General features: G+C 43.6%; 2 long non-coding RNA genes across 3 annotated transcripts; one reads left to right on the top strand and one right to left on the bottom strand.

Annotated features, from left to right (window-relative positions):
- The first annotated feature begins 13,944 nt into the window (after positions 1-13,944).
- On the top strand, positions 13,945-29,946 carry LOC112926090 (uncharacterized). Of its 2 annotated transcripts, XR_011995982.1 has the most exons (6): positions 13,945-14,095; positions 14,724-14,840; positions 15,091-15,342; positions 23,317-23,366; positions 25,472-25,581; positions 27,290-29,946. It is a non-coding gene; the product is annotated as an uncharacterized lncRNA (long non-coding RNA). The 2 variants fall into 2 exon arrangements; XR_003236258.2 differs by lacking the exon at positions 14,724-14,840.
- Positions 29,947-42,304: 12,358 nt separating this feature from the next.
- Positions 42,305-59,354, bottom strand: LOC140594753 (uncharacterized). The gene is made up of 4 exons (XR_011995981.1): positions 59,093-59,354; positions 44,353-45,627; positions 43,279-43,427; positions 42,305-43,059 (listed from the first exon to the last, which is right to left on the bottom strand). It is a non-coding gene; the product is annotated as an uncharacterized lncRNA (long non-coding RNA).
- Between the last annotated feature and the right edge of the window lie 12,735 nt (positions 59,355-72,089).

The raw sequence follows: 72,089 nt of genomic DNA, 5'->3' as shown, positions 1-72,089 counted from the left end.
GTTTTCTTCCAGTCTTAGTCAGAGATTCTGATGTGAAACCAGCTGAGAGTCCTGGGCTCAAACAAAGTTGAGTTGTCGTGCTTGGAGGTTGCTTCTGCTATCTGAATTTGGCAAGTGCCTTGACCTCTGGTTTCACTGGAAACTTCCAGAAACTGCTTTCAGACAGAGGTATCTCCTTCTGTAGGGGGAGGTTCAAGGTCCAAAAACCTCTGGCACATGCTCTTTCTCCTTCCTGGACTCTTCTGCTGCTCAGGACTTGAGCGTTGTGGTGTCAGCTGTGTTGAATTCTTTCTAAATCTCTGCACATACTGTTCTCTCTTCTTAGAACACCCTTCCCTCACCTTCTCTGAACTCAGATCTCCCACTGAATCCTCAGGACTTGGCGTGGTTCTCCTGGTGGGAAAAGGCCTCCGAGGGGCTCATGGTAGCAAGCTCTGTGTTTTGTTTTGTTTTTTTAAGCTATTAGCTCCTTAATCATCTATACATGTTCTTGTTTCTCACTGGGCTCTCCTTCGGAGTAGGAGCAATATTATTCATTTAAATATCTGCAGGTCCTGGCATGGGGCCTGGTCTCTAGCAAGCGCTCAGTGAACAACAGGTTTAAAGAAAAGCACTAGAGTTTAAACTTGATGCTGACATGAACAGGGAGCTGGGTCCTTCGCACAGAGAGTAAGCAGTAGGATGAGGGGTGTGTGGGCTTCTCTTTAGAAGACCCCTCAGACCAGTCTGGTTCAGCCTTATTATTTTTCTCATGAGAAAGTGGAAGCTTAGAGATATCCCGGACACTGCATGCACTTCTGGCAAAGCCAAGGGCTGGCATTCAGTCCAGTGCCCAGCCTGTGATATATGAATGTCCTCATCCTCCGGAGAATGAGCTGCGGCAAAGACACAGCTGGTGCAGTGGGGAGAGACATCAAGGGGGAAGATGCGGGGAGTGAACAGGCATCACGAGATGTGGCCTGCCAACTTGGCAGCAGGCTGCCTGGTGCACTGAATGATGCTGATAGGTAGGAGGCCACAAGGAGGTCAGTGCGGAAGGGCTTGGGGATGGAAACTTGGGTTCTCTGTCCAGGCCCATTGTCCTGAGTCAGTACAAGAATCAGGAAAGAGTGTCACGGAGCCACCCCTATATCAAAGGCTGCTTCTTCCCCACAGCTGGGCATCTGACCAGATGTTAAGAAAAAGGGACATTGCAAAAAATCTCTAGTCAGAGGAAGTGGTTTGAGTTTCCTGCTTGGAGGAGGTGGCTTCATTTAAATAGAATTCAGTAGAACTAAGAGGAAGGAGGAAGTATCCTAAGCCTTCCACTTGGACCTTGAGTCTGTCTCCTGTAGAGAAGAAGGATTCAGAAATGCCTCTCAGGGAGCCTGAGGGAGGGTTCCACCAAAGAACCTCACCCAGGGTAGGAATGGATGTAATAGAACATGTTTCCACTTCTACTTGTTCTGTGCTAGGTGCTTACCTCAGCCAGTCCTTCTGACATTCTCCCCAGATTTGGGCGGAAATTCAGGTTCTCGGAGGGAAAGCGATTTGCCACAGAAGACACAGCAAGGCCGGACTTGTGCTCGGATCTACTCCCCCAGACTGTTGGCTCAAAGCCGGCTGCTGTTCCTCAAGCCCTTGGGGCCTCAGTCTAAGGAAGCTCCTCTCGTCTATGAGCTGGCAGTCACCAGGCCGGCACCCCGGACCTCCCCAGGGGCCAGGGGCTGGGCAGATGCTCAGAAAGAATGGCTTCCCTGTGCCAAGATCTTTCTGCACATAGGCTCTTTCTCTTCTCACACTGCAGCAGCGATGAGGTCCGTTTGAGGTGGGGAAACTGAGACTAGTGAAGGGAAATCATTTTTTCAGGATACATTGTTTGATCACCTTTTAAAAGTAAAGGTATTTCCTGAGTATGGTATAGGTAAGATGTTTTAGGATACTTCAGTGCCAGAAATACCCTATTTATTTGTATTTCTAATCTGAATCAATCTAGCTTGCCATCCTCCCTGCATTTGGCAGAAGATTCCATCTCAGCTATAGGGGGTAGAGGTTGTCCCAAACCCTGGAGGCCTATCAGGAATGGAGTTTAGAAAAGAGTCTTCCTCTGGTCTTCAGCTCCAGAAAGTTCTAACCACAGGAATGATATTAATGAAGCCCAAGCTTCAGAGCCCCTCACTTGCATGGCCCTTTCTGAGAGGGATCCTAGAATGTGCCCACAGCCCAGATATTATTATAAAATTTGCAGAAGTATGATTTTTTTTTTAAGCTCAGTATGGTTTTTGTAAGCAGTGAAAATGCTGCTGCTTCTCCATCATGCTTCCCCTGTTGGGTAAGTTGGAGTGGTCACGGACATTTTATATTCATAATTATTTTTCTTAAGGAAAGCTCCCACCCCTCAAATGCTTCAAGCTCCACAAAACTTAGATCTGTTCCTTCTGTGCTCTGTGCCAGCCTCTGTGCCATGGCTCCTCCTGTTAATTCTTATGGCTTTTTCTGCCCCTCCTGGGGAAGAGGTACTATCCAGGAGTGGGATGTAGGTCCTCCTCTTTGGAGACCACAGCTGCCACAATTTATTTTGCCAGAATTGGACCAACCCCCCTTTGCAGCTTGGATACCAGTGTTGGCCCACTCTTCCTGCTTCGGAGTGGTTGATCCCTATTTAACTAGGGAAGTAAGGGAGAGAATGTGTAAGGGCTGCTCAGACCTTCTGAAAATCAAGAGCTGACTCCCCTCTCATGGGAAAAGGTATTCCACAATACTTGAGCAAGCACATCAAAAACGAAATGTATTTTTTCACCTCCAACCAGGTTTCATGGGTTAAAGGAGAGAGGGCTTCCTGGAAGATGTGGCATTTGAGCTAAACTGAAAGGAACAGAAGTATTTCTGCTGAGTAACAGGGTAGGGAAGCTGTGACTGATAGGAGTCCTGAAGTATAGATGCTTTTGCAAATGAGGTATCACAGTTAAAGAACAGAGGAAAAGCCAGCAGGGAGAGAGCAGTCATGGTGGATGTGGTTGTTTTTAGTCTCTTAGACGAAGATCAAAGCAAAGGCCTCTGATAGCCTCTGAAGAGAGAACATCCAGGTTGTTTTCCTGCCTAGAGCAGAGTAAACAGGATTCCTGGAACCTGTGGTGGCCTCTACCAGACACACAGGCTGCTGCCCGGCTGGCCCAGGGACACAGGGCAATGTGGAAATGGCTGGGACAGGGAGCCGCCCTGGCCTCTGGACTTGAGTCCCCAAGGAAACGCCTCTGTTAGGAAAACCCGTCCCAGGCACTTGGAATCTATATCTCAGGTCAGAAAATATGCATAGCCTTTGATCCAACAACACTGCTTCTAGGAATACAATGAGAAAAAATATTTGCAGATATGGGTGATGACGCATATACGAGGACATTCGGTGTTGCTTTATTCATAATAGAGCATAATCGGAAGCACCTTAAATACCTAGCAATGGGGATAAGTTAGGAAACATACTGTGCATCTATATGATGGAAAGACAGTAGACATTAATAATCATGTCATATGTACTGACATGGAATATTCAGGATATTTGGCCAAATGAAAAAAAAAAAAAAAAAGCCTGTAAAGCCCTAAGTACTGTCTGCTCTCAGTTAGGTAATATGTGTTTTGCTGATACTAACTGAACACTTAAACTGTGTGCCAGGCATGGCTCCAAGCATTTAAAATATATTAATACATTTACTCCTAGGGCAGCTCATGAAGAAGATACTTTTGTTATCTGTATGTAACACATAAGGAGACTAAGACACAGAGTGTTTAAGTCATTCACCCAAGGACACACAGTAACAGGTGTGAATTCAGAACCTGAATGTGAACAAGGCAGTCCCGGAAGCCCCTACATAAACCACTAAACAGGCCGTGCTCTCCCTTTCTGTGTCTGTGAGCATTTGTAGACCTTTCTTTCTCTTTCCCTTCCTCAGAGGACTTACATGGAATTGGTGGCTGTACTTTTAAGTCCTCTCCTCCTGGAACAGGATCCAGCAGTGATTTCCTGATGCAAGAACATTGCAGCTAGTGAGGCCAGGTGCTGGCGGACATCTGTACTCTGAACGTAGAGACCATGCCCTGTGCCCACTTGGATCCTGCATGGCTCAGACCTAGCAATTCCTCAAGTCACTGATTCAGCAAAACAGGGATTAAGTGTCAGTTCTGTGCAGGCTCTGTTCTAGGTTCTGAGAATTCAGCCATGAGCAAGACAAGGAACATGGAAAACTTCCATCCTAGCTGGAAGGCAGAGAGGTGACCAGCAAATAGTCAAGAAAAATACCGGTATTTGTTGAGAATGTCAGTAAGAATGGTGTGACAGGCTGGGGACGTGGATTTAAGGGATTAAATGGTCAGGGAAGGGGGCCTTTCAGAGGTGGCATTTTGGCTAAAACCTAAACAGCCAGAAGGAGAAAGATCTTTCTAATCTTAGAGAGAGACAATAAACTGTTAACATTTGGGAAATCTTTAAAATATTTTTGTGTGTTTGCAACATTCCTATTGTATAATTATTTTAAATTATTTTAAAATAAAAGGTTGACCTCCAATTGGCTTATTTTACTCAGCATCATGCCCTCCAGTTCCATCCACGTTGAAGCAAATGGTGGGTATTCATCTTTTCTGATGGCTGAGTAATATTCCATTGTATACATAGACCACATCTTTATCCATTCATCTGTCAAAGGACATTGTGGCTCCTTCCACAGTTTGGCTATTGTGGATGTTGCTGCTATAAACTTTGGGGTGCAGGTGTCCCAGCATTTCACTACATCTGTATCTTTGGGGTAAATACCCAGTAGTGCAATTGCTGGGTTGTGGGGTAGCTCTCATATGGGGAATATAAGAAATAGTGAAAAGGATTATAAAGAAAAGGAGGGGAACTGGTTGGGAAAAATTAGAGAGGGAGGCAAACCATGAGAGACTCCTAACTCTGGGAAATGAACAAAGGGTTGCAGAAGGGGAGGTGGGCGGGGGGTTGGGGTAACTGGGTGACGGGCACTGAGGAGGGCACATGATGGGATGAGCACTGAGTGTTATACTATATGTTGGCAAATCAAACTTCAATAAAAACAAATATAAAAAATACAAATATAAATAAAAATAACTGTAATTGATCCTAAAAAATGTTAAAAATAAACTAAAAGTTTGAAAATATATTAAAATAAATATATTAAAAACGACAGTGACCACTCTACATAGAAGGAAGCAGTCAAAGGGCTTGCTGAGGAATGACAGCAGCAGGGGAGGACACCAGTGGGTAGGAAGATGCTAATACCTTTGGCTGAAGTGGGGCAAGGCTAAGTCTGGGGAGTGGAAATTAGCATTCTTTTTTGGCTCTGAGATGCCTGATAGCCATGGTTATCAAACTACTACACGTTCATCTTCTCATGGGGTCTTCCCCTCTCTACCCATGAGTTAGTTAGCATTGGGATGACATTTCTTTTCCACCAATGAAGACAGTGAGGCCAAGAGTGGGAAAATTATTTTGCAAGGTCTCATGGTGAGTGAGTAGCAGAGTGAGGAGCCAAAATCAGATCTTCTGAATCCACTAAACACAGTACTCCCAAGGTTTGCAACACAGGAGACATTCCGTATGTATATGACATATATTTTTTAAGATTTTATTTATTTATTCACGAGAAACACAGAAAGGAAAGCAGGCTTCCTGTGGGGGATCTGATGCGGGATCGATCCCAGGACCCTGGGATCATGACCTGGGCCAATGGAAGATGCTCAACCACTGAGCCACCCAGATATCCCCACATATATTTTCTGCTGCTTCTAAGATTGTATAGACATTGAGAAGGCTAGAAAAAAAAATCCATCCATTGAGGATTCACGTGAGTTCAGACTTAATAGCAATGCTCTTTCAGAAACTGCTAGGGATGTCCAGTGGCCCATGAACCAGTTTAATCCCTAAGACATACAATGTTATGAGGTGCAACTTAACTTCTCTTGTTAAGCTATTATTCCATTTTTATTATTCTGAAGTAAAATCATCTGTCTCCACACAAAGATAAGTATGAGAATTAGCATCCAAAGAACCCCATGCAAAGAGAAAGGGCTTTGTGGTCTTCCACATGCTGCTGGACAGAGCTCCAGAGTAAGTCGTGGTGCCCTGTTCATGGTCTTCAAGCACACCACAACTGTTCGGGGTGCCTTTGGCAGTCACACCTTGTGACTAACTCCACTTCTGCTAATATGGAGACCAGTTTAAAATTAGAAGACATAGAAAACAAAACAGAGTGGAGGAGCTTAGAGAAATAATGGTGACTTTATCACCAAAGCAGCACCTACCAAGGCCCTATGGCCCCCTTTAATTCCTCCATTTAACAACCTCTTGAGGCAGCTGATGGCCTGGTTTCACAAAGGAGGAAACTAAAGCTTAAATCACTGAACTTTTTTCATGACTTTGAACCCATGCGGTCTAAGACCAAAATCCATACACTTTCCACTACATCATATGGCCAGATTGACCCTCTCTATGCCCAGAGACAAAAGCTAACCCAATCACAGGGTGTAAGAATGAGTTGCCTTGGAGTCCAAGCTGTTTGCAGGTCCTTACCACCCTGAATCAACAATCTGAATTATTTCATTGGGATGGTATGCACACTTGATTTATGTTGGCATGGAGCAAGCTATAAATTGTGCCCATGGACCCATTGAAGCCTTTTCTCACATTAAAGATGTTTATAGAAACAGGAAACATGGCCTCTGCATGAACATACTGGTCCTCTCTATGTCAACATCATCATAAATAGATGTATCCAGGATCTCTGCCTGGGCTGTTTTCCACAGATACTCAGCAAGCCCATGAGGTGGGTCATTATTACCAAGGAGGAGGAAAGAGGCCCTCCCTTGTGTCTAGAACTTATCCTGACAAAAGGCCCATTAAAAAAATGTCCCACCTCCTGCCCCACCCCTTCTCTCTTGCTAGCAGCTAGGTCTTTTCCTTTTCTACATCCCTTTCCTTTTTTGCAGCCTTGATCTGCAGGCTTCTGACCTGGGAACTCAGAGTTGTAGACTGTCCTCCACTCCTGGAAAAGTGGGGGTCCTTCTGGGGACTCAGTACCCTTCTACTCTCATTGCTTTTTCCAGTTTGCAGAGCTGCTCTGCCCTCTATCACAGCAGGTTATGGGAGGGTCATTCCCATTTTTCAGATGAGGAGAATGAGGCACAGGAAGGGAAGGATGGGTTATTTGATGTTGAATTCATCACAGAGTTTAGTATTACACTTTGCCCTTCTTGAGGAGCTTTATAGTGGTGGCAGGTTATTTTCACCACAGTTATCGATATCTGTATCCATGAGAGACCTGCCAGAAAACAGCCAGCACACTTAGAAAGGGTTCAAATTAAATAAACTAGCACCCATTACAGGTTAAATTGTGTCCCCCTCCCCAAATTTATATGTTGAAGTCCTAACCCTTAGTACTTCAGAATGTGACTATTTTTTGGAGATGGGAGTCTTTAGAGAGATACTTACATTAAAATGGGGTCATTTTGGTGGGTGCTAATCCAATATGACTAGTGTTCTTTCAAGAAGAGGAAATTTGACACAGACTTCACAGAGGGAAAGCCATGTGAAGACACGAAGAGAAGAAAGTCAATTACAAGCCAAGGAGAGAGACGTAAGAAGAAACCAAGGTGGTCAAAATCTTGATCTTGGACTTCTAGCCTCCAGGACTGTGAGAAAACAAATGTCTGTTGTCTAAGCCACCTAGTTTGTGGTACTTGGTTATGGCAGCCCTAGCAAGCTAATGTAGTTTCCTCTCAGCTTGAATGTGGGAGAGGGGAATAAATAGCTCAGTTCTCTCTTCTCCCAGCCTCTGATCTCCTGCTAGGGTTTCCTATAGGCTGAATCCTGCTGAAAACCTGGTGAAAGAATAGTATATGATCACATTAAGAGCCCTGGATAAGGGCTAAGTTCATTTGTTCATTCATTCATTCATTCATTCATTCATTCATTCATTCAACGAATATTCATCAAATGCCTACAATGAACCAGGAGCTAATCTGAGAACTGTTGATCCAAAGATAGATGAGATACAGTGCCCTGCCCCCTGGGGGCTCTCAATGCAGCATGGATAACAGACCCTACTATGAGTTCTAGTCTGTAAAAGCCCCGCTTGACAATGCAGTCTACAGTACAATTGCTGTTTGAGCATGGTGCTACGGCAGCCCAGAGGAGGGGTCACTCACTCAGCCAGGGAGGTAGGAACAGAACCACAGAGGATAAACATTCTGGAAGGCCCTTGAAGGACATGTAAGGTTTTTTTAAAGATTGTATTTATTTATTTATTTGAGAGAGAAAATGAGTGAGAGCAAGTGAGAGAGAGAGAGAGTGAGAGAGAGAAAGAGAGTATACAAGCCGGGCAGCAGGGGAGAGGGAGAAGGAAAAGCAGACTCCAGCTGAGTAGGAAGCCCTATGTGGGGCTCAATCCCAGGACCCTGAGATCATGACCTGAGCTGAAGGCAGATGCTTAATGGACTGAGCCACCCAGGCATCCTGGACACATGAGGTTTTACATAGGAAGGGAGGACAAGATCATGGTGGGCTGAAGGACATACAAAGACCCAGCAATGCAAAACGGGGATGACCTTAGAATCACTTCTTAACTGTGATGCCTCACAACGCTAAGGTTTATGTTGTGAGTACTTGTGACCACACAGCACAGGGTTCTAGAGTCTTGTGTTTAAGCTCCAGTGCCAGCATCTGCTGCCCATGTGACCTTGGACAAGTCGCTCAACCTTTCCAAGCTTCTGTTTTCTGTCTGGTTAGTTAATCCACCAACCCTGTTGGATGCCTTCCTTTTCCAAGCTCCAGAGCTATAAGGGTGCATGGTTCTGGTTTTGGCAGCCTCTGTTAGAGCAAGAGGAAGACCCTGTACTGAACCCCCTTGTGCCTATGGAAAGGCTTCCAGTGCTGTGCCCAAAGTGCTCTGGGAATACACCAGTGACTGCACTGCCCTGCATTCTTCCCAGGGACAGGGCAGGAGTCTGGAGAAACAACAAGAACAAATGTTTATAAGCTGCTACTAAGATTGGGTGGCAGCTTGTAACTGCTGACACGTTATGTAAGGGTTCTTAGTGTTCTAATTGCACTCCCTAATCATCTCTACCTTCACGCCTTGGCTCACACCATGTCTACTTCATGCCTCTATTTAAATCCTACCCATCCTTCAATGTCGAGGTCCAGATCTACCTTGTCCAGGAATTCTACCCAGAAAACTTCAGGCCACAAATGTCTCTCACCCTTCTCTCAACATTGTCATGTCCATGGGCTCATTGGGCATTAATCTATTAGACAGATTTGTGGTTTTTTGTTTTTTTTGTTTGTTTGTTTGTTTTGTTTTTTTTTTTAGAATTGGTGCTTGTTCCAGGGTTGTCTGGATCAGAGAATTCCAGGGTCAGAATTCCAAGGCCACCATCAAGCCTCTAGTCTTACCCCTCCCAGTCATCCACATAGCAGCCAGAGTGATCACCCTACCACATAGACTGGAGCATGCTCCTCTCTTGCTTAAAACCAGGTGGCTCAAAAAACAAACAAACAAACACACAAACAACAACAACAACAACAAAAAAACAGGTGGATCTATAATTTATTGCCCAAATAGGGACACTTTGGAGGGCAAAAGAAAATAAAATGCTATTATTGTAATGCTAGGACAACAGGCCTAACCAGGGTGATACCAAGCCAACCAGGATAGACGGTCCCTGTGTAACATGTTTACCTCTCTGGTACTGTGGCCAACATTCAGTGCCCCAGTATCTCCTGAACAATTTATAGTTAACCAAATGTCCCTTGCTTGTTCTGGCCCCTATGATTGCACATGCTGTTCCTTCTGCCTGAAACTCCATCCTCCTCACCTTGTCTATTTCATCTTAAAGTCTCTGGCCAAGGGGCACCTCCTATGTGAAGCCTCCTGATGCCTAGGATGGAGGCCATTGTATCTAGCATCCTTTTTTCTGTCTCCTAGTACACAGCTGTAGTCACCTACCAGCCCACTGGCCTCTCTCACTAGACCCTGAGCTCTCAGAAGTTGTGCCTCAGGTACCTTTGTCTCCCCAGCCACTTGTCCAGTGTCTGTGTATGATGCACAGTAAGTACTCAGTGTGTGTAATTATTATTATACAGATAAGATAGCTCATATTTGCATTTGTTGTTCTGTATTGCTATTTTATACTTACCCTATTTTATTTCTGATATGTTGGTTAGACATCTGATGAAGGGAGACTTCTCAAACATATCACATCATGAAGGTCAAAGTTTAACTCAGGAAAGCTGCTGTTGCTCCAGATTTTCCAGGAGCTTCGGAACCAGAGGCATGGCCTTCTGAGTGTCCCAGAGGGGTAAATCTTCATCCCACTGGGCCTGTGCACATTGTATAAAAATATGCAAAAATCTTTCAGATACATATGAAGAAGATGAGTGAGGGAAATACTAGGTGTTCCAGTCCATGCTTGCTAAAGAAATGAGTACAAAAAGGGGAAGAAGGGACAGAAGGAAGAAGAAACTAGTTGTCTTATTTGCCTTTTAAACTGAAATGGGACTTAACTGAAAGGGAGTTGACAGAGTAATAGAATCATAAGAGAAGGAGAAGGAACCAGGTTTGTGGTTTTTTTTTTTAGTGTTTATGTTGCCTTTACTAGATGAGACGTTTGTTTATACCATCTCATTTTAATTTAAATGGAACAGTACCCCACCAGGGAAGAAACTATCATCTGAGCTTTACCCTTGAGAAACTTAGGGCCAAAAGAAGTAAAAACATTTCCCCAAGGTCACACGATCTAAGCTGTGGGTTGAAGAGAGGTTGGAAGGTTCTATGAAGAACAGATTTAAACCCAGGTCATGTGACTCTACCTCCCCTGCTTCTCCCACTCCGCCCCCCCCCCCCCCCCCCCCATCAATGAGAAGCCTGGTTTCCTGGCAGGATTTTTTTTCAGAAGAGTCACACCCTTTGGAAACATTATTCCAAATAATTTTGTTTCTAAAAAATCAGTCTCTACTTTATAACAGCTTATAGATACCATGCGGACAAGTCCATACTTATTCATCCCAGTATCCCAAGAAATTATCACAGTGCCTGTCTTCATAGGGGTTACTACTCAGTATATATTTATTGATCAATTATTACATTTTTATCTAAGAAGATAGGGCTCCTTGGCTTTCTGTGGCCAATCACCCCAGCATGCGCACTTTTCTGAGACTTTTGATCTTTTCCTCTCTTCTTTGTCCTGGTGTCCTTCTTTTCCTACTTCACTTAGAGTAGGCACTTCACATGATCTTCTGCAAGATCCACACAGCCAACCTCCTGGCATATTGGGAATGTCTCTCAGGGTCCTTGCTGTGTGTTAAATCCTGTGTCTGGGCAGAGTGCTCACATATTAATACACTCTGTTTTCCCACTGTCTGTTGCCCCTGGATCCAGTCCCATACATGGGTGCCTAGCACCTGCCAATGCAGATGGGCTCGGCTCTGCCGCTCCTTTAGGATATAGCCTCTTTCCTGAAGGCCCAGCATGTCCATGGTAGGATTATGGGGTGGCTTGGTCCTAATGTTTAGTCTGGTGGCCTGGAAGGGAAGTCCTGAAGCAGATATGTGCTACCTTGGTGGGCAAAGTTCTCTGTTGTTATCTTCAAGCACGGGGGAATTATTAGTCCATAATTGGGAATATTGGGCCACTTCTGTAGTCTGGAAGCTCTAGCACAGAGCTTTAGTGTCCCAGGTTCTCAAGTGTGTCAACACTGATGTGCTCACCCCATTTCTGAGGGTCCCACTCCTTCCTAATCAGGGCCCTGACCTTAGTCACATCAGGGTAGAAAATGATACTTTCACTGAATCTCTGCTATCCTTTTAATTAAGTCCAGACTCAGTCCTCAGATTTTTCTGCTTTCCAGCTGCAGGAGAGGAGAATCTCTTGATATGCTGCCAAGGAGGCCCTTCCCTCTGACTTTCATAGTTTGTCTTAAATTAATGATTAATTACTTCCAGCCTTTCATTGACTTTCTCCAATACATCAATCACACTCAATAGAGCCATCCTTTTCCATAGTCTTAATAATAACTATTTTCCCCAAAGCTCTCAAACGTTCCCCAAAGCACCAACCAGTGCTTTCCTCTTACCGTGATCCCACCCCAGCTCACCAAGAACAAAAGTCCTTCCAGTTTCAGGGCTTGCCAGTGCTCTCAGCACTCTTCATGCCCTCATGATGGGATCCAAAATCCCATATAGAGCCATCCTGCTACCAATAGTCTCCAGTTGGATCCTCTGGGAAACAGATTCTGAGGCAGGGATTTTAATGCAGAAAGTTTAGGAGTGAGTGCTTTTGGGAGCAGCAGCCATGAGGGAATAAGCAAAGCAGGATTGGGTGGGGATGAAGTTGAGCTGGGACTCTGTAGCTGGGATGGCCTTCTAAGTTCTCACAAATCAGAGGAAGGGGGCCAGGCTCTTGAACTGTCCACATCAATCCTTTGATTGAATATGAGCTGCAGAAAGCAGGCACGGCTTAGCTTGAGACAGTACCCTTCAAGTAGGCAATTCTCGGAGAGGAAGTCAGCTGTGAACTGTCAGTGGCCAAGACTCCTGGTGCCTGGGGAAATGGCCTTACTGGGGCATCTGAGCAGTATACCAGCATCCACTACATTGAATGAATGAATGAGTGAATGAATGAATGTTCTGCCTCTCTTTCTAACTATCTTGAAAATCCTTGAAAAAGAGGCTCTTCCATCCTGTGGTCCTTTGCAGACCCAGTGGTGCTGGCTGCCCAATGTTATGCTGTGTATGTTATGTTATGCTGTGACACCTTAGTGTCAGAAAGAACCTTTCTTGAAAATGCCCTTCTAATTCAATCTACTTATTTTCCAGATGAGAAAAGGCCCCAAATTCTTAAACAACTTGCCTGCAGTCCCATAGGGAATTTCTGATTGAGCTGAGGCATCCTAAGTATTGTTTCAGCTTTTAGAAACAGAGGCTTACCTAAACCAGAATTTCCTTGGTCATATGAAAGAATTCTGACAGTGCAGAGTTGGTCACAGGCTCCATAGTTATCAGGGGGCGCCATTTGAATATGTGGCTTCCATCCTCAAGGTCACCTCAATATCCAAAATGGCTTCTGGAGTTCCATGTAGCACACCTGGTTCTAGCTTACTAGCAGGAGAAGTCGGGGAAACAAAGGGCACACACTCTGTCCCTTACCAGGAGCCCCCTCTGAAACCCCACTTGCCCCTTCTATGCATGTACCATTGGATAGAACCTTCTTCAGCCATGAGGGAGACTGGGAAATGTGTTTATTCTGGACAGCAATTTGCCCAGCAGAGAGTAGGAGTTCCACATATAACCATAAAGGGGGAAATGGATATTTGATAGGTAACTTATAATCTTTACCTTATTGGTTATGAGACTATAAAAAAGCATATATTTGGAGATTATACCTGGATCGGTCCCTAACTCAATGGAGAATTAGCTAAAAGTTATTTAACCATTAGAAGTTACTTAACCTTAGACCTTTAGTTTCTCCAAGTGTAAGATAGACAACTAATCCCTAACTTCACGATATGTTGTAAACATGTGGAAAGCACGTAGTGTAATGTCAGATACTTGGATTAGAAGAATGTCCATCCCTCCTTCTCCCAAATGGCCAAAAAACTTGGTTATAATGGAATAGAATTACACCCCGTTACCTTGTTCAAATCCCCCTCAAAGAATAGCTCCCATCTTGCTCGCGGAGCATAATTTTGTTGAGACATGTGTCCAGCATCCCACCAATTTGTTGGGAATAATGGAGAAGAAAAGAAATGTCTGTCATGAGGCTTTCAACAGGCTTCTCCATGAATTCAGCTGGTGGCAGACAGACATAAAACCAAAACAACCCCCAGAGCATTTCTGAAATAAAAACCTTTCTTCTCCATTTCCTCTTACTCAGGAGACCAGACCCAGCCTCTAATTATTGCCACACACACTCCCTGGGCACCACTTCCCGATGCAACACAGCCACAGCCTGCTCTCCACAGGCCTCTCTGACCCTTTGGGAGGCTCAGCATCTCAGACAGCTTCTGTTCATTGAGTCAGGCCCTGTGGGAAGAGCTGGGATATGAAGTACATAAGGTAAGGTCCTTGGTTATGAGGATCCGCAGTCTGAGAAGGAGACCGATACATAAATAGATCACTCATATTAGGTGAGTGCTCAGTAAAAGGAGCTGGGGATACAGAGAAACACTTAACCCAGCTTGGGGTGGGACTTCACTGAGGACTTCTCAGAAGTGGTGATGTTTGAACTTCATCTTAAAGGATGAGTAGGTATCTCCTTAGGTGAAGAAGAAAGGAGAGTTCCCAGGAAAGAGAACAACAAGAACAAAGGCTCAGTGGAATAATATAACTTGGAGGGGATTGCAGACTGCAAATGGTTTGGTGACTGTTGTGTTATAAAGGAGACCGAGGCCTCATTTTTTTGGAAGGTCCACTGGGTCTGACATTCAACATTTCAGGGGTCTGCTTCAACTCACCTCTGTCTATGAATACACTCTTCTGGCTTCGTCTGTGCCAGCATTCAAGCAGTGGTGGGCAGTGAGGATGTTGGGGACTAAATCTGGTGTAATTATTCTGTAATTGATAATTACTAGAGTCACTTTCAGTTTTAGGATACTGTGATGAAGGATGCTCCCAGAGTATGTTTCTCATAGATGTGTTGGCTGGAAAACATCTGGCCCTAAGTTTCTTTGTATTTTCTTGGCAGTCCCTGACTCTCTTTAAATAGAAAACACACGATAAAAACAATGGGTAACTTGGAACACCTTCACTGCATTAAACAGCCATTTTCACACACCATCTCCATCCAGCCCCACAAGTCATCGTGAGTAAAAATGATTAACCTACTTTTTTATAACATATGTTTAAACAAACGCAGAGAGGTTAAGTTTATTAAGCTCATGCCTAAGTTTACACGGTAAGTGATGGAATGAGGAGTTGACTCTAAGACCACCTGACTCTGAAGTCTCAGCAAACTTGTCTGTCATCCTAAATGTCTTGACTTGGTTGAATAGCACTTTGTTTTACTCCATTCTTTTCTTCCTCTTCTCAGTTTTAAATCCCTGTTCTTCTAGGAAACTTCTCTCCAATCTGACTTTGAAGTTGGGATAGTGGCCAGTTGTAGTAGTCCCCTCATCCACAGTTTCTCTTTCCACGGATTCAATTATCCCCCATCAACCATGGTCAAGAAGTCAATGATTCTCCTTCTGGAGGTACCATCAGAAGGTCAAGAGTAGCCTAATGCTACATCACAGTGCCTACATCATTCATGTTACTTTGTCTCATCACATAGGCATTTTATCATCTCGTGTCATTATAAGAAAAAGGTGAGTACAGTCTAATAGGGGTGTTTTTTTTCTTTTGGAAGAGAAAGGGCCATAGTCACATAATTTTTATTATAGTATATTGTTATAATTGTTCTATTTTATTATTGTTGTTAATCTCTTACTGAGCCTAATTTATAAAATAATTTTAAGGGCACCTGGGTAGCTCAGTGGTTGAGCATCTGCCTTTGGCTCAGGTCATGATCCTGGGGTCCTGGGATCAAGTTTCATGTTGGACTTCCCACAGGGAGCCTGCTTCTCTCTCTGCCTCTGTCTCTTCCTCTCTCTGTGTGTCTCTCATGAATAAATAAATAAAATATTTTTTAAAACTGTAGCATATGTATGTACGTGAAAAAACATAGTGTATATAAGGTTTGGTACCATCTGCAGTTTCAGACATCCACTGGGGGACTTGGAACGTATTCCCCTGAAGATAAGTAGGGACTTCTGGATTCCAAAAGAGACATCTGAATATGCTGAGGTCAGGTTCTCCCAGGGAGAATGGGCCTTTGTTTAATGGTTCATACTTTTATAAGTGAAGTCTTGCCACAGGTGGTTTGTAGTAGCCCAGCATCATAGAAGCTTAGATCTAGAAGGGACCTCAGTCTACTGGAAACCAACCTCCATTGTTTTATAAGTGAGGTCATTAAGGCTCAGAGTGGGGCAGTAGGTTGCACATGGTCACTCAGAGAATTTAATGTAATTTTGTGAAAATATTGTCTTTGGATTCATTCTCTCTCTCCTCTTTATGGTTTTTTGGCTTCAGGAAGAGATGCAGCAAGCCAGGCAGGAGCCTAGACATGCAGACCTGTGGCAGGAGTTGCTAGTTCAGAGACTGGTGTAGAAACTGTAAAGAGTGTTGGAGAGGATTGTCAGGTTTCTGCTGACTTGGGATCATCCTCAGAGAGTTGACTCTTCTTAGTTGGAACGCCCTAGACTGAAGGAATGTATGAAGCTATAGAGACATTACAAGAGGTCTGTGTCTTTAGGAAGACAGGGGGCTTCCAGACCAATGAGTACAATCTTCTCATTTTACAAATGAGGAAACAGAGGCTCAGAGAAGAGAAGTGATTTGTCCAAGGTCATAAAACAAGTAAATGGCAGAGCCAAGTTTCACACCTAGTCCTCATGAAGCAGGTCAGTAAACAGAGCACCAGACCCTTGAAGGGTCAGCCTCTGACTCTGCCACTTGCAGCGTAGAAAGCATAGCTGTGTGTCTTTAGCAAGTCACTTAACATCTCTGAACATCGACCTCCTTGTTTATAAAATGAGGTCACTGGTCTGTACTCAGTGTTGTGAAAATTAAATGTGACTATAACATAGGAGAAGAGTCTGGCACACAGTCGCTCATTTGCACGCCAAGCCTCGCACCCCACTCCTGAAGCCTTGGTAATATTATGTTGGGGCGGGGGAGAGAGGGACTTGTCACAGTTGTGTTAAATATAAAGGTGTCAAAGGAAGTCAGTGTGTGAAGACGCCTGGTGTGCTGAGGGCGAAAGGAGCAGTGTGGTGTGTCTGAAGCACAGATGCTAGCAGAATACACCTGCCTCAGGAGGAGCCAACAAGGGCCAGGGTCTGGAGGTGTTTTACTGTTGTCATAGAGAGTAGCTTACACTTCATTTTGTAGGCAGACGGAAATCACTAAAGGTTTTTAACCCAGGAAAATACTACCACATACTGCTTCTGGATAAAGTGTAAATGTTTGCAAAAGAATAGAAAACATAAAAACCAGAATAGTGGCCACATCTGGGGAGTGAGAGGAGGGATCTGAGATAGGCTCACAAGGAGCTACATCTTTACTTCTGCTTTTAAAAAAAATCTGAGTCAGACATGGTCAAATGGTAAGATTTGAGGAGCAGAATGGAAGAAACAGGACTGTTCATTATTATTACCCTTTATGCTTACCTGCATGGTGAATATCTTATTTCTCTAAACGTAAGGAAGAGGTACTCAGGGTCCTAGGGAAGTGCAAAAGCCTTGGCAAGAAGGGAAGAAGGTTCTGTCTTGGAGGGTTTCCTGCAGATGATGCTAATAATTCTTCAACAGTTGCCACAGGCCAGGCAGTATTGTAAAACAGTAACTTCTAGAAGTGGTGACACTTATTTCACACAACAACCTTAAAGGTACATACAACTAGTCTCATTTATAAAGGAATAAACCGAGAGAGGTTAAGTAACTTGCTCTAGGTCAGGAAGCTAGTAAAAAGGGAGCTGGGATGGAAACTACGACATCTGGTCCCAAATCCTGAGCTGGCCACTGTGAGAACAGCCCACTGCATCTTGGTGTGTGATGAATTGATTCAATCTCAGTTTCCAGTAATTTCTCTGGGTATGGGAGACTATTTAATTTGGGTGAGGCTGGGCGCAGAGGCATAGCAGGGTAGTACTGCCTAAGCCTCTTTTTCCTTACTGAAATTATATTAATATATAAGTATTTAAAGATTTTATTTATTTATTTTAGGGAGGGAAGGAGAGAGAGAGAGAAAGAGCATGGGAGGAGCAGAGGGAGAGAGAATTTTTTTCCAGCAGACTCCATGCTGAGTGCAGAGCCTGACATGGGGCTTGATCTCAGGACCCTGAGATCATGACCTGAGCTGAAGGCAGAATCTTAACCAACCAAACCACCCAGGTGCCCCTTATATATATTTAATACAAATCTTTGTTTTATAAATTCTTCAATACATACCTGCTTTTGCCATTCATGGTTCATCTACCCCCTTTATTTATGATGGCTCTTGTTGTACGGAAGTTTTAAATTTCCTCTCAAAAACAAGACCCGGATTAGTGGTAAGAGAGAGGAGGAGAAAAGTTTAAGAGAGGTCACGAAGTTGGTAGAAATGGCAGGATTTGGAAAAGCTTTCTACCTCCTCGTCACTTGCAGAGCAGGCTGGCTAACCCGTGGGACACTTAATTTTCTCTTTTCCGTGCCTGTCCAAATTGCCCCCAAGGTCAACTTGCACTTGGCTTGGTATTTCCCACAGCACCCAGCTGAGGGCCTTCCAAGTTTGGGTCACTTGCCATCAAGAAGAAAAGGACAGTTACAGTTTGGGAAACAGTCCTCACTACTGGGGTAGGACAGTAGAGTGAGGTTTTCATTTTCATAAAGCTAAGTTTATTAAGTTAGATAAACTTTATTGTGTGTGTGTGTGTTTTCTGAAGGGTGTGTGGTTAAATTTTCTTCCTATGCAAGAATAGTGACATTATGGCAAATTAATTGCTTTCCAATGGTCTTTGTTTTGCCAAATAAAAAGTTGGCAACACTCTTTTGGTGCCTCAAGGTTATTTTTATATATATTTTTTTGCTTAGTTAAATTTAAAAAATATTTGAGAACAACTGTCATAGAGAAAAGAGCATAGGCTTTTGAGTTTCAAAAACATGTGTTTTCAGTTTGTCACATATAATAGCCCTGGAAGTCACCAAACTTTGGTGAACTAGGTTTCTTCCACAATAAGATACCACCTCACATGGGTACTATTAAAACAAAACAAAAAACCCAAAACAGAAACTAATAAATGCTGGCAAAGATGTAGAGAAATTGGAACCTTTGTGCACTGTTATTGGGGAAGTAGAAATGGCACAGCCACCGTGGAAAACAGTATACTGACTTGTCAAAAAAAAAACAAAAAAACAAACATAAAATTATCACACACAATTCATCAATTTCACTTCTAGGCATATACCCAAAAGAAATGAAAGCAGGAACACAAACAGATGTTTGCATACCTATGTTTATATCAGCATTATTCATAATAGCCAAAAGGTAGAAGCAACCCGTGTCCATTAACAGATAAATGGATATACATAATGTAGTATATATATATGCATGGAATATTTTCAGCCTTAAAAAGGAAGGAAATTCTGACACACGCTATAACATGGATGAGTCTAGAGGACATTATATAAGCAAAATAAGATAGCCATAAAAGGGCAAATATTGTATAATTCTACTTAAATGCAAATTCATAGAGACAGGAAGTCGAATGGTGGTTCCAGGGTCTGGGGGAAGTGGGAATGAGGAATTCATGTTTAATGGGCACAGAGTTTCAGTTTTGCAAGAGGAAAAATTCTGGAGATGAATAGTGGGGGTGAGTGTGCAACAGTGTGAATATACTTAATGCCACTGAACTGTATGCTTTAATATGGTTGAGATGAAAAAAATGTGCGTGTTTTTCCTACCATAATTAAAAATAAAAATCTAAAAATTGTTTGTTAAATGAAAGAGCCTTGGGAAGAACAGAACCTTGAGGATGCCTAAAGCAAGAGCCTCGCTCGTGTGCTCAGTTTGTAGAGAAGCAGCCAAGAGGCCTGCTGGCCTGCAGTAGGCCTAGTGAGGGACAGATTGGGTGCCTAGGGGCTGTAGGGAGACTGTGGGTGAGGGGCAGCCAGGAAGCAGATCACGCGGGCTTTGTAGGACCTCGCATTTTATTTTCCTTGAATGTGATGGGAAGCACTCTGGCAGGGAACACAAATGTGTGGATGGAAGGAAAGAGGAAGTCACAGAAGCCCAGAAGAGTATCAGGGCTGCTGTGTGTCTTTTGCAGAGCATCAGAATCCCTCCTCCCCAAGCCCACACCTGCTCCTGGGACCCAGAGACCTGAGGAATCTGCAGGCGTACCTGGGGGGCTCATGAGGTTCTCTGACCACACACCTCCACCTCGAATGTCCTAATGGCAAATTTTGCCTGGAGAGGAGGAAAGAAGTGTGTGTCTTTCCAGAGACAACTGGGGCTCTGCATGACTGCGGATCTTTACTCTTAGTTTTTAATGTGGGAGGAGGAAGTGCAAAGGGTGGAGGAACTATTTCTTTTATCACACAATTAGATGAGAAAGTGGCTGGCTGCTCAGGGCGGGGACCCACCCAAACTAGGCCTGCAGGGGAGTTGCCCCGCTGGGTGGCCCAGTTTTGCTCTGGAGGGGCTTAAATTTTCTGGATCTGACTTCATTAGCTCTACGTATTCTTGAGAAAAGGCCTATAGTCTGCTTCACACGAAAGCCCAGACCAGATGGCAGAAACTGACTTTGAGTCCTCATATCATTCCCATACCCCCTTGCTCATTCATTCACTCATTGGTCATTTATTGAACACATACTATGTGGACTAGGTACCGAGAATACACATGTGGACCGTATAGTTGAATTGCTGAAAAAAAATCAGTGTGGGAAATCAGACAAATACACCTTGACTTATACTATAACATGTTAAGTACTATGATATAGTGATAACAAAAAATAAAAATAGATTGGCTAATATTAGGTGCTTACTATATGCCAGGCAGGCACATTTCCGAGTTGCACATATTGACTCATTTAATCCTTAGGAAAACCCTGTGAGCTGGGTGCGATCATCACCCCAATGATACTGAGGCACAGAGAGGTTCAGTGGCAAGGGCACAGTGCCACTTGGAAAGTGTGGCTGAAGGGCACCTGGGTGGCTCAGCGGTTGAGCAAAGCGGTTGACCTTTGGCTCAGGGTGTGATCCTGGGGTCCTGGGATCAAGTTCCACATCAGGTACCCCATAGGGAGCCTGCTTCTCCCTCTGCCTATGTCTCTGCCTCTCTCTCTGTGTCTCTCATGAATAAATATTTTTTTTTTTTTTAAGTGTGTGGCTACCAGAAATAGCATGCTGGGCAGGCTGGCTCCAGAGCCTCTGTGGTAACGACACTCTGCCGCCCCTGTATAAGAACTTAGTGGGAAATGGGTAAGGCACATTGCCTGAAGGAGAAGATGCCCTGCCTTAGTGCTGGGGGACAACAAGAAGTCAGTAAAGCCAAGAAGACAGGGATGGAGGACTGGTAAGGACTTTTGCCCATCACAAGTTTCAAATAGAACTGCAAATGCAAAGCCAAGAAGCTTGACAGGACATGGGCCATTCAGAAGGTGCAAGTAGGGAAGAGATAGGAGATAAGCTAGAAGAGGGGGCTTGGAACAGGATCCCAGGGGTGGAGGTAGGGGAATCATTCCTTTGGGCAGTGGGGAACAACATAGAGTTTCTAGGCCTGAAGTGATGTGATTGCCATCATCACTTTAGGATTTTTGCAAGAGTTTTGTTTATGGTTTAGGTTGAGTAATACTAGCCAATATGTAAATCACAAGGAATTCCGCTCTCTGACCAGCCTGGTGATTGCATCCTCTTTCCACTGGTATTTATTCTCTGGTCTGCACTATGCCCTGGGAAGCTGCCCCTGTGATTGCACTGTGGGGGTGGGGGCAGAGTGCCTCGTCTGCATCTTCCAGCTGAGCTCGGCCAGTGACAGGCATCACAAGAGATCGGAGGGGGGAAGGAGAAGAGATGGGGGTATCCCCCCCCCCCCCCCCCCCCCCCGCCCAGCTCCCTTTCTGCTTCTGTGCTTGGTTCTGTCCATGGTCACGTTCCTCTAAAACTACTGCTCCTACAGTGGCCCCTCTCCTAAGGCTCTACCCCTAACTGGGCTCCAGCAACACCTGGCCCTCTTCCTTCGCCTTCAGGTACAGGGGTAGTGATAGCTCCCCACCATGGCGGGGCTCTGGGTACCTCAGTATCCCTTATTGGGCCCCTTAGCCCCACTCCATCCCTGTATGTTACCCTGTTGTGAAGTCCTCTCCATGAACCCAGCAGAGTAAGCTTTCTTTTTCTTACTGATAATTAATTAGGCAGAGAACATGATAACAATGAGCATTTATTAAATTCCAACAGTGTGCTTGAGGCTCTACATGCAGCCTATCTTGCTTCTTTTTCACCACGGTGCATAAGCTCTTTTTCACCACCATTTCAAGACAAGGAAGCCGAGGCAAGCACGCAGATGTTAATTAAGTTCTTTGCCCGGAATCACCCTGTTGGGCAAGAATACAGTCAGAATTCCATCCCAGGTCTCTGGACTCCAAAATTTATCCTCTTCTACTGCTCCATGCCACTGAGTAAATTTTTGCAAATGCTTAATTTGTCCCACTCTGGAAAGTCAGTAAAGGCCACAATAGTAAAATCTCCAGGGGAACCTGGGATGGGGTTTTCTGTGGAGGCATGTGTGTCTGGTGAGGAGCAGGGTGGCTCTTTAAGTAAAAGTTCTGGAATGTTGCCATTCCTGAGTTGACGGAAACACAATGGTGGATGATTACCCAGAATCTCTCTGGCTTCATGATGTGTGGTTCCTCTGGGGAGGGGAATGTAGCCCTTAATTAGTTCAAAAGAAGAGGAAACTCATCCCTCCAAGACCCACAGCAGAAAGCATAAGGGTTTATTTATAGAGAAGAATTTTATTATTTTTTAAAATCACTTGTGGGCTCCTGCACCAAAGCTTAGGAAAAGGGACATATTCATGGCCAGTGGTCAAGGGAAACCACCCTGTTTTCTTGGCAGTGCTGTGGCTGAAACAGCCTTTCCCAAAAACAATACATGGGGGAAGGAAAGGCAAAACCAACGGGAGGTTTTCAAATGCTGTGGTTTACTTCTTAATATTGTGTGTGTGTGTGTGTGTGTGTGCGTGTGTGTGTGTGCACACACGCGCCTTTGGGGGTGGAGAACGCAGTGGGGGGATTCTACAACTGGCCAAAAATGTCATGCCTCTTGGACTGAGAAGTCCTGGAGCTGCCCTCCCATGACTCATGCCTTCTCCTACCTCCTACTGCCTTGGGCCTTGTGTCCAGGCCCATCTGTGAAGGGTAGTAACAATAACCCAGCAATGATAATGCCTCCACTTTAAAGTTCAGTAGCTCTTTCTGTTTCACAGACCTTTTTCATATTGGAACCAAAATGGCTGTCTTTATCCTAAATGCCTGGATCCTTACCCTAACTATTTTATTTCATCCTAACAATGCTCTGAAACATAATTCTCATCCTTGTTTGATGAATGAAGAGTCTGAGACTCAGAAGATTAAATACCACACTGCACGTCACACGGGCCAGTAAGGAACCAAGCTGAGATTTAGACCCAGGCTCATGTAGAGTTGGTGGTCTTGTGCTTCAGGAGGTTCTGGACATTCACATTGTCTTCCCATTTTCCAGATGAGGAAGCCAAAGTAGAGAGAAGTGGAAGAGATGCTGCAGACCACTGGGTAAGTCGGGGGTGAACCTGGACTGCAAGCACACCTCAGGAAACCTCCTAGGCAGTGTCCATCCATAAGCACCTGCGTGTATCTCATGGATGGTACTAGCTGGTCAGGGGGACAGCATATCACAAAGCTTATGTTTTTGACCCAAACGAGCACCTTCATTGGCTCAGATATATCCACAGCCTGCCTTGTGATACCATCAATCTTTATGTATATGTTTAAAGCTAAGGTCTCAGACCCTCCCAAAGGCCCAGAAGTAAGTGTTACTTGAGTATGACAGAAAAATCCAGCCTCAAGAACAGATCTGAACTCACGTTCAACTCCAAGAGGACTCAGAACTGGAGAAAATGTTCTTGCTTGGGATTCATCACAAAGTCTTGCCCAGTGTGCTTGGGGCCCTGAACTCTGATTCACTGTTACTCACTAGCTGTGTGTCCTCAGGCAAGTTACTGAAACTCTCTGAGCTTCACTTCCCTGAGAGCACTGATTGAGGTTTCCACAGTCAGGAGTTCATGCCTTCTAAAAATCTGATGGGCTGTGAGGAGATCCAGGAGGGCCTCCCAGGCCCACAGAAACACAGGATGAGACTGGTGCTGAAGAGCAAAGTGGATGCTAAAACTTCCCAACCCTCCCACCAAGATTCATGGTTTATTCCAAAATGTGACAATTCTAAGCCATTACAAAGAATAGTGCATATGTTTAGAGTTATAATATTTTTCTCTTCTTTCACAGATTTTCAGGGTAGATAGGTCCATGCAAGCCAATTTATCTGACAAGCCCCATATGATATATATGAGTTGATGGTCTAGGAAAGGCAAGCCCTGCACTGAAACCTTACAAGGGCTTCAACCCAAACACTAGTGTCCTTTCCAATAGGTACAATTGCTATTTTAAAGAGTTCTCTCATCTGTAGACAGGAATAGTAAGCATTAACTCATATTGTTTTTCTGAGGATAATACAAATTAAGGCACATGAAAATGTTTTGTACAGTAAAACAGCATGCCTCTGACAAGAGTTATCATTAATCTCAGAGTCATGCCAGTGATACTGAAGATGCACAGTGATGGGCCTTGGGGACAACTTGCTTGAAAACCTAATTGTGCTTTGATTTGTTTTCAATCAGTAGATTGACATTACTTAGAAATTATAATTAACATGGAAGATGGAAGATAGAAAATATCTGATTTTGGTTTTCCAAATGGATGTCTGCATGTTGGAAGATACTGTTTTACTAGAACTCTCAAACTCACATGCCTCTAGAAGTCTGGAGATTCATGCCTCAAAGTGATGAGCTTCTGTCCTTTCCAATGCCAGCTGATTTTGCCTGGCAGGAATGAAAATACACCCCCTTCACCACGCTGATGGCTATTTATATATATATATATACAGGGATCTGCTTCAGATTTTCTATAAAGCTTGGTTGGGTCCTTCCAAAAATACACCTGTTATCTCAATATAGGCTGTGGGCCACCGGTGTGCAGCCATTGCTAGCTCAGGTGTTCATGTTTCTGTGCTAATGTGTGTGGTTTCTGTTCCTCTGCTTGTTGCGATAGGGGCCTCTTCTTCCCTAAGTACAACTGGACACCATGGTCATGGCACTGTGACTTACCCCAGTAATCGGGGTTGCAAGCCAAGTGCACAGGCTCTAGACAGGTGGCCCAAGCTTGGATATCAGCTCTGCCATCTACCAGCTGAGAAAGGGATATAAACTCTGATCAAGTCTCAGTTTCTTCATCTGAAAATGTATCATATCCACCACCCCAGGTGTGGCAAAGAGCAATGAGATGGCAGGTATAAAGGGCTTAGCCCACAGAAGATGCTCAGATAGAATAGTTCCCTTCTTTTCTTAAAAATATTAGCTAATGTTTAAAACTCATTGCAGGCTGTGGTCCTTCCAGAAAGGCTTTCATGACCTCTTCTGCTCATAGGACCCTCGTCTCTTCCAAATTCCTATTTCCCTTCAGGACTTGGCATTTAGTGGATAATCTTTGGTATTACTAGATCATTTTTCTAATGTATGCAATACCCTCAATTAGGTCATCAGCTCCCCAAAGATAACTTTTCTCCTTTTCCTGAACTTAATTCTTTGTACTTGACTTTCAACCAGGCATTGCCTTGTGTTAAGCTTTCTCATAAGAACTGCAGAAGGGAGCGTCACGGACTGGATACTCTAACAGGGCAACTGGCACACAAAGTGGAATAACTGGAAAGAAACAGGTGGGTATAGTGTTCATGGTCACCAAGGAGATGAGGCAACAGAAGCAGATGACCAAACTCAACCCTACTTTTGCTCCTGGAAAAATAACACAAAGCACAATTTTCAAGGGGGAAGGCAAGCATGGTGGGCTGAAAATTGTTTCCCAAAGATATCAGGTCCTAATCCTCAGAACCCACAACTATTACCTCACATAGGAAAAGATGTAATTAAGTGAAGGATCTTGAGTTGTTGAGATTATCTTGGATTAATCCGATGGGCCCTAAATGCAATCATAGATGTCCTGGTAAGAGGGAGGCAGAAGCAGCATGGATATCAAGTGCAAGGAAGGTAATATGTGTGGTTGGAAACAGAGAAGGGGATTTGACTACAACAAAGGGAAGAGGCCATGTGTTGCAAGAAGAGTGAGGTGGAATCAGAGGCTACGCTGCGGCCTATCAAAATGGAGGAAGGGGCCATGAGCCAAGGGATACAGGAATGCAGCTGTAGACACAGAGAAGGCCAGGAAATGGATTCTCTCCTAGATCCTCCTCGGGGTTTGCGGCTCTGCCAACAGGATGATTTCAGCTCAGTGATACTGATTTCCAACTTCTGGACCCAAGAACTAAAAGAGAATGTGGTGTGTTAAGCCACCAGGTTTGTAGTAATTTGTTATTACAGCAGTTGGAAACTCATGTAGCAAAGTGAGGGAAAGAAGTAGCAGAAATGAAATAAGGATGAGTCATGGAGGCAGTATGGGTGCTTGGAAGAGCCCTTCAGAAAATATCAAAGACCCCAGTGTTTGTCCTGATTACTTCATCATCTGGCTGCTTCAGCTTGGGCAAATCTCTGAACCAGGATCTCCTCATCTGGAAAATGGGATAATAACCTACCTGTCATATGAAGACATGGGGCAGCTGCTAGTATCTTACTGTTAAAGAACGACAAAATATCATGGCAGGGTAGTTGGCGTGGGTTCCAATTCTGCTTCCATAGAAGACAAGCTCTGGACTGATGCAGCCTACAGAAGTTGACTAGGAGGCCTCTTTACTCATATCACAGGGAGTCAAAGGAGTCAGAAGGGACAGTTTTATTAGTTTGTTGTTTTGTTCTCATACTTTGATTTGGGGCTTTGTTCTTTGGCCATACCAAAAGTTTAGCTTGAGAGGAAGAGGGAACTAGAGTGTTTTGATTTTTTCCCCTTTCTTTTGAAAGTCGAACAACCCTGCGACTTCATTTCAGAAATCTTAAACCAAAGGCCTTTGGTCTTTGGCATATCAAAATCAATTAAGATGGCACCCAACGTAGTGCGAAGTTATACAGTTAGTCCTTTTAGGTCAAAAAAACAAAACAAAACAAAACAAAAAAAACACCTCCCTATAGGTAACATTCTGCAGAGACCACAAGACCCTGATCTTTTACATCAGAACCAGTGTTAGATCCCTTCTAGAGCCTAGATGACACGCTGAGATTATTTTACCACTTACCAGTGAGGTGACCTTAGGGAAGCTCTTCACCTTCTCTCTGACTCAGTCCAGCTCCAAAATGGTGATACCACCTTCCTCAGAGGGTACTTTTGTGGGGCAGTTGAAATTACCTATGCGAAGTGCTTACCCGGGGCATAGTAAGTACTCAATAATCGGCAGTTTCTTAGCAATATCCTTATTTGTTAGGACTCTTTGCTACCCAGTCCTTTTTCATTTAATTTAATTTATTTTTTTTTTTTACCAGGTTCTTAATGAAGCTAATTAACTTTAGTGAAATTGGATCTCCTGTATCCTTCAATCGATCAGTTAGCTACCGCCCCTACCAGCAGAACCTGTGTTGCCGGAAGAGTGGAGCGAGCTTCGTGGTTAAAAGAAATGGAGCTGGAGGCAGACAGAAGTTGGCATCGCAACCACATTGCTGGCTGTGCGACAGTGGGCCGGTCATGCGGACTCTCTGAGCCTCAGTGTTGTCATCTGCAGGAGAATAAGGACATTTATGATAATGGTATTTATCTCGTTGACATGTTGTGAGGATCACCCTAGACAATGCATTTACAGCGCTTAGGTTAGCCAGCAGGCAGGAGGCACTCAGTCAGCTTTGGGTGAATTGAACCCCCTTGCTTTCATTTCTGAAAAGGGAAAGAAGTCTGAGGTCTAGGCAATGAATGTCTTCGGGCTGTTAGGTGAATGTGAGGACTGTCACTTCACACCTGGTGTTTTTGTCACTTTAAAAGGCCTCAGGTTCTCCGTGACTCTGGATGTCATTTCTAGGCCGTTGACTTAATAGGAAACAGGACTGTTCTCTCCCAGAACCCTGACGCGTTCCTTCGCCTGGAGAAAAATCCCAAAGCCTTGGGAGGCAGTTCCGTGGTGACCTTTCACAGGCAAATTCACCTCAGGCCTGGGCGGGAAGAGGCCCGGGGAGGGCCCCTTCCCCCGAGCCGAGCCCCGCGCTGTGGGAATTTCCTCCCGCCTCACTGGGCCAGCCCTGGCTGCGCCTGACTGGGCCACCGGTGGTTTCTGTCGCTGCTGAAACTGCTGTGGAAAGTTTAGCTTGAGAAGAAGAGGGAACTAGGGTGTTTTGATTTTTTTTCCCCCTTTGCTTTTTGAAAGTCGAACCACCCTGCGACTCCATGTCAGAAACCTTAACCCAAACCAAATGCTTTGCTGATGGGGTGACCGTGTGGCGGGGGCAGGCCGGGGCATGTTGACATCGCAAAGACAGTGACACTGGGCAGGGGCCAGGTCTCCTCAGAAATCAAACGGTACAGGTTCACATGCCACCAGGGACGGCTGGAATGTTGCTTTGTTTTGGACGCTGGATTAATAGTCTAACCCCTCCCTCCTCACCCCCCCACCCTACCCCCAAACTTGATTTATGGCTGTGCAGACCCGGTGGCTCCCCTCCAACTTTATTTCTTTCTTCAGAAGTAAACAAGGATTTTACAACTCCATAACCTCCCCAAAGTTTGTTTGTTCTTCCCTCCGTACAGTGTGGGCCATGTTTGTTCCCTGGGAAAGTCTCTTCTCTAATTATTTTCACATTTCAACAGCTTTTGTTTCTTCTTCTTTCCCTGAGGTTTATAAAAAATTTGCTGCAGGCTAAATTGTACCGTAAACATTTTCTCCTCGGCACATGGGAGCCTCAGTGACTGGGGGGCCATGTTGCCTTTTCGTACTGTGTAACGTGCCAGGAGGAAATTTGAAAATCCTGAAGTGTGCTCCTTTGGAGGGCTGAAGGAAAAATATGTAAATTGGTGAAAACGGAGGAAATTCAACTGATCTTGTACAAGGAGCCTTTGACAACACTGGGTGTGCAAGCCTCAGCTGAGGAAAAAGGCTGCCTTGATGACTGACTTTTCATCTTAAGTTGGGAACTTTCTGCCTCTAAGCACAGATGCAAATTTGGTGCATTTTAAGGAAATAGGATTCAGAAAATCAAAAGCTAATACACCTCAGCAACATCTTGGGTTACCGGACAGGTAATGGCTTGCTTTAACCAAAAACTGCGAATCTAACCTTGATGTTTATGTATTCAGTTTGAAGACTGAAGGATCTCTAACAACGGCAGTCGTTGGTTCTGGGTGAAATCGGGGCTCAAAGGGATCGTGCATTGTTTGTTTCTCTCCTCCCTTCTATGGCCTGATGTGTCTTGCTGGTTTCAGTACAACCTCCCCATACAGCCCTACTTGACTGTAGGTGGCCCGAGAATCTCCGAGTCACACGTCCCATCAGCTCTTGTGTGAAATTCCAGAGCTGCCCCGGAGCATCTCTCCCAGTATCTGACAGGAACCCTCAAACCCAAGTGTCTAAAATGGAATTGTGATCTTACCTTCAGTCTGCACTCCTCTCAAATTCCCCACCTTAGTGTGGGGCGCCATCATCCACTGAGGCCCCTTGCCAGGGAACCTGGAGTCATCCCACCTTCCCAGGCTCTCTTACCTGATCAGGCCATGAATGTTGTCCATTCTATCTGCCCTCTGTCTCTTGAATAGGATCACTTCTCTCCTTCCCCACAGACATTTGCCTCATTCAGGTTTTGATCGCCTCTCACCTAAGACCACCACTATGGCCTCCTTGTCGGTCTCTGCTATGGTCTGAACATGTGTGTCCCTCAAAAATCATATGTTGAAATCTTAATGTCTAATGTGATGGTATTAGGAGGTGGGACCTTTGGGAGGTGCTTGGGTCATCAAGATGAAACCCTTATGAGTGAGATTAGTGCCCTTACAAAAGAGGCCCCAGAGAGCTCCCTAGCCCCTCTCCCACCATGGAAGTAGCAGTGAGAAGTCCACGGTCTACAACTCAAAAGAGGGCCTTCCCCAGAACCCAACCATGATGGCACCTTGGACTTCCAGCTTTTAAAACCATGAGAAATAAATTTCTGTTGTTTATAAGCAACCCAGTCTACCTGTATTTTGTTTCAATAGTTCAAATGGACTAAAGCAGTCTCTATGCAAATTTGACTCCCTCACCCCCATTAAAGGAATCACCTGCCAAGCTGTAAGAGTTTTCTGACCGCAGGATGGATATCACCTTGTCCCTTTCACCCCATTGTCCAATCAGGCTGTCCAATACTAGGCCTTCAGCACTTAGTGCCCTCCGGGAGCCAGTTCCAGTCTCCTCCCCAGGCTTGTTCTGCTGCTCAGGGTCCATATCTGCCCACCCATCACATAGCTGGTTAGTCTCCCAAATATACCCCATGCTCTTCCATGGTTCATGCTGCTTCTTGACTTTGAGCACTCTTCTGTCATAGGCTACAAATTGTGTCCCCTTCGGAGTCCTCCTTTCAGAATAAAGGGGAAACCAGCTTGGATCTCACCTAACCTCAGGTATCGCACATTGTGTGGAACCTTCTGCTGCCATGCATCTCGACCATCTTGGGCTCTTTGGCACCAGGTTCCAAGCCAGGATTTGCTGTATCCCTTACAACATGGAGAATTGAACTGGGGACCACCCTGACCCAGGGTCTTTTCTTCCCTGACTTACCCAGCTTCTGTCACTCTTGAGGAACTCCCAGCATGTTTCAAGAATGATCCCACTGTAGCCTGTTGGCACTTGTCTTATCTAGGAATAGGGCAATGAAGAGGCTATGAGGTTAAGGGGAATGTCCCCTCTGCTAAGACTTGAATGAGACTAGGAAGATTCCAGAATCTGAGAGGCCAAAACTACACAACTTTATTCAATCATTTAACTCACTTTTCAGACAACCTACTACATGCCAGAGATTGGAGCTAGGTGCTGAGGTTACAAAGATGAATTCAACAGTGTCCTTGTCTAAGAAGAGCTCTTGACTTAGTCTGGGAGGTTCCCATCTGGGGCCTTCCCAGCACCAGCCCCCACCTGAGGACTATGAAATCACCTGTGCTCAGAGTCAGGGTGTCAGGGTATTTATACAAGATGGATTGGTCTGAGTATGGGGGTAAGGAAGAGAGAGAGTTGAAAGGTAGGTCCTGGGAAGACCTGAGTCTTGCCATTCTCTGTGGCCCTTACTATCTCTAGGTCTCAGCTCCCTTGTCTATGAAGTAGGGATCCTCATCCTTGCTGTTCACAGTACAGGGTGCGAGGACCTGCTACATGGAGCCCTAAGTCAAGGCTCAGGATGCAAATACACACCCAGTACAGTGTCTATCAGACCAAATGTGCTCAATAAATATTGGCTGGATAAATAGAATAAATGAATTGTTTCTACTCTCATCCTTAATGAGAAAGGCCAAAGAGCACCTTCTGTACTTTACGTCATGAGCAACAGAAGCCAAGTAAGAAGGAGGCTGTGAATCACAACATGGCACATACAACCACAGCTAATAGGACCAGCATGAGCTGAGGCTGCCTGTGGGGCAGACGGTTTGCTTTTCTTTTTAGGGTATATACGCAAGATGGATTGGCCTGAGTATGGGGCTAAGGAAGAGAGAGAGAGTGACTTTTCAGAGAGTTGTTTCTCTTCCTGGATTGGGAAGGCTCTTATGGAGGAGAGAACACTCAGAGCAGCCCTGGGGTAGAGTCAGACCATATGCTCTTGACCCCTCCCTCCAGGCTCCCTTGGGTATATTGGAGCTTCCGTGGAGGGTCTCTTTCTATCTTGGCTTCCTTCTTCCTGAGCACAGCAAGAAGATGCACAAGGATAGTACAACCTGGAGGCAAAATCCTTCCTTGGGATCCTCTACAAATGCAAAGGTCTCTGCAATAGGGAGACAATTTGGCCCTCTTTCTTTGTTTCTAGATTTTTCATCACATTGTTGTCCTTCTGGATTTTCATGTGATTCTGACTGTCTCTTTCTTGTTCTCATGATCTCTTTCCTCTCTACCCCCTCCTACTCTGATTGGAAGTGTTCATCTCTCATTTTCTCTTTCTCTGTCTCTGTCTCTGTCTCTTTCTCTCTTTCAAAATGAAACAGCTTTGGAACAGATTGAGGTTTTAACTTGGAAGTTCTATGATCATACACCCGTCAAAGACAAGGATCCACATCTGTTTGTTCACTGTAATGCATGTACTTCTAGCATAGCGACTATACTCAGTAGTGATGCCCAAATATTGTTGATCAAACACATGAAGAAGACACATTTTCTTCAGAAGGCTGAGGAGGGTCAGGATAGGGCCAGGAAACCTTGGGAATAAAAGTTATAGTTTTGGTCTGGCTTCATTGAAGCTTTAAGAGGAAGGGCAGAAAAACATTTCTTGAGATTTTTAGATTGTCCTGGTTAGCTTCCCATGAGAAGTGAAAAATATGACAGATTCTGAGTAGAAGTATCTCCTGAAAATAAAGTGGCTGTGTCTAGAAGCACATCCCCAGTTTTTATCTCTTAGAAACATGAGGACTTGGGGAACAGAAAGCCCTGAGGACTCCTGGTGCTATGGAAACATGTAATGTGGTGTCCCTGTCCTCAAGGAGTGGACAGTCCCCTCAAAAGGATCTTAAGTGGACCAGAGATCCCATCCTTATCCCATCTCAGGATGGCTGTCTGAACCTGCACAAGTTGCCTGCAACTTTGGCTCAATCCTATCTGTAAAGTGAAGGATGCGAGTTGGGTGATCCCTAAGGGCTCTGTGTTCTTAGATTCATGAAATAAGGTAGGTGATGGGCTGGTGATTTGAGCAAGATTTCATGTCAGAAGCTGTTATTCTCACAGGAAAGATGGGAAACCATGATTTGATTGATTTGCTCATTGCTGGAAGCACTGAATTTGCCTCTAATCTGCATGCTGACTCATCCAGGCCCTTCTACAAGGGTTTCCTGGCCCAGGTAGGATGTTACCTTCACTATGAATGTAGTAAACAGCACATGTGAGTATAGAACACAGAAATCCAGGTCTCTGAGTCTTAAGTGTCCATATGGGGGATAAACCAAATATTTCACAACTTGAATTATCAGGAAAACAATACATGGTTATCTATGCCATCTTTGTATTTCCCCCTTAGGGCCGTCCCCCCACCTCTCAACACACACATACATACACATGACCACAACTAATGAGATCACACAGTGTATGCCCCTGAACCACACACAAACATAGCCATCCATGTGGACAGCCTACATATATGTGTCACACAGACACACCTTAGGCATGTATAGAGATTCTATTGGTTCCATATACATAAAAACCCACCTGCATATTCAGATACTTTATTTTTGCCCTTGGACTAGCCTACACAGTGTATTTGGGAGAAGAGTGCCCCCCTAGAGATCCCTAGGACCTGTGAGTGTATAATGTTACATGGCAAAGGGAATTAAGGTTGCAGATAGGATTAAAATTGCTAATTAGCTGACTTTAAGTGCATAGGACTTTAAATAGGACTTTAAGATAGGAATGGTAGCCTAGACTGTACAGATGGGCCCAACATAATCATAAGATTCCTTAAAAATGAAGAGATTTTCATCTCAGTGTCAGCTGAGTCAGTGTCAGAGTGTCATAATGTGAGAAAGACCCCATTGGCCGTTGATGGCTTTGAAGATGAAGGAAGGGTCCTTCAGTCAAGGAATGTGGGCAACCCTCTAACTGGAAACAGACTCTACTCTAGAGCCTCCAGAAATGAATACAGCCTCCCCACACCTTGATTTTACCCTAGTGAGACCTGTGTCAAACTTCTGACCTCTAGAATTTGTAAGATAATTAACTTGGCTTGCTGTAAACCACTGAGTTTGTGGTGATTTGTTAGCAGCACTAGGAAATGAGTACACACAGAGACAGACGTAGTCCTATAGCCTTGACCTATGGGCTAGTAGAGGAGACAGGTGCAGAACCAGAAGACAGAGTATCCCGCCAGAATACACAGTAAAAAGGCTGTAATAGGAGTAGACCAGGCTGTAAGAAACTACACAGGAGAAACTCCAGCCCACATTTGGGCATGAAGGGAAAGTTTCCTCATGGAAACTCTATGAGGGCAGGGACCAGTGGGGGCCAATGTCAGCAACACCTACCACTGTGCCTACTTGTACTGGGGACCCAATAAATACGTGTTAGAGGAGGGAAGAGGGAAGAAAGAGACGGAAGACAGATGAAAGGTCAGATTTAGGGCCTGATAAATAGGACAAATAGAATAGAAGTCCAGGGAACGTGTTCCAGGCAGAAGGGACAGCATGGGCAAGATTCGAGGGCTATTTAGAGAACTAAATAAAGTTTAGTTTGGCTGGGACACAGTGCCCCATGGGGAATGGGGAAAGATGAGTCGGGCAAGGTACAGATCATAAGGGGCCTTATCAGCTATAATTAGACATTTGGCCTGTATCCTATATGCAATTGGCTGGTTCTCTCTCTCTCTCTCTCTCTCTCTCTCTCTCTCTCTCCCTCTCCCTGCCTCTCTTCTTTTGGTTTGTACTTTAATATCTTTTAAATGGAGTGTGTTTGTTCAATCTCAGTTATGCATTATTTGGCATAACTTTATTTGTCTTATGGAAATATCTCATCTCTGCCTCCTTAGGTTATATTTCAGTCACTCCCTCCATTTTAGCAATGCTTTATGACCTAACTCATCAATTTTCATTTGGGATAAGATGGGATGGTCCAGTAGACAAAGAGCACTGGATAAGTAATCACAGGCATCTGGGTCCAAGTCCACTTCTCCATTTACCAGCTTGTATTTGACCTTTATAATCCCTACTTTCCCAGTCTGTAAAATGGGACCAGAACAGTGCTTTCCTTATGGACTTGCTCTAATTATCAGATGAGCTAATCTACGGAAGTGCTTTCAAAGGGCCAAGTATACAGCAAGTAGTCAATGACAACTATCTATACAAATCATTACTCTTTGTACAGTTATTCTCAACCAGCCATAACCCTTGTCCTGGTCATTGTCCATGTCCCTTCCCATCACTGCCATCCTTTTGTACTCTGTACCCCATGGACCATGTCGATAACCCCCCTGCTCTCTAGCTTCCAAGTAAGTCCAGCCTATGGGAGGCACCAGCAGGTGCACAGAGTGGAAAGAGTGTGAGATTAGGGTCTTTTTTTCTCCCTGGCTCCCTCCTTTCAGGGCTTCTAGGGCATGGCTGATTTCCTCTATTGAGAGCAGGCTCTTCTCAGGAGGTTTTCTCTCTACTGTCTTTTGGTTCCAGAAACTGCTCCCTATTCTTGTACCTACGTGACCTAGTGATAGTAGTGGCTCCCTGCTGTTGCAAGCCCCAAAATTTCCCTTGTGCTATCTGATGATTCTTTCCTTTGCACCTAAGTAAGTGTCCTTTCATTAAATGTCCCCCAAATAACCCATTTGAGCATACTTTCTGTTCTTGCTGGAACCCTGACTGACAACTTTTTCTCAGGTTTTGGGGCTGATGGCTTAACAGGCTGAGAAGACCTCATCCTGATAAGGGAGACCTTGTCCCTCTGGTCAGCTATGGAACATTTACCAAGGTGACCACATTGTCACAAGACCCCTTCCCTTTCACTCTACAAGAAGCTTTGAAAGTATGAAGAAACTTTTAAGCTTAATATACATTATGGCCATACTCTGTACTAGAAAATGAAACCAAAAGCAAGTGGCCCAGGCAGAAAACTGGGTCATTTGGATTTCCTGCGGCCAAAAGGCCATGAGTCAGAGTAACCAGCTTGAGGCCATGAGAGAAAGTAGACCAGCAGGTCTAGGAACCACTGTGGCAGCCCTGCTCTCCTGAGTCAGCTTCCTGCTTTTCCCCTCTGTCATGATCCAGGGATGTGTGGACCCTTCATCTATATACTTTTCTAGCCCCCATAGGTGAGCGGGCTATCTCCTGCTGGCCACATCACTGAAATAAAAGTTCCGAGTGGCCCTTCTCCCACTATAGCCCATGTTACTCTGAAGAACTAGAAGCTCAATTGCTTTTCTATTCACCCTCATTCAGGGCTGCAGGACACAGCCCTCCTCCTTTTCCCCTTCAATCCCTCCTCATACCTGGGTTTCTTTCTTATGCCAATCATGTCTCCCTTTTTCAGACTATGAGCTTGCTGTGGTCTGGGAGTTTTCATATCCTTGGTACCCAGCTCAGAGCCTGCTTTTTAGAAAGTCCTCAATCTAGTATGGTGGTTAAGATGAAGCAGATAAATCTTTGTTCCTTTGGTCTTTTATCAATCACTTCTCAAATTACCCTGTTTGTACCTTCTGATTCTTGCCTTGGTACCATTAACTTTAGGTATGGTATTTGTCTTCTCAAGTTTTATTTTCCTCATGTGGAAAATAGAGATACAATTACCATCCTCATAGAGTTGTTATGGGAATTGAGATGGTATATACAAAGCTCTTAGCATATTAGCACACACAGAAACAATTATTGTTACTACACTGGTCAATAAAACTTCTTGAACTTAGAGATCCAGATGCCTGGTTGCCTATAATTTAAAAAATAGACAAGGAAACAAGACAACCATCAGAAGATCTGATTGAAGTAGAAGACGCACCACGTTGCCTTCGATGTATCTGCTTGCACTCATGGAGCAGCTGTATCCTACAAGGCGAGAGGCTTGGGCTTGGGGGAGGGCTTTGGGTCTCAGATCTACCAATTACAAGTTACCCACAGAAGACATGTCACCCCACATCCATGAGCCTGTTTCCTTATCTCTCGGATTGGTTTAGTAACACCCTCCACTCAAGGTTATTTTCTCCCTGGATGATAATTGAGCACCTACTATGTGTCAGACACTATTCTAGCTATAAATATAGCCACAAACAAGGCAGGCTTTGGAAGCCTCCTGGGGGGAGGGCTGCCATCATGGGGGTCACATTTCAGTTGGGGAAGGGGCAGAGGGAGACATGCAATAAACAAGGAAATAAATATATAAATAAGCTAACTTCAGGCATTAAGTATTACAGAGAGAATAAAAGAAGGTCTAGAATACAGAATAACCTTGTTTGAGGGTCAGGTCAGGTTTCCTAAGTGAGCTGATCAGGGTGAGAGTCTCAGAGGAGGTGATTTTGAACTCGAATGAAGAGAAAGAGCCAACCATGGAAGGATCTGGGGATAAAGTGTTCCAGGCACATTAACAGCCAGTGCAAAAGTCAGAGGTTAAACAAGCTTGTATATTTAAGGCATTAAAAACAGCCCAGTGTGGCTGGAGCACAGTACAGGAGAGGGAGAGACAAGGTCACATGGTGATGAGGATTAAGTGAGGTGGTGTGACTTCACTGTCCAGAACAACACCTGACCCAGTGGGTATGTTTGATGATCCTATCTTTCCCCTGACATCCCCTTTACCTGGAAGACCCACTGTGTGCCAGTGTAAGATGCAAAAATTAATAAATCATATCTCTACCTCTAAGGAGCTCATGGTTTAATATAAGAGAACAGATACCCACTTTAAAAATAAAGCCAAACCAGGCAAATTACGGGAACTAAAACCAAGTGATAGTACGGGGGCGATGATATAAATATAGAATAGATGTAGATGTGGCTGTGGACCTGTTGTGCTATTTATACTTGTTTGATTAGCAGACATTTCTAGAGCACATAAATGGACAAGGCATGTCTACAGCAGATCTGATGTATGTGAGTATATTTTATTTCCCCAATTTTCCCATAGGAAAGCAGGAGTGCAGAAAATGGTTTCCACCTGCCCTTTCTCTGTGACCATTTGAGATCAAGATCTGTGTCTTCAATTCAACAAGCAGGGAAAGCATACACCGAAAAAAGCTCACGGAAGCTCTGATGGGGAGAGAAGATGGAGGGGCCAGTGGTAATGTTAGAACAATGGCATAAGTTTATTTCTGGACCTATAGTAAACATTTTAAAATTTATAAATCAAAATATGAAACAAAAATCATGAGGATTCACTTGATTCTTATTGATGTCAAAATTGGGGTGGCATAGGAACAGAAATCTGCAGGCTATAAGGAACTTCATGATTTCCACCAGTGAACTTTCCACTTGATTCTGTGCAGCTTCGTGGTCAAAACAAATCACAGAGTGACACCACGGAACTCAACACAGATGATCTTCTCGTGGGAATGTGCTTGGCAAAGGAAGCCCTGAAAAAAGCCTGTGTATGCCAGTGAATGTAGTCAGAATGATTCAGACTTGAACATTTTCAAAGCAGGGGTTGCCAGTTGTCGACTAGAATTGCAGAAAAGTTTTTAACCGTATACTATGGAGCATGTAGTTTTGAGCAATATAATCTTCCAGTGAGTCTCCTAGGTTAACCTAGTTACAAATTATGTCACTAAAACTACCTTAAAAAATTGAGCCAATAAAAAAAAATTGAGCCATTGAAAGGGTTATGGACTATGTAATACTTCCATTTTTCTAGAGGTTGTCAGCCCAAAATAGAGTTTTAGAAGTGTTGATATTAAGCTGCCCAAGCTGTCAATGATTAGATAGATCATTTGCCAAAAAAAAAAAAAAAAAAGATCATTTGCCCATTGAAATAACTTCAGCCAAAGAGATCCTTTCCCCCCAGTTGCTATGGGAATGTGGCATGGGGCACATTAGTGAGTTATCTGATGATGATGGTAGGTAGGATCCAGTGCTGGCCTGTGTAGCCCTGGGATCCACAATATTAAAACATACTGAATGCAGGGTACCTGGAGCTCAGGTCATGATCTCAGGGTTCTGGGATCAAGCAATGGGCTCCCTGCTCAGTGAAGAGTCTGCTTCTCCCTCTTCCCCTCGCCCTGCTCAGTCTCTTTCTCCCTCTCTCAAACAAACACAAAAATCTTTAAAAGAAAATATTGGGTGGGGCACCTGGCTCAGTTAAGTGCCCAGTTCTTGATTTCGACTCAGTCTTGATTTCAAAGTCTTGAGATCAAGCTCCATGTCTGGCTCCATGCAGGGTGTGGAGCAGGGTCTCTCTCTGATCCTCTCCCTCTCCCACTCCTCTATACCCATTCATGTGGGTACATGCTCCCTAAAAAAAAAAATCGGGTGATGCCAAGAGAAGTTTGCAGCTTTTTTTTTTTTTTTTTAAGATTTTATTTATGTATTCATGAGAGACACAGAGAGAGAGAGAGAGAGAGGCAGAGACACAGGCAGAGAGAGAAGCAGGCTCTACGCAGGGAGCCTGATGCGGGACTCGATCCCAGGACTCCAGGATCATGCTCTGGGCCAAAGGCAGGTGCTAAACCGAGGAGCCACCCAGGGATCCCCCAGTTTGCAGCTCTTACAAAAAATAACAATTGAATCTTGTTTTGTTTAGAGAATGTAATGATTTGGAAGAATTAAAAATCAGGGAGTGAGTCCATTTTCTTTTCTTCTGCTTCGGTCAAATTGATTTGCCTTTGAGGCACATGAAGGCTAGGGGTATAGCCCTGTCATAGGTCTTGAGTCAGCCCTGTGTCCTGCAGTTTGACAGAAGCAGTCTGTCCCATCCATGCCCCCAGATCACTGCAGAGGCAGTAGTCTAAGGTTTGGCACTTAGCCCAGGATTTCAACATGTTCTAGACCATATTTCCTACATTTCTCTAAAGGGCCCCCAAACCAAATGTCCTGTTTTCCCTTAGGGCATTGAAACCCAGGGTATCTTCACATTTGGAAGCCCAGGGACTGTGGAGTAAAAAAATATGACTCCTTCCTCTCCCTCATATGTTTTGTTAGGTTCAAAAAAGCAGGTGCAAATCACAACTGAATTTGAAACCCCAAAAGAAGCCAAAGCAAATCAACTTAACAACACACAAAAAAAGCTTATTATAGCAAAACCTCCAAGCAATTATCAACTCCCTGGCTGATTTCAAAGCCCCCGTAGGACCTCATGTGGATTGAATCCCCATGATCTAGCCTCATGTGAGGACTGAGTGGGCTGTTCCGGAGCCAAATGTCTGTGGCTGTGGGTAAATATATTGATATCCTAGCAACTTGCAAAAGCCACAGTACCTTAGACAAGGGCTTGTTTTCACATTTTGTTAACAGGAGAGTACGTTTCAGATGGGGGCCTGGATATTTTGAGCCAATCAAAGAGGTTTTGATAAACACAAAGCCACTTCCTTTTGCTCATCCTTGGCTGTCCATTGCAAGCTGGAGTTTCTTCCCACTGAGCTACCCAGCGTCTTCCCAAAATTTAAAATTCGTTCTTTTTTTAAGAGGTAGAAACCAATATTATTCATTCACCAAATTCTCACTAGTTTAGGGTACCTAGTTCCACACGCTTGTGCAGGGTCATTAAAATAGAGATGTTTAGGATGAGCTTTTAACCTTCAAGAACACTACTGAGTCAGGAAGGTTCAGTGTACCATCCATGCTAAACTGCTGCTTCTCACCTTGGTGTCCTTGCACTTGCCCTCCCCTCTGCCTGGACTGAATGCTCTAGTTCCCTATTCTTTATGGGGTGCGCCCTCCACCTCCACCCACACCTCTGAGATGCTCTGTGCTTTGGTCCCACATCTGTTTCACATTTCTCACCTGGCATGGGATTATCTGAGATCCTGTTTATCACTTCTTCCTGACATATTCCTTTAGCCTGGAACATTTTCTGGCACGCGGTAGGCACATGATCATAATTGGTAGAATGAATGAGTGAATAAATTCACAAGAAAGCATCATAGTACGCTGAAGCCTAACTGCTTCAGCTTAAATCTGGCATGAGTGCTTATGGTTTGGATGAACTTGGATGAGTTATTCAGCCTCCTAAGACTCACTTTCTCTGTCTGTAACAAAGGAATAAGACCTACTTTGCAAAGCTGTTGTGGGGATAAGCAAATTCGTATTAAGTACTTAGCAAAATGATGGATCCATGAATAGTAGCACTAGGATAGTTATCACTAACACATCTACTGATTGCCCACTATGTGCCAGGTACTGTGCTAGGCACTGAGGATCTAAAATAAATAGGGAAATGTACCTGCTATCTATAAACTCCCAGCCTGGCTTGGGAGACAGGTATTTTAACAGAAATTAAAAGGCTATTTTACTAGTAAGTGGGATGAGGAATACAGAGGGGCAGCCTAACCCAGACTAGGGTGGAGAGATAAGATGAATAAGAAGGAATTCACAAGAGAATGATCCTGGGGATCGTGAGATCCAAGTGGAAAAATAAACCCAGAATCTTTAAGGCCTCTCTAAACCCTGCCCTAAATATGTCTAACATGCTTCAGCATTTCCCTTCCCTTCTAAGTCATCTTCCTTTAGCTGTATTGTTGATTATGATTATTCTTTGAATTCCATACATGTGATGCTTTACAATTTGAAAGAGCTTTTTGCACATCATGTGATTGTTTCATTAGCCTCTCCTAACTTCCCTGTGAAGCAAAGCACGTAATATACACCACCCAATCCATGAGTGAGAGAATTGAGGCTCAAATAAACCACACAGATTCCAGTGGTCAGCTAGATGTGAGCCCCAGGCCTGAGCTAAGTCTGATGCATTTCAACTCCCTCAGACTGTGAACCCCATGAGCAAACCAGGGGCCCACCACCTCCGTACCTGTGCCCCACCACTTCCCCAACCTGAAATGCTTTCCCCATCCTCTCTCCGATCTTCCAAATCTTTCTCTGCTTTGAAGTCCCTGCTCTAAGCTTAACTCCCCTGAGAAGTCTCTCCCTGTCCATGCAGCATGGGAGGGGGGTTGGTGTCTCTTGAACTCCAAGAAAACTCACTCTCTAGGCCATAATAGTATACTGATATCCCCTGGAATCATGTTTATGGTTTATTTTCAGGTGCTTGTGTTTGCCTCCCACACCTGGCTGAGCCCCTGGAGGGAGAGACTGTGCTTTGTTAATCTCTATATTTGGTAGATAATACAGGTTCAGTAAATGCCTGTTGATTAAGGGAATAGCATCAGGTTGTTGTCAGCCAAGCCTCCTTTTAGGCTGTTAGGGAATATGAGGAAAAGCAGATGCACTTTTCTTAATGTAGAGATGGAAGAGAGACGGAGGACCAAGAAGCTCCTCATCATAATAACCACACAGATTGGGCAGTTCCAAGTAGAATAAGGTACAAGGTGCAATGGGAGATACCAGGTGGTAGAGGGAGGAGAGGGTAGAGGGGAGGGAAGTGATTCAAGTGACTACAAAGGAGAGAGGGAATGGTAAGACCCAAAGATCTTAAAGCATGCGCAGGTACTGGCCAGGATGACACCAGGTATGGTACGATGCAGTGCAGAAAGAGGCCCCAAGGTCTAGAGAAGAAACCAAAACAAAACAAAACCAGCCTGGAGTCATAAAAGGATATAAAGTGGGTATAAAAATGTCTCAGGGCATCCTTTAAATGCCACCCTAAAGTCTAAATAGATTTGCCTCCTGAGTGGGTGGATGGATGGATGGATGATACGAACATCCACCCAGGAAGAATAAAAAGGGAACATAGGTCAAAGATGAGCTCTCAATTCTGAATACTAGAGTTGGTGGCATTAATAACTATGTGCTGATAAGAGCAACATAAGTTTATTACTAAATAATCAAGAAATAATGGTAAGCAATTTAAAAACCGGCTGTAAATTTCTCGACCCAGACGCAACCACTGCTAACGTTGGTGTAGGTTCTTCCAGTCTTTCTTTTGTCTGTCTCACCCGGCTGCTGCTCATCCAGCCATATCCCTACCATCCTGCATATTTATCTGTGACCCTTCTATCCAGCTGCACACCTGTCTATCCATCTATACACTTTTAAACAAAAATAGGCTCATATGGTACTTTATATTTTGTAACCTAATTTTTCTAACCAACTTATTATGAATATCTAGTTATGCCTACCTATTTTAGTCAAATGTTAATAGTACAAAGAAAGCACTAAAGTTGGTATCATAATCCCCTGCTTTTTTGCCACTGTGGAAGATGCTTCAGTGAAGAGTGTTGGTCTCCTTTTGGTCCAAACTTATAGCAGAGAGGTTCCCTTTCTCTAAAGCTCATGAGGCTCTGGGTTGATGAGGCAGGACTTGAACTTGATATGGAGTCATATTTAATCCTCTCACATAAATCAGCTGCCTCCCAAAGTGACATCCTTTCATGCCCAGTGTATCCTTCCCCACAGCATCCAGGCAGGGTAGAGGGGTCTTTGCCACAGTGCATATACACTGGTGCAGCCACCGGTAATTGCAGGCTGTCTCCCACTGATCTGCTTTGACGGCATCGGCTCTCCTGGCATCTTCACAGCACAAGTGATTCAGTGCTGTCATCTAATGCAGCTGCAAGGAAAGATGATGATGGATTTATGGTGTGCAGCGATGACTTCGTGACCCACAGATGGAAAAGCAGATGCTTTTGAAATAAGACTAGTCAATGTGGCAAGAAGGAGGTGAGAGGGACCAAGCCTATTAGTAAAATAGAACCCATCCTACTACTTCTTTAGGATTTAAATATTCAAAGCCCCCTCCCCCATAACTTATAGAAAAAAAAATACCAACCTTTTCAGTCCAGCAAAGAAGTAACTGATGTGGTGGAAAGAGGACTAGCTTGAAGGCCAGAAGCTATAGATTCTAACTGCAGTTCTTCTACCCACAAGCAGTGGGACCTGGGCGTATCACTCTCTTCTGGGGTTTATTTTTCTCCATCTCTAAAATGATCATACACAGATGATGTATGCATGTTTGAATAAATGAGTCAGTGAAAAGTCATGCATCATCCAAAAATCATTTTTTGGATTTTCATGTGCTGGTTTTCATGTACTGGGGTTACACAGTCGAGCAAGAGAGACCAGCCTCTGATTTTGAAACTTGCACTCTAGGGGTGTGGGTGTAGGGGTCAGAATATAAAATAATCTAATACTCTGTCAAATAGTGATAAACACTCTGCCGAAATCAAAGCAGCAGGGATGATAGAGACCAATTCAGGGCTTGGGTTGGGTTGCATAGTCAGGAGATGGTGACCTGGCAGCCAAGGCTGGAATAAGAACATAGACAAAGCCACAGGTCCAGCTGGAGAGAAACAATCTAGCTGAGGAAACCATCTTAACAAGGCCTGGTAAGCTAACATGAGCTTGGTGTTCAGCTAACTAAACATATATTTACCGACTGTCCCTCAGCTAGACTCTGGGGATACAAGGATGAAAAAGAAGAGTACAGGCACCCCCCCTCCGTGGCCGTACAGTGCAATAGATGGGCCAGTCAACAGGTGATCGTGCAACTGTGATGAGCACTGTGATGATAAGCAGGAACTCAGAATGATTCTAGGAAAATGTGACAGGTGCCTCTAATCTAGCCCAAGAAGGTTGAGATGCTTTGCCTGAGGGGGTGAGATTGAAACTGAAATCAGGACAACCAAAGTAAAAACAAAATGAAACAAGCCAGCACGGGACTTGAATTCTAACCTACTATGGTCTCTCTCCTCACGCCTACTCTTTGACTGCCACATGCCTGTGATTCTGCTGGACCTTAAGTGATTGTTGGGGGAAATTCTTGATTCATTTGGAGGAAGGAAGACCAGGACATTGAGGGGAAAATATTTTAAATTCATTAAAGCATTCAATTAAACATCCATACGGTCACATTATCACTTCCTGCAGTACTTCTCAGACGTTGGCTCAAATCACAATCCTGTAGTGGACTGGTTAAAACACTGGGCGTTAGTTCCAGACCCTGAATATCTGCTTCAGGATGCTTAGGTGGTGTCTGAGAGTTTGCAGTTCTCACAAGTGCCGAAGTGATGGAGATGCTGCTGGTCTGGAACCAAACTTTGAGAACCACTGCCTTAGAGGGAGTGCTTGACTCTCTGGCGAGGACTTTTAGCACCATGGCAGTGTTTTCTAATTCTCCTCAAAGCTGGTAGAGGACAAAAGAAAGAGCAGAGCTGGAGGCAGGAGCTGTTAGTCCAGGGCAAACGGGGCTCTTCCAGAAAGATCCTCTCCAGCCTAGTTTCCACTTCAGACATTTTGGTCCCAGTAGATCCCAGAGAGCAACACCTACTCTTGCTTTGACATTTGTGTCCTAATACATACGCAATTTAGATTTTTTTTTTCTTAGTTTTTGAAAGAAAGGTAGCAGGGCTTTGCCAACCTAACTACATAAGCTCCAAACATGTATTTTCCACCTGTCCTCTTGGGTAGCTTATCCTCAGGTCTTTTTTTCTGTCTTGTGGCTTCCAAAGTCCATACTAATTTTCTACTGGGCCAGCTCTCCAAAACATGACTGTCATGGCCTCTGAACAATGTCCAGACAAATCCACTGGGCAGCGTGTGAAGTCTATGAAAGGAATGGACCCCAGCTTTGCAGCCCCGCTAACTCTGGATCAGAATTCCCAGGCCAACCACTTAGCATCAACTTTCCATGGGCATTGCCTAACCTCTTTTAGCCATAGTAGAATGGTGGAGGAGAGGCAGTAATGGCTCCACAGTGTTGTTGGGATCATTACAAGAGATGATGGATGTTAAGCCTCTGGGGCATAGGAAGTGCCCAGTAGGTAAGAGACTCTCACATTCTTCATTTAAAGTGGCACTGGATATAGAATTGCTGGCTCCAGGTCCATCAATCTGTCTCACATTTCCCCAGGCCTCAAGGACACACAATAGAGGATAGTGAGCCATCACTCCATGCTCACTATGCCCTCCTCCATGACATAATTTAAGGCTCTTGACACATTTTTTGCCTAGATTATTGCAATGGCTTCCAAAAGACTCCCCTGCCTTCAGAACGCCCCTACCTACAAACTCTTCCTCATTACCACCAAAGGAATTATTGTAAAGCAGAGGTTTGATAATGGCTGCCAAAAATTCACCAGAGACTCTCCACCATCCAGAACAGGGGCCACAGCCTGAGAGCCTGCAGAAGACAAAAAGAAAACAGAAATGAGTGCCAGGACCATGGGTAGGCCATGGAGAACGGTGAGGATTGTGGAGCATGAACTGAAGCATGGCTGTCTAAAGACCTTCAATCTCAGAATTCTATAAAATCCTCTGTGAGCCAAATAAAACTTGTCCCGGTACTGAGTGTAGCCTTGGACTGCCAGCAGATGAGAGCTGATTTGGAGTATGAAGTCCAAGCTCCTTAGTCTGGCTTACAAGGATTAGCCTCCTTCTTGACATGCTCTGACTTAAAATTCATACAACTGTCAGACTACTTGCAGTTCCTCTGCACATGGCCTGCTGGTCCTCTGCTCTGTACCTTGATCAATCCTGGAATTCCTTTTCCCTGCTCTTCAATTGGCAAAATCCTGCTCATCCCTGTAAAACTCATTTCAGGTAACATCTCCTCCAGGAAGCCCTCTTTGTATTCATTCCTGGTTCTGTTAAATGGATTATGTGCCATTTCCTGGTCCTGATTTTTCTCCATCATTATATTTATCAAGTGGTAAATATAGTCATATCTCTTGCATCTGCCTCCCCTGTCAAGATGTAAGCGGCTAGACCAGGTGTTGATCACTTTATACGTAGCAAAAAGGAGCTGGTTTGAACATTCTTTAAAGGATGAATGGGGAGGCAGGTGGCCCCCAGAGTTGTAGAGAGTCTAACCAATGGCACAAGGGGTGCATCCATCAGCGACAGGCAGAGATTGGGAGAAGTACAGGACTGGTCACCCCTAACTCCCTCCTCAGGCATCAAGGGAATGGGGACGATGAAAGCAACAGAACTAAGAAGCGAGAATGTCCTTGACTTTTTCTCTTAACTGCTAAAGACCATCTCTCCTTATTGCTAATCTAGATTCTGAAGGGAAAATCTGATTGTCAGATTAAATCACCTCAGGCCCTGATGAGACAGTTGCCCACACCAGACCACCCCCACCAGCTGGCCAGACTGCATATTGGCTGCCTGTGGGCAGGGGCTCCTCCCTGGTTCAGCTGAAGTAGGACCATCTGCTGAAAAACATGGCACCTTCCATTGATAGAATCTCCCTGGAGGGACTTTGAGTGTGGCAAATATTCTCTGGCCTGCACTAGATGGGGTTCATGGCCAACACCAAGGTGAGGCAAGCAAGGTGCCTAGGATGCAAAATTTAAGGAGAGATTACTCTTAGGGCTATGCCAGTGTCTTCCTCTATTCCCAGTCCTGATGGGGATGATTCTCTGCATGACTCCAAGGATGTCACTGTCTGATCTTCAGCCTCTTCATCCGTAAAATCAAGGAGTCAAACAATTTGGCTTTGTTAGGTTTTTTCTGGCTTTGAAACTCCTTTATACTCCTCTCAGTTTCTGGGATAGCTCATCCTCCTCCACTTACCCCTGGACTTTCCCCTTCTGTCCGAGAGGGGGCCTGATCATCTCTTGATTGGCTTCCCCAGCAAAGCTTCCCTTGACTTCCAAGGGCCTGGCTTAGCAAACACAGTCATGAAAGAACAACATAACATCTGTTCTGGGCCTTCACAAAGGACATGCCTCACATTCCTTCCCTCAAAGCAAAATTGATCGGCCTTGACCTGGGGCTGCACCAGGGAAAAGTAACCCTCAGGGGGATGGGGTGCCATTCGGTGCCCAGATGAGGTCAGTTACCACATGGTCCCTGGTAGCCCTGAGGTATGAGAGGTATTTGCCTCCCCTATTAATCACTCTCAAGAGTGAAATCTTAGGTTGAATGGACAGTTTTCATCTTAGCAGACAAAGGGATCTAAGGCTTGACTGCCACTTAGTGAAAGTCCAGGTAGGCTTCTTCCTCTGAGAGGTAGCCAAAGGACCACAGAGGCAAGAAGGGAGAAATGACCGAAGGGAGCAGTGAGGTAGTAAGGGGGTTTTATTCATCCAGTCCAATCTCAGATCTGATACTTGCATCCAAGCTAAGAGGGTTGCATCAGTCATCTTCCTCCAGAGGCAGCTCATTTCACTGTTGGATGGCACAGATTATTAGAAATATCTTTTATAATGATAAACCAAAGTACGTCTCCTTGACACATTCATATATTAGTGTGGAAGATGAGCAAGTAAATTTCTCAGCTAAATAGTTGCTTTTAAAACATTTGAAGACGTTATCACATCCAACTTGAATCTCCTATGCCCTGTGCAAAGGAAAAAAGCCCCTATATCTTTTGGTTCATCCTTCTATGACAAGTTTTCCAGGTACCCATCCCCCCCCCCCACCCCGGCTTATCCTGGAATCCCTCTGAAGGAATCACAGTGCATTGGTGACCTTCACATAGTGTGAGGCCAGAACTGCACATGGTTATGCAAGCGTAGAGAACAGATCAATCATCTTAACTCACAGATGCCATTGGGTGATGACAGAGCCAGGGCAGAGCCCAGTTCTCCAGATTTCAAGGTACCTATGGTAGATGGAGAAATACTAATATCATATTTTGCATGGAATTTACCACATGTGTCCTGTCCCTCAGGGCTCCTGTGGCCCAAGCATCTGCCCAAAGCCAGCATATCCATAATTGCAGAAATGCTGACCAACTAGATGTGCTTTCAGCTCATTCAAATCAATGACAATTACATGGCTAGTGCTAAAAAAGTGGTTAATGTAGACTAAGGAAAAGACCTGGGTGAGGGCTCAAGTCTCTGATTTATATCCATGTTGCCTAAAATGTCCTCCTTTTCTTGATTACCGATTCTCAGTTTCCTTTTACAGTACATTACCAGCAAACTCATACCTATATGTGAGCTCAGTTTCCTTGGCTTCCTTCAGCCTAGTATTCTGTAATAATTATTCCATCTTTTCATATGATAACCACATTTTAAATTCTATTTTTAATTATCTTGTGATTTTCTCTTTAAGAATTATATTAGTCCCATGAATTCTCCACAGTATTGCTGTAGAAATGGGAAAGAATGCTATTCTTGACGTACTCCATTGGTTTCAGCTGCTACCTATATACCATGACATCTCACACACTTTCACTCCAAACTACATCTGGAGCTTTCATCTCAAATCGTGCTGTATACTTTGCAATGGAACCTCTCTTTTGGGAGTCCCATGGGTACTTAAAATTCATCATCTTTCTTTCCCATCCAAACCTCCAATAATCTACTATGATTAATGGTCCTGTGATCACTGCCAATCAAGGCTCTCTGTATTGCTGAGAGATAAAATTCATGTTTCTTGATCATCCACTGCAAAGTTTAACAGCAGTGTAGTGCAATTATTATCCCTATTTTGTAGATATGGAGACTGAGACACACTCTCATGTCCCATACTTGATCCTTTAACAAATGTGGTGGGCAATATTTTCAAAGCACACCTAGAATTCTAATGCAGTTCTACACATTTGTAGCATAAGTACCGTGGCTCTGGTCATCATCTTCTCCTGCTATAGTTATTGCAATATCATCCAAATGGGTCTCTCTTCTTCTATACTTGCTCCTCTAATACCCAATTTTTGTAAAGTTTCCAGAGTGAAGTCATCACGTGATTCAGGTCAACTCCCCGTTACATTTCCATCTCACTTAAAATAATATTCTTTTAATTGTCCTTAAGGCCCTTCATGATATGCTGACACTTCCTTTTAGAACCTCAACTTCTCTTTCTCCTACCCCCTTCTGCTCCATTGCATGGGCTTCCCTACACTGCCACAGACATTCAAGACACTTTTGCCTGAGGGTCCTTGTACTTGTTCTTTCCTCTACCAGGAATATACTTCCCCCAGGTACCCACGTGGTTCGCTCCCTCATTCCCTCAGGATCCAGTCCAAATTGGATCTTATCAGAAAAGTTTCCCCTGAACACTCTGTATATAAACTTCACTCTCCTTCTATCCTCACCTGTTCACTTTAATTTTCTTTCCAACACATGGGTTTTTTTTATTTGTTGTCCAGGCCCTCTTACTGGAATATAAGTCTCACAAACTTATATTCTAATGACAAAATCTGGTTTATCTTATATTTAGTAAGTGCTCAATAAATATTCAGTGAATGAATGACTTAGAGGCAACTGGCAAAGCAGGGGTTATCCAAGAAGGTATGGAATTCAGAAACCATCACCAAGAAGAGTTATTTACAAGGAGGAGGGGGTTTTGAGCTAGAAGCTATTTGAGCTATAGGACCAGGAAGAGAGTCATAAAAACTAACTTCAACTACTTGAAAGACTGGCAAGCAGACTTACTCGGAATGTTCCATAAGGTAAAACTAGGACTAATGGGTAGCTTGCCAGGTGGGAAAAGGGGGAAGTGGCAGTCATTCAGGACAAAAAGAATTATATGAACACGGTGTTGATGCTAAGACATGGAAGGACATGGCTTGTTTGTTGAATACCAGTTAGCCATGTGTAGCTGGAGGTGAGGGGTGATAGATGAGGCCAGAAAGATATACTTGATGGGCATGTATGCCTTGTTGAGGAGTTTTGACTTTTATTGCACTCATTCATTAATTTATGTAAGCATCATATGCTCCACGTTTAATGAACACAGACTCTCAGGCTTTCTGCTGGGTCCTGGGAATGTAAAGCCTGGAGTATAAAATCTGTTTGTAAAGGATGTTAATGGGTATTTATCAAGTTGTTAATGGCCTCTACACATAAGAGGTGCTCAAACAATATTAAATGCCTGAATGCAGGCTAATTTTTTCTAGTTAACTTTCTTGACAATCCTGTGAAGCAAATGGAATTGTGCTCATTTTATAGGTAAGGAAACTAAGACTTAGAGAAGTAAGGTTTCTGTCCCCTCTCTACACAGCTGGTTAAATTTTATGCCATAATTTAGTCCATCTCAGACATCATTTTTTTTTAATTTTCTCTTTTGCATTGTGCCCTTTTGTCTCCTCAAAGGAGTTCAGACTTATAAATGCCTTCAAGAGCAGAGAAGTAGAAAGAGGAGGAATGGATCTACTCTGCCTATCAAGGAGAGTTTTGGGAGGGGCTTTTTAAAATGAATGAATCTGTTTGATTTCCTTCGTCACATAGTTACCAAGTACCTAAAATGTCCAAACTGCTTTACTGCCCAAACTGCTTTACTGTCAACTCCTGGGAAGTAAGGGGCACCATGGTTAAATGTGCCAGCCTTGGGTTAGATAGTCTGGGGTTTTAACATCTGTTTTCCCTTGATTAGCTGTATGAACCTGGGCATATCAATTGATCTTGTTAGCTCTCAGTCTCCTCATCCTTAAAATGAAGATTAAACATTGTACCTCTCAGGGGGTACCTAGTTGGCTCACGGTTGTGAGTTCAAGGCCTAGACTGGTGTAGAGTTTACTTAAAAAAAAAAATTGTACCTCTTAGAACTTTACTACAGATCCTATGGATATTAAAGGAAAATAAGGAATACTATGAGTAACTCTATACCCACAAATTTGATAAACTAGATAAAATGAACCAATTCCATAAAAGACACAATTTGCCAAAATGTGTCATGCAAGAACATATAGATAATTTGAATAGGATATAGGCTATGTCTATTAAATATATTGAATAGATCATTAATAACTTCCCAAAGCACAAAGCACCAGGCCAATAGGTTCAATATTGAATTCTACAAAACATGTTTTAAAATTATATCAATTCTACATGATCACTTTCAGAGAATAGAAGCAGAGTAAATACTTCCTAACTCATTCTATGAGGCCAGAATTAGCCTAATATCAAAAAAAAAATAAAATAAAATAAAGAAAGAAAGAAAGGAAAAGAAAAGAAAAGAAAAAGACATTACAAGAGAAAAAAAAGCCTACAGACCAATATCTGCCTTGAACATAAAGGCAAAACTCAACAAAATATTAGCAAATTGAACTCAACAACATATACAAAGAATTATATGTCACTTGCCAGGTGGGTTTTATCCTAGATATACAAGACAGGTTGAACATTAGAAAAATCAATCCATGTACTCTATCACATCAACAGGGTAAGAAAGAAAAATCACATTATTACATGATCATACAATAGATGCAGAAAAAAAAATCACTTGACAAACTCTAACGCTCCTTCATGATAAAAACTCTCAACAAACTAGGAGTATGAAGAATATCTACAAAAAACCTACAGCTAGCATCTTACTTAATGGTGAGTAAGTTGAGACTTTCCCACTTTATCAGGTACAAGGCAAGGATATCCCCTCTTACCACTCCTTTTCAACATTGTACTGAAAGAAGTAATAAGACAAGGAAAGGAAAAAAACAAGTAAACAGACTGACAAGGAACAAACAAAACCAACTGTACACAGATAACATGATCATCTAAGTAGAAAATCTGAAACAAAAACATTCTGGGAACTAATAAGTGATTATCACAAGGTTGCAAAACATGAGGTCAGTATGTGAAAGTCAATTGTCTTCCTACATATCAGTGATGAACAGATGCAATTTGAAATGAAAAATATAATACCACTTACATTGGTATCTGACAAGATGAAATACTTAGGTATAAATCTAACAAATTATATATAAAATCTATATGACAAAAACTATACAACTCTGATGAAAGGTATTAAAGAAAAACTAAATAAATGGAAAGATGCTATCCTTGTTCATAGGAGTACTCAATACTGCCAAATTGTCAGTTCTTTGCAACTTGATTTATATATTCAATGCAGTCCCAATTAAAATCTCAGCAAGGTATTTTTATGATATTAACAAACTGATTCTAAAGTTGATGTGCAGAAGCAACAGAATCAAAATAGCCAATACTGAAGGAAAAAAACAATGTTGGAAGACTGACACTACCTGAATTCAAGACTTAACTATAAAGCCACAGTAATCAAGATAGTGTGGTATTGGTAAAAGAATAGACAAATCAATGAAATGGAATAAAGAGCACAGAAATAGGCCCACAGAAATATAGTCAACTGGCCTTTGACAAAGGAGCAAAGGCAATACGATGCAGCAAATTTAGTCTTTTAAAAAAATTGTGCTGGAACAACTGGACATACACATGCAAAAAAAAAAAAGTGAACCTAGATATAGACCTTACACCATTCACAAAATTTAGCTAAAATAGATCATAGACCTAAATATAAAATACAAACTATAAAATGCCTAGAAGGTGACATAAGAGAAAATATAGACGTGAACATGGTGATGCTTTTTAGATGCCTTACATTACCCAAGACATGATCCATGAAAGAAATAATTGATAAACTGGACTTCATTAAAATTACAAACTTCTGCTCTGTGAAAGACAATATCAGGGGAATTAGAAAACAAGCCAGAGACTGGAAACTGTCTGAGTTTCCTTTCCTTGTCTGAGAAAATGTCTGCAAAAGATATATTTGATAAAAGACTATTATCCATAATACACAAGGAACTCTTAAAACTTAATGATAAGGAACCAAATAACCTGATTTTAAAAAGAGTCAAGATCTTGATAGACACCTCACCAAGGAAGATCTATAGGTGGCAAATGAAAAGATGACCCACATCATATGTCATCAAGGAACTGCAAGTTGAAACAATGATGAAATGCCACTATATACCTACTAGAATGCTCCAGATCTGGAACACTAGCAACACCAACACTAGTGAGGCTATGGACCAACTGGAGCTCTCATTCATTGCTGGTGGGAATGCAAGATGGCACAGCCACTTTGGAAGATAGTTCGGAGATTTCTCACAAAACTAAACACTCTTTTTCTTTTTAAGATTTTATTTATTTATTCATAAGATACACAGAGAGAGAGGCAGAGACACAGACAGAGGGAGAAGCAGGCTCCATGCAGGGAGCCCAAAGTGGGACTCAATCCCGGGTCTCCAGGATCAGGCACTGGGCTGAAGGCGGTGCTAAACTGCTGAGCCACCCAGGCTGGCCCATACTCTTATCATATGATCCCCCAAATGCACTCCTTGGTATTTAGCCAAAGGATTGAAAACTTATATCCAAAAACCTGCACATGAACATTTATGGCAGCTTTATTCACAATTGCCAAAACTTAGAAGAAAGGAAGATGTCCTTTGGTAGGTGAATGGATAAATAAACTGTGGTACATCCAGACAGTGGACTATTATTCGGTGCTAAAAAGACATGAGCTATCAAGCCATGAAAAGACTTGGAGGGACCTTAAGTGCATATTACAGAGCAAAAGAAGCCAATCTGCAAACACTACCTACTATATGAGTTCAACCATATGACAACTGGAAAAGACAAAATTATAGAAAGAGTAAAAAGATCAGTGGTTGCCAGAGGTTGGGATGGTGAGGAAAGGGTGAATAGGTGTAGCACGAACTTTTAAAGCAGTGAAAATGCTTTATATAATATTATAATGATGGATATATGTCATTATACATTTGCTCAAACCTATAGAATGTACGATACCAGGGGGAAACTGTGGACTTTGGGTAATTAGGATGTGTCAGTGTAGGTTCATTAACAGTGATGCATATATTACTCTGGTAATGGATGTTGGTAAAGGGGAGCCGATGCATGTGAAGGGACAGGGGATATATGAGACATCTCCATAACTTTCCTTCAATTCTACCTCGAACCTTAAACTGCTCTAAGAAAATGAAAGCTTAATTTTAAAAAAAATGTACCTCTTATAGGAGATTATTATGAAATTAAGTGAGATAATTCATACAGAATTTTCAGCAAAATTTCTGGCACAAAATAAATAATCAGTGAATCTCAGTCATGGGATGATGAGGAAAATGGTAATGGGAATATTCAGGCTCTAACTGACAAAGCCAAAAACACGTCTGGCTAAAAAAGACCGCTTAGTGGCTTCCACTAAAAAGCTATTCAGAAAACAAGCTGAGACACCATCCTTCATAGTCCCACACTAAGAAGGGCTGTGCCTGAGGAAAGGTGAGGAGAAAGGCATAGTTGCTCCCCAGCCCACAAAGCTATAAAACCCAAGAAAGAGTTTGGTTTTATTCTGTTCTAAGTCCTTTTTAAATGAATTCTCCTCTTTAAGGAAATACTATGACCTTTCCCTTGAGCCTAATTGGGTTGCCTATAAATATACACATTTAAGAATATTAACACAATATATTGTAAAAGTTTTTCTTTGCTTTGGGATGCTAATCTATATTTTGTGCATGTTGCACCTATGCTCTGGGTGGCTGCTCTAATATTTTTTGCTGAGGCAGCCAGGGTACACCCACCCAAATGCATTTCATCTAAACACGCTTTGATATGGGATATCTTGGTAATCAGGGAAGGCAAAGCAGATTGAAAGTATGTGAGAGGCCAGTTTCCTAATGAGCTGAATCATGTTCTGTTGATAGAAAACACTCCACATAAGGCAAGGGTGGAACAGAGTGGGAGAGAGGGGTGGGTGGAACCTGGGGGTCAGGTTGTGATGAGGTGGGAGTTTGGTCAAACCATGGGGTCTGACTGGGATGCCAGGCATGAGAAAGTAAACTTCAGCACAGATGTCTATGATGTGGAGTAACCCCACATATTTATATTTCAAAACCAATTTCCTGGGGAGGGGGGTGGGAATTTTGGGAATTCACAGCATGTTGTTAAGGTCAGACAATCATTGGGAATTGGTTTTCTTCTCCCAAAACTCCATAACATTCAGTAGGAGGAAAGCCCAAGTAAATGACCCACTTCGACTCCTGATAAAATGCAAGAAAGAAGTAACAAGTTATATTTATTGAAAATTTACTATATGCTTTCCTTAATTTTTCTCTAATTATCACAGAGGAAGTTACTAGGGGTCAGAGAGAAGCAGTAATTAGTATTTGAAGTCCCAAATGTTCCAGAAGGGCTCTGGGAATATGTCAGGAAGGGGAGGAAGACGATCACTGTTTAAGTCACTTTCCGAGTTGTGGACAGGGTATTAGAAACCGAGCCAGGGATGTGCGCAGTCAGTGAACACGGCCTGTTCCAGGTCATTCCAGGGAGTTCTGCTCCAGTTCAAAGGGCTGTTCCTGCAGGGAACAGGTTTGCCCCTGTTCCTGCAGGGGTGACTTGGGAGGCCCCAAAAGACTTCCCAACCGAGATGAGGGAGGACAGGTCATTTCTTTCCCTTAAAAATGACTCAGCCAAGCCCATCATGCCAACCTTCTGAGAGAGTGAACAAAATAGTAATGCTCATTCAGCCTCCAAGGAGGACTTGCTGTCACTTATCCTTATTTTGCTGTGCTAGAAGTAGATTTTCCAGATAAAATACAGAAGCCCAAATTTGAATTTCAGATAAACAATGAAAACATTTTTGGTATAAGCCTGTTATAAATGTTACATGAGATACCCTAAAAATTACTTATTATTTATCTGAAGTTCAAATTTAACCAGGTGTCCTATATTTCTGTTTGCTGAGTCTGGTCACTCCTTCCACAAGTCACTAAACTTCTTACAAGTCTTTTCCCTTCCAGATGGTGAGAGGTAGTGTGACAGAACACAACTTGCAAAATGAGAATAATGTTAGAATATGCCCCCCGGGGGGACTTGAGCCTCCCGTCACTGAGAGATCACTTGATGTTTGCCATTCCTTCCCTGTATCTTTAATCCCTCACTACTCAGCTCCTGGGGATCAAAAGCATGGACCCAGAGGCAATTGCTTGGTTTGAGCTCCAGCTCCACAGATTGCTAGCCATATGACTTTGTATTAAAAAATGTAATCTCTCCGTGCGATTCCAGTTTTCTCATCTATGAAATGGGGTTAATAATAGCCATACCTTACAAAGTTGTTCCAAAGCTTTTAAGTGCTTAGATCAGCGTTTGGCCTTGGGGAAGAAAAAAATGTTATTATTTTCATTATCCCTGTTGTTATTCCCTGTTAACCTTATGTAAAAGGCATTGGGCTATGAGAATCATGTTGTCAACTTCAAAGCTGGGACAGAATTTGGGGTCTCAGGAGGCTTTGCAGAGCCTCTGTAATCCAGACAAGGAAAAGACTTCAGGAACATTTCTTTAGTGTAATTCTCTTGTTTTACAGATGAAGAGAAAATTCAAGGCAGAGAGGCCACAGGGCTGGCTCCAAGCTCCACAGGTTATTAACGGTAAGGTCTTGGGGTATAAGGGCAAATATAGATCAAAAGAAACCAAAGGAATTGAGCTAATGATGGCGATTCTTTTGCTAGAACCACAGAATTACAGGATCCTAGAGTCACCAGGAATAGCCACAGCAAAATTCACAGCAGGGCCAACCTAAGGCAAGATACTGGCATAGAGTCCAGTGTTCTTGGGGTCCTAGTCTCAGTGTTTCCTCATGTTTCCTTGTGTCTTTTGGCAAGTCCTCACCTTTTCTGGCCTTCCGTGTCCCATCTGTACAAAAAGATAATCATCTTAGCTGTGTCTGCTTCCTAGAGCTATTGCAAAACCTTTGGAAGGAATGACACCCCGGCTGCCTCCCAAAAATTTACTACCCTGCTTTACCCTTGCGACCTCTCCCCGGCTCATCGAAGTGCTGCCTTCCTTCACGTCCTTGGCTTCCGGCCCTCAAAGGCATAGGATATCTGGGCCTCAACTGACTGATGACCAGCAGATTCCAGTAGGTGGGGTGAGGGTGGAGATGGCTCCTTCCTGCTTAGCTGGCTTACACTACCCATCAGCCTAGATGCAAGCCATGCAAAGACAGCCTCTCTGAGCTCAGCTCCCAGGCAATGCTTTTTGAATTGAACAGAGTGACCTTGCTAAAAAGCAAGTCTTGTCTTAGCCTTTACCAACCTAATGCTTGTGTACAGGTGTTAAACTGGTCCCCACTCTTACCACTATTTGTGACCTATTACCCAGACTATTAACCCCTAGCTTTTCTTTTCTTTTTAAGATTTTATTTATTTATTTATTCATGAGAGACAGAGAGAGTGAGAGGCAGAGACACAGACAGAGAGAGAGGGATGCAGGGAGCCTGATGTGGGACTCAATCCCAGGACTCCAGGATCACGCCCTGAGCCAAAGACCACTGAGCCACCCAGGCATCCCAAACCCTAGCTTTTCTGTGCCTGGTTGCCCCTGCTCAAGTCAATTCTTTGCATAGCCACCAAGAGTTTCTTTTAAAATAAAGTCTAATTAGGACACCTGCCTGCTTAAAACCCATCATCATTGTAGGGATTTTTGTTTTGTTTTGTTTTTGAAGTTCATGGATAGGCATCAGGGAATTTGTGGAAAACCTGAAATGTACACTCTGGTTCTATCTGTGTACACATTAACTTTGATTAGAGTCTCAGGCCAGTCTGTGACATCTTCACCCCACCCCTAAAAAACTTACAAACCTCTGCTTCATAGGATAAAATTTAAACTCCTTACTTTGTAGGACATGCAAAGCCTTTTGTGATAGTTTTTACCTAATCTGCTTTATTTGGGAGTCTCTTTGGTCCCAATTGTTCAAACACATCTTCCAATTTCTCACCTCCTTAACTTTGCTTAATCTGTGCCTTCTGCTTCAAATACTTCTTCCCATCCTTCCTGCTGAACTCCTTCACCTGGTTAGCTCCTACTTAAATATTATGACTCAATTCAAGAGTTCCCTCTTCCAGAAAACTTCCTCTGATCTTCCCCTACACCCCTACACTGAGGAGATGCCCCTCCCTGGGTTGTCACAATGGAGATGCATCCACCAGTCTGGAAGTTCACTGTTCACATTGTGCTCCCATGACATGAAAGCTCCTTAAGGATAAGACTAAGTCTTACTTATTCTTTCCCTCCTCTCTTACCCTAAAACCAGTGGTTCTCAGGGACCAGCAGTATCTACAGCATTTACACCCACATCTGGGATCTTGCTAGTAATACAGATTCTCAGGCCCCATCCTTGGCCTGCATGATGTGGTCTTGCTTTTTTCTCTAACCTCACCTCACATCTTTTCTCCACTACTTCCCTACCCTGAGGCACACTGGCCTGCTTTAACTTATCAGAGCAACAGTTGCTTCCTGCCTCAGGCTATAGGCTTGGCCAGGGCGAAGAATATGAGTGAGTCATCTTCTCTGTCCTTGAGGAGGGACGGTCAAGTAGAAGAGACAGATATGGACACAAAGAAACACGCAGATTACAGGAAGCAAAATCATAGAGCTGTGCATGTGGTACAGAAGCAGCAAAGATTAATTCCATTTGAGGACTTCTGTTCTGAAGTGACCTCCAACTGTTTCTACAGCTCAAATGCTTAGGTTTTCCCATTTGAACATTCCCACAGTTAGTGATTTCAGCGCCGTGAATCTCAGTCCCCACATCTATAAAACAGAGGTAATGCCCACCATGAAGGGGCATGGGGCAGGGTGCACAGAGTGTATGTAAACACACCTGAGCACGGGGCAGGCTTCTAACCGGAGCTCAGCAGGGATTAATTTTCCCTCGTTTCTGAGACAGATTCAAGTTAAGATCTTAAGAGGACCTGAGCTTCAGTGTGAAACTGAAGTATGTCCTGAAAAAATGAGGAGACAGGAGCAGGCTTGAGGTTAGGCCTAAAGAGAGAGGAAATTTCCCCTCCATGCTGAGAAATGTCCCTCATGTGGGTGTGGTAGCGAATATGAAAGTGGAACCTCCCTCCTGGCCCCTGCACTTACCAGAAGGAGCAGTGGGGCTTGTAGAGCCTTACAGAAAGAGCAGCAGCTGAACAGGAACTGGGGCCATGGGTTCTGGGAAGCTGGGGGCTTCAGGGACAGAGTCCAGCAGGCCCAGTGTTTACAAACTCCTGTAGCACCTGGACTCAGACTGTGTTTGACACAGAACGAATTGCAGGCAGCTATTGGCAGGAATCCTCCGTAGATGGAAAGTTGGAGAGAAAGCCAGGATCGTTTCTCCAGGGCCCAAGGCTCCCAGCTCTCTGGGTGGACAGCCTCGCTTTGGCTGCTGGGAGGTGGTAGGAGACACAGCAATCTGAGTGGGTTAGACATTCATTCACTCCCAATTTCTTCATCTATGAAATGGGAAAAGGATTCCTTCCCTGTATATTTGGAATGTGTATGGTGGGGATTGGATATTTTGGTTGCATTGGAGATTGGATGAGATAATAAATTTAGTAATCCATTTATTTAATGTATACTAACTAAACTCTGCTATAATAAAAATCATAATGGACACCCATTGAGTGCCTAGGAAGTGCCAGCCACTACGCCAACTGCTTAATCTTTACAACCACTCTGGGAGGTAGCTTCTGTTATTTCCATTTATTGATGGAGAAACTGAGGTTCAGAGAGATGAACGTGCCTAGATCACACAGCTAGTCGGTGGTAGAGCTGGAATTTGAACAGGAACAGACTACCCACTAGTCCTGTGCTCATAGCCAGTAATAGAGCCTAAGTCTTATCTCCTGCATGTGGGTGGGGGATCTTAAAGGTCAGGAATTACTATCTATTAATCTCTAAATCTGTAGTGCCTAAGCTATGGCCCAGCATGCAGTAGCTGCTCACTAAATATGGGTGAGCAACTTAGATCTAAGAACAAATCTAAGACAACAAGGTTGAATAAAGCAGCCTGATGGGGCAGACAGGGAAGCAAACAGGCAGCATGTGATAAAATAGGTAGGTGCCTACAAAGGACCGTCTGGGGTTTGTGGTGGGTTGGTGTGTATCAGTCAGAGTCTCAATAGTCCACCGATGGCTCTTGTGATATATTTAGAGGAGGGCTTATTTGCAAAGGTGCAGAGGTAGAAGAATCATAGGAGACAGTATAAGAGCTTAGCAGATGAACTATTCCTAGAAGAGGAGAGAGAATCCTGCAGAGCTGACAACCTTAAGAGGAATAGTGAGGGACACAGTCAGATCTGTGGCCCAGCAAACAGACAATAAAACGACCATTTGCCCTTCTCTCCCTCTGATCTCCTTATGGGGCCCCCAGTTAGTCAGGAACCCACTCATGACATCCCCACAGATCAGCCTCCTGGGCACACAGCAGATAAAGAATGGTGGAACATGGACCTAGAGGAACTAACAAAAGATAATCTGCACAGACAGGAAGGATGTGCACGTGTATTCTGGAAAGCAGAGCCGAGAAGAGCATCCCATCAAGGAAAAGGATGTGTAGTCATACTGCACAGTGTTTGGAGTATTCTAAGTACTTTGGTGTGGCAAAGATTTTGAGAATGAGAGCTGAGTAGTAGGAAACCAGATTAAAGAGAGAGGTGGGGGTTAGGTTGTAGAGGGCTGGGTCAGGGGACTCTTCTGCAGGCACTGAGGAACCATTGGATGCGGTTAGGCAATGTGTTTGTGTTCTGGACCACTTCTTTTGACTGCAGAGTGGTGAATGATAAGGAAAGGGGACGATGTTGATAGGCAGGGGACCCATTGTTGACTCTACTGCATCAGTTCTGTAAAGATGAAGCTGAGGGTCTGATTAGGAGCACACTCTTCCTTGAGTAAGATGAAGGCAGACCAGGTGCTCAGGCATCATGGGGCCAAGACTTAACCTCCATGTGGCACCCTTGTCTGCCCTCAAGGGCACACATGATGCAGAGGTGGCCTGGTGCTGAAGACCAGAGTGAGGTCATGGTGTCTTGGGGGCAGTTCTGAATTCGGTTTCCTTTTGAGTGGAGAGAGATTATGATGACTTTGGGAGAGATTGCAAATTTGTAGGAGGCAAGGTTGCCTTGGTCATACAAGAGAAAAAGAGAAGGAGAGATGAGGTCCAGAGATAAAAGAAGCTGCCTTTGTTCTTAGAACATGTGTCAGGCCATGTCCAGGGGAAGAAGTGGATACTAAAAGGAGGAAAGTATGTGCCTCAGACACTAGGAAACAAATGGGAGGGAAACTGGTAGATCTCTATGCTATTTATTTATTTATTTATTTATTTATTTATTTATTTATTTATGCATGACAGTGTTGAGTACCATAGGGAATGGGGAGAGGCAGAGGTCGATTGGGAGAGTTCAAGAGGATCAGAAGCAAACATTGCTGAGCAAATAAACAACTTGAAATGCCAAGAGTCTGGGAGAACAAGCAAGAACCTCACCTGAGGTTAGAATGTTTACGGCACGTGACAAAAGGGCTGATATCTGGGAGGCGGGCCAGTCTTAACTTCCAGGGATTGTTTTGATGGGTTATGTTTTTCTTCACCATTGAAGTCTAATTATGTCTGAATTCCATGCAGTAAAGTTGGTGACTGAATAGATGGGTGATGGACTAGAGAAAACACTCCCTATGTTAGTACAGGATGACACCTGCCATTAGCACCGGTTAAAGCCAAAAGAAGACACACACATCTCTAACTTTTCCTTTTAAATGGCAAAACTCAGGTGTGATAAAAGAGAAATGACTTCTCCAAACTATATACAGACACTCCCATCTCCATTCTTCCTTTGATCTTCATAATGGTATTTTAGGCCAACATGGAGATGACACATTATAGCATGGCCATCAGCAAACTTTTGCTATAAAGGGCTAGATAGGAAGTATTTTATGCTTTGAGGGGCCACATATGATCTCTGCCACATCTCCTTTAAAAAAAATGTTTAGGGGCACCTGGGTGGCTCAGTTGGTTGAGTGTCAGACTCTTGATTTCAGCTCAGGTCATGATCTCAAGGTTGTGAGATCGAGCGCTGCATTGGGCTCCATGCTTAGCGAGGAGTCTGCTTGGGATTCTCTCCCTTTGCTCCTCCCCCGCCCACACATCTTTTCTCTCTCTTTTGGCAAATTACTTAAACTTCTTTCTCTTCTTTGTAAAATGACTGCACCAGCTTCACCAGTCTGTTGAGAGGATGGAAAGAGTTACTGCTTGGGTTTGAATCCTATCGCTGCCCTCAACTTACAGTGTGACTCTCGCTGATGAAACTCTCTGTGCTTTAGTTTCCTCATCTGAGAAATGAAAAAAATAGTAGTCCCCCCCTTTATATAACTTTTGTGTGGATGATATTACACAACTGTTAAGCACATAGAATAGAGCTAGCATGTATAGATTTTACCTACTATTATTAATATTATATAAATACTTCAGATACTTGGTACAAGATAGATGCTTGGCAAATTAACTACAGCAGCCATTCCCCAGTGAGAAAGCTGACTCAAAGAACTTAAGAAAGGTTGGGCCATATTGCAAGAGCCTGGTCTTTTTTTTTAAGATTTTATTTATTTATTCATGAGAGACACAGAGAGAGAGAGAGAGAGAGAGAGAGAGAGAGAGGCAGAGACACAGGCAGAGGGAGAAGCAGGCTCCATGCAGGGAGCCCAACGTGGGACTCCATCCCGGGTCTCCAGGATCAGGCCCTGGGCTGAAGGCGGTGCTAAACTGCTGAGCCACCCGGGCTGCCCAGAGCTGGTCTTTACAGAGTTCAACTACAGTTCATCCTTGATTTCTGTCCTATAAGATGAAGCAAGCATGATTGACTGCATGAAAGTGAGCTCTGTCTCTCTGGCCCATATGTGGGGCTTCCCTCACCATCAGATAAGCACACACATAAGCTAAATCCATTTTGATCTCAGCAGAGATCTTTGTATACATGCACACACTTGGCAGTCATGGACTGCAGACTTGGTGCTCTTGCTTGTGCTTTGAGCCATGTTATCAATACTTGTGCATGTAAACTTGGTAGATCAAAGCTATCCAGGTCAGAAAGGCTAATATTTAAATTCCAGACATGCAGGCACAGCTTTGAAATTCCATGGTGCAGAATCAAGTTCACATACAAAATCAAGTCAAACATTTGTTTGACAGAGTTGTAGGGCTCTGGAGTGTGGGTGGGGTTTGTGTTTAGAGGAAATTGGGGGCCCGCCCAGAATGGAATTCTGTAAGATTCTGGCTGAGGACCGTTTTAGGTTCAAAGCTCTGTGTGACCCTCGTTGGAGCAAACACATTTTCTTGGTCCAGCTTTGATGTCTCAGAGGAGATGTTTGTAATCTGGAAAGAACACATTCTGCTACTCTGAAAAGGTAATACCCAGAGATACCACCACTTAATTTGCAAGGTACTACAAAAACTAAAGATAATGGACATAAACTTCCCGAAACATAATAGGCTCTCAACATGTGGTAGCTATGTTTTTATTATTACCCATTACTCCCATTGTTCCATCCCCTATATCACTGAAAACATGTAGACCAAAGACAATATCCTTTGGAGATGTCAAATCATCTTTTGTCCATCTCGCTCAGTTCAATAGCCCTTTGGAGAGTGCCCCTTTATCATGCTAGGTAAAGTGTAAGGTCTATTTTAATTGAAAAGATGAATATGATGAGCCTTCAAGGAGAGTAGTCTGGCCATGGGTGGCAGATGTACTCACTCCTAGTTATAATACAATGCAGATGGCTTGGAAGCAGAGTGCACCCAGGACAGTGGAGTCATAGGTAACAGAGTCATTCTTTTTAGTAGCAGTGGATTAGCTGGACTCCCAACCTTTTCCTTAATGTAGTATAATGAATGGCCTTAGATTCCAGAAACCTACATTCAAATCCTGGTTCCACCACATTTTGAACTGTCATCTGGAGCATGTAATTTAACCTCACTGAACCTCAGTTTTCTTATCTATAGAATAGGGATAATTACAGTGTCTATCTCATGGAAGTGTTGGGAGAAATAATGAGATAATCCATGTGAAACAAGCAAAAAAAATCCATGTAAAGCAATTAGCATTTTTAATTGCAGAGCTATCACATAGTAAATCATTTTAGCTACCATTGCTTTAAAAAGGAAGTAACTTTTCTTCTTAAAAACATAGTATTCTTTCTTCTGCTGACATATAATCAAATAATCATCTTACATCCATGTAATGCTTTTAATACTTTTATAATAAGTTGAAACATATAAAAGTGCCAATATTTGGTCATTTTTGACCTTTAAAAATGGCAACTCCATAATAACATTCCAAGCACCCTTACTTGCAATGTTTTATTTGATCTCCACAATAGCTCTGTAAGTATGTTGGCACCTGTGATATTTCCTCCTACAGTCATTTTCAAAAGCTTCTCCTCCCTGAATTCACGTGGATGCTGAGACATCAGCATGCTTTGTGGCTACTCTTATCTGTCAAGGGGTAGGTAAGCATATGGCCTAGTTGGACGAGAATCCCTTCTGTGAGATTTCAGGGGGTGTAGATCCTAGGAAACTTTGCTAACCTTTCAGTAACTGAAATACTTGGGTATTAAACTCCGGAGCAGTTGGTGACTATATTTTCTACCATTCATTTATCCATTTGGTATTTATTGAGCACCTTCTATGCTCCAGGTACTGTGTTGGGGCTTAGGGGTATAGAAATTAACAAATGGACAAGATCCTTTCCCTCAATGAACTTTATTGTACTGGAAAAGACTGGAAACAAGCAGGGAAATAAATCCATGAGACCAGTGCTATACTGGGACTATAGGAAAGAGCTAGACTGCATTGATAGAAGCAGAGAAAGGGCTGGAGGGAACACTATTGGGATTTGAGCATTTGGTTCCAGCAGCACCTGAAGCCTTGCTGTCTTCTGGTCCTCCCAGAACCTTGCTTATTCAGCTCTCCTTGGATCTCATGAACTGCCAAAACCTGTCTCTCATTTTTATCCTTGAATTGAAATAGGTTTCTGTCATTTGCAATCAAAAGGGTCCATTCTAGTCTAGTAAATCCAGATGAGAGCATTTATCCTTCTCCCTATATAAATAAAGCAAATAAGGACATAGGTGGGAAAGTAGGTCTGAAACCTGAGCCATACAAACCCTTTTGGAAAAGTTAGCTTAAGCATAAATCATAAATAACTAAGGTGGCCTAGGACATTGCATGAAATTAAAAAAATAATCCATCAGCTTTAGTTGGGTCATTGCTATCATCATCAATTTTGACAGCTTTTTGTGATCAACAATATGGAGAGATCCATAGGATCAGGGTATCTGGAAGCTGGAAAGGACTTTATGGATCATGAAATCAGACCTCAGTTTACAGATGTGGATACAGAGGCTGAGAGCTGATACATGACATGTTCAAAGTCACATAGCTTGAGAGCAACCAGGATAGAGATGAACACAGGACTCCTGACTCTCAGCCCATGGTTCGGCTACAATGACTAACTCATTCATTTATTCAGGAAACATTCTGAATGTCTGTTATGTGTCAGGCCCTATTCTAGGTACTAAGGTCACAGTGGTCGCTCCCCTTATAGAGTTTCATTCTAATAGGGGGAAGACAGACAATAAAAAAACAAAATCTGGTGGTGTATGCTTGGAAGAACCTAAAACAACACATGAGAGTATAACTGTGTGTGTGGTGGTGGGGAGTCATGTTATTCTAAGTTGAGTGGTCAGGGAAGGCTTCTCTGAAGAGTTGTCAGTCAAGTCAGGATCTGAATAGCCAGAGGAATTGGCCATGTAAGGATTTGAGGGAAGAATATTCCAAGGAGGGGAGATAATTTGTGCAAAAGCCCTGAAGCTGGAATAAACTGACATATTTAAAGAACAGAAAGAGGAGTGATGTGGCTAAAGCATACTGAGGAAAGTGTGGAACTGGGGGGTGGTATGAACTGAAGTTTGGAGAGGTCAGCAGGGGGTTGTGATTGTGGTGGTTTTGGAGGACAAGGTAAAGAACTGGGTTTTATGCTAAGTGTAACAGAAAGCCATTTGGGCAGTTTTAAATGAAGAAGCAACATGATCCCTTTTTTTTTTTTCCAAGATTTTATTTATTTGTTAACGAGAGACACACAGAGAGGCAGAGACACAGGCAGAGGGAGAAGCAGGTTCCCTATGTGGGACTCAATCTCAGAACCCTAGGATCATGACCTGAGCAGAAGGCAGACACTCAACCACTGAGCTACCCAGATGCTCCAAGAAGCAACAAGATCTAATTTCTGTTTTAAAACCTGATTCTGGGGGCCCAGGCTGGCTCAGTCAGTTAAACATCCAACTCTTAATTTTGGCTCAGGTCATGATCTCAGGGTTGTAAGATCAAGCCCAACTGGTGTGGAGCCTGCTGCTTAGGTTTCTCTCTCTCTCTCTAAACAAACAAAAACCAAACTTGATTCTGATCACTTGTTGGACAATGAGAGTGGAAATAGGAATCCAGCCAGTGCAGGCAAGAATGCCGGTGTCTGGAATAGGGTGGAGAAATGGAGAGGGAAAGTGAAGGATGGATCTCAGATATGTTATGGAGGTAGACGTGATAGAACTTGCCTATGGCTTAGGGATGGTGGATTATAGACCCGGTCTTGATCAATAGCTAAGTCCTGAGTTTTTGCCTTTAGAAACTTAAGAAATTACAAATACCCACCATTTGCTTCAACATGGATGGAACTGGAGGGTATTATGCTGAGAGAAATAAGTCAATCGGAGAAGGACAAACAGTGTATGTTCTCATTCATTTGGGGAATATAAATAATAGTGAAAGGGAATATAAAGGAAGGGAAAAGAAATGTTGGGAAATATCAGGAAGGGAGACAGAACATAAAGACTCCTAACTCTGGGAAACGAACTAGGGGTGGTGGAAGGGGAGGAGGGCGGGTGTTGGAGGGGAATGGGTGACGGGCACTGAGGCGGACACTTGACGGGATGAGCACTGGGTGTTTTTCTGTATGTTGGTATATTGAACACCAATAAAAATTAATTAAAAAAAATAAAATAAAATAAAAATAAGAGAAGAAACTGAAAAAAAAAAAAAGAAACTTAAGAAATAGACAGTGTTGACATTCCCTGTGGGAAACTGGAGAAGACAAAGGTTTGAGGAGAAAAAAAAGGAAGAGTTCTGTTTTGTGTCTCACTCTACATTCTTGTGCAAGAGGCCCATAATCTAAGGTCAACAAGTGGCAAAGTAGACCTAAAAAAGAATCAATAGAAACCATTAGAGGACAGAGACCATTGACTGTGGCTCATTTGCTACCCAGTTGGTTATCTGGTCCCTTATCCCTCATTGATTAATCAATGTGGAGCAGCCTGACAAGTAATAATCACCATGATGGTAAAACAAAGGGAGGTATCCAAAGCTACCAAGAAGTCCATCCTAGCATTAAAAGTTACCAGGTGAAACCCAACCAGGAGATTCAGAGATGGACTGGGAGGGTCATTCCAAGAGGAGGAACGCCATGTGCTCCAACAGTTCAGAGATGATTGAAACATGGTGAGCTGGAAGAGAGACAAAAAGATGTTTGTGATAGATAGTCTAAAAGGATTGGTCAGCATTTTATTTTATAGGTGAGGAGTCAGAATAAGAAAATACCACCAGTTGAACATGTTGGGAGAAAAAACAGACTTTCATTCATTCATGCATTCATTCATTCATTCATTCATTCAACAAATCCTTATTGAGCCTTATCTTCATACAAAACTATTCTAGATTCAAAGACCTAACAATAGATGGAACAAAGACCCTACCCTCAAGGAATTTGCATTCTAACAAGAAAAGACTATAAATAAGTAATGTAACTATGTGTCAAGGACAGATAAGTGCTATGGAGGAAAATAAGGCAGTTTGTAGGTTTTGTGCAGTTTGAGCATTTCATTCTCTGCCAATGGGGCCAACTAATAGAAAAAGTGAGTGGGGAACCCCATCCTTGTTCTGTTCATTGAGCTCTGCCCAGGTGCTGGTTGCTTCTGCAACAAGGAAGTCTTCTTTCTTGACATAAATCACTGGGGCTGAATATACAAAGACGGAAGGAAAGGATGAGGTCACAGAAGTCACAGGACTTGGTCTTGTAGAGCCTTGTAAGCCATTGTCAGAACCTTGGGTTTTACTCTGAGTGTGATGCATTTGCCAAAACAATAGAGAACGGAGAAGCAGGAAAGGTGCCCTGTGTTTGTTCCCAGCCCTATTTCATTCACCTATCCCTGACCCTGCCCTGCATTGGCCAATATGTTGTCTGTTGGGTGAGAAAATTGGAAACTTTCAGTCTCTCTCTGTAAAATGACATCTACCAAATTTCTGATTCTCTATTGGTCCTTTACAGAAATCCGGCCAGAATTTTGGGGTATGCTGGGGAGAAGGATAAACTTACTAAATCTTTCAAACCTAAGAATATTCCATTTAACCCACTCTATCCCCAAGATGGTCTTCTTGATGAGAAAGCTCCAGGGTAAAGGAGAGTGATCCCAAGGAATCTGGTCTTGGGTCTGTCCCTGTCTCCCCATGTCCCGTTGGGAAATTCAACCCCTCTCTGGACTAAGGACTCAGAGTTCATTCTCTCTAAACTTCCTACCTGGTGTTCTAATATTTATTGACTCCTCATCAGCTTTTTCCTTCTAAAAGCTTCCCTACCTTCAGACTTTGAAATGTGCACGCTGTTGACAAAAAGGACTAGGAGGTTCAGGGTGGAGGGGAGAATCAGGGCTGGGCGAATGGAAGGCGTCTGGGCTGGCGTGGCCCAACACTAAGGAGGCCTGCACACCCAGAGCCTGGGGGTCCGTCCTGGTAACTGCTGGGGAAAGTCCTGGCTCTCTTTGCAGAGGGGGCTCTGACAGGCTAAATCCAAACCAGATGTGCACCAGAGAGAGCAGGGCCTATTACAAAGTGTTGTGAAATGGCCCAGGGGAGGTAAATAAGCAAAAACAGACCAGTTGCCTAGCAGCGTGTACAACAAAACAAGGAGCAGCCCAATTGGCATTGGCCAGGGCAAAACTGCTCTCTGCAGTAGGGAAAGAAAGGACAGGGAGGGTTTGAGCCTGATGAAGACCCAGGGGGCTTGCTTCCAGCAGCCCTGCCCTACTCCTGCTCTCCTGGGTGGCAAGGCCTGCCACTGGCCCTGCCCAGCCTGGCTCCACAGCCTCTGGGCCTTTGCGCCCAGCCAGCCCCATGGGGTCCTGGTTGGGGCCTCTCCCCAGTGCTGGGGAATTGGGGTATAGGAGGGACCACACCCCTCCTAAGAACTGCATTCTGGCAGCATCCACCAGGAGGGGAAGAGAGGGGACACAGCTACAGAGATCGATCAAAAGTCTACTACATGTCCAATATCTGGGCTTCACATGCAACCTTCATCATACCTTCATACACCACGGATTTCTTGAGCACCTGTTATGCCCCAGGCACTGTGACTGACCTCAGGGAGAGTCAGAAAGGAGCAAAAGAAACACACTCTTTGCTCTCCACCTATGGAGGAGAGAGACATTAAATAAGGAATTACACAATCAAGTGTATGATGGTAAATCATGCTAGGAGGTACAAAGGAAGAGAACTAGTGGCATGAAACAATGAAAGTGGGGTTGGATCTAAACAGAGCATGCAGGAAAGGCCTCTCTTGGGAAGGTAAGCAGAGATTTCAAGAGTGAGTAGGCACCTGCCAGGCAAGAAGAGGGGGTAGGGATTTCCCCATAGCTGGAAAGTCAGGTGGAAAGGCCTTGGGACAGGAAAGAGCTTCTGCTTAGGAGGAAATGACAGAAAAATTACTTTGTGAAAGAGGCTGTGAAGGGGTGGAGAGGTGGGCAAGCCAGATCATAGAGGCCCTTCCATGATAGGGATGTGTGGGGTTTTGTCCCAAGTGCAATGAGAAACCCTTGTGGATTGTTTGTTGATGATAATATTGGGGGAGTGACAGGAACCCCTACATGATCAGATTCATGTTTTTAAAAAGATTATTCCTAGGTATAACTTGGTGATTTTGAAGGGAAACGAGAGAGGATAAGAAGAACAGTCAGGAGGCTCTCTCAATAATCTCAGCAAAAATGTCAATGGCTTGGAGTGGGGGCAAGATAAGGGGAGATAAGCAGAAGATTCAAGGTATATTTTCTTTTGACTCCAATATTACAGTCAGGTTTATTAGCCCATTAAAAAAGTTTGAGTAATTTTCCCAGGTCACACAACTCCCTTGGAGGGGTAACTCATAATGGGCAGATCTAGCTTTAGCACTCAGAACTTCTTGACCCCTAAGCCTGTGCTCTGTACATAATAATGCAATGACTAAGACTGGTTTTCCCCCAGTGACCTGCTAAGGATGCAGAACTGGCCAGAGCTGAAGATGGCTAGCTCTGGGAAAGTGAGGGTAGTTGAGTCACATCAGGAAGGAAGGGTAGTGTGTGTGTGATTGTGTGTGTGTGTGTGTGTGAGAGAGAGAGAGAGAGAGAGAGAAAGAGACAGAGGGAGAAAGAGAAAGAGAAGAGTGAGCAGGAGGCAAGCATGTTTGCATGGCTTCCTTGTGCTTTCCTCACGTCTGTGCGGCAGCGTTGTGAGGTACTTCTGGCTATACTGTCATAACTAGCCTTCGCCAGGCCAGTGCTTGCCTAGCTCCCAGCGATGATGGAGACACACCTTCCTCTTGGAGGATTGAGGCGACTCCCACAGCCCAGGAACAAGTCAGGAGCCTGGAGACACCAGCTTGGTGGTTACCCCACAGGTCCAGGCTTGGATCCCAGTTCTACTTGTGATCTTGGGCTAGTTTGTGAACTTCTTCATTTTCAGTTTGCTAATCTGCAGATAAGCATAGTAATACTTGACTCATGGGGTTGTTTAAGGAGATATTGAAGCTTAACCTAGTGCCTGACATAGAAGGAGCACTCAATAAACAGTGTCCATTTTTTCATGGCAGTTGAAGACCCTTATCAAAATGAAGCAGGGGATCTGTACTCCACATCTGTAGTGGACTTCTCCAACTCATACCTTGTTCTGCTATTTGGAAGAGCACTGGCTCTTCCAGGAGTTGGGAGACCTGACTCTTCTGACTCTATTGCTGACTGACTTGCTGTGGGACTTTGGGTGAAGTCTCTCCCTCTCTGACCTTCATGCACTCTCACCTATGAGATGAAGTGAGATGAAATTCTAAGTCAGGGCATGAAAGAAGACCCTGTTATTCACTTGTAGCTGCTCAGGAGATGGGAGGGAATGGAGGAGTGGGACACAGAGAAGTACAGAAACATAAATGTTTTAAATTAAATGTGGATTTTCCCCACAAACTCTTTTTAACATCCCCCAAATATTCTGCAGTTTGGGTAAATCTGTCCTACACAATAGAGTTGCCTGTAGCCCCAAAGATGGGTTCTCTAGTCTCTCATACTTCCTGTTTCTTCCACTCAAAGACAGTTCCACATCTACAAGGTTGTAGGATCTTTATCCAGCTTGCACGATTACCCCCTTGAGGTTTCTCACTGTTGTAAGAAGAAACAACAGATAAGCAATAGTGACATGTTATCATGAATCCTATGATGCTGGGTTGGAGTTGGACATATCAGTAGGAATCCCATTTCATTCAATGAGATGCATATAGGTGGAGATGGGGGAGTATAATATGTAGGCTGGTGGATGTACTCCTTTTCCAGGCTGTGTCCACTGAGAGGGCCCAAAAGCAGTGACACTCCAATAGCAACAAGTACAACTTATGTGCCCAGGTTTCCAAAATCCATTCTCTGATAAAAGAGATCAAGATTCCTTGGGGAAATACAAGATGAACCTGTAGTATTGTATAGAGGCATGAACAAATGAATGCAACAGTGTTCAAAACAATAACAAAAAAGGTGGGGACATGTTAAAAGGACACAGAAACCAACCTGAATGGTCGGTTCAGTCATGAATGGTTGGTTCAATGACCAAGCTATAACAATTTAAGCAACAAAATATTAATTGTAACAATTGTAATAATCAGCAATAATTGCCTCAGGTAAGATCCACTGATGAATGCTTAAATTAACAGATGAAATCTTCAGGAGGAACAAGATACTTACATAGCCTTAAATTATTCCCTCTCTCCAGTATGTA

The sequence above is a fragment of the Vulpes vulpes genome, chromosome 12, assembly GCF_048418805.1.
Source record: "Vulpes vulpes isolate BD-2025 chromosome 12, VulVul3, whole genome shotgun sequence".
Taxonomy (NCBI): Eukaryota; Metazoa; Chordata; class Mammalia; order Carnivora; family Canidae; genus Vulpes; species Vulpes vulpes.
Note: the sequence above shows the minus strand (reverse complement) of the source record. Positions and strands in the feature narration are given on the sequence as shown.